The following is a 72,089-nucleotide window of genomic DNA, read 5'->3' as shown; positions in this document are numbered from 1 at the left end:
GTTCTCCCTGACCCACAAGTTCAAAGACTTGAAAAGTTCAAGGTCACTCAAGCCCCATTGGCTAGCAAACACCAAGATGGAAGGTATGTGTGTGCACATGTCTTGGAGATGAAGTCACACATTAACAGGCTGGGAATGTTAGGAGTCGATGTCTCGAGGAAGTTGGCTGTTGACTTGGTTTTTCAATCACTTCCTGAGTCATATAGTGAGTTCATTAAAGATTACTATATGACAGACCACAACGTGACCCTTATCGATCTTACCTATTTGCTAATTGTTGCTGAATCAGAAATGATTTGGCGCACTGGTAATGCAAATTTGTTGGAAGATCTACTTCCCAAACTTCCATGGACATTGAGATTGGAAACATTGGAAGTCCAGAAAAGATTTCTCTTCCCAAGGGAAAGGGAAAGGCTAAGTCTGAGATTGTCCCGTGTGCCATTCCGAAAGAGTCTATTTGTTACTACTGCCAAGAGAAAGGAAATTGGTTGCGAAGCTGCCTTATTTACCTGAAGGATCACAAGGATGGTAAAGTCAAAGTGTTTGACTCTGCTTTAGGTAATTCCACTATCTAACTCTATTAAGTTCCTATTTGAAGATTCTTAATACATGATGTGATGAAACCGCATTTTGATGTTTTGTAGGATCGAAGAAGAAAAAGGAAGCTTAAAGAAAGAGCAGGCTGAGTCTGATCGCGAAGAGATGGATTTCGATCGCATGATTCGATGATCAGAATTGTGAGCTGCTACTTAGGAGTTATGATAGATTGCTTAGAAATATGTATTGACATAGTTTTCATTTGTAATTACATTGTAAGGACAAGTTTTTCCGCAATTTAATAAATAAAGAAAATTTCGATTTTATCTTGTTTTATATTTCCTTGCAATGACATTTGTGAAAATTGATTGTTGTATATTTCTATTGTTAGCAATATTGGAAAATGGATTTGATTCTTTCGTTTGTAGTAGTGTCAAAATTTGCCAAATAAGGAAAGATTTTCATCACCCAAGTTTTGATTGGATAGAAACTTGGAATCATGCGACTTGTATTGTGTGATGAATGAGAACCTTCGTCTTTGAAATTAAGACTAATTCCTTGTTCACATGCATATGTGAGTCAAGTGAAGGACTAGGGGATCGGGTACACTTGGTTGTGCACTGGTCAGGTCCACCACAAAGAACGATAAGACTATTTGTCATGATTTACTAATGGTTTAGTAAATATGGTTATGCTTACAAGATTAAGTGTAATTCTGAATCATTGAAAAAGTTTCAATGTATGGCAAAATGAATAAAAAGAATCAATTAGGCAGAAAGGTAAAAAGTTTCTCCAATTTGAAAGGAAAGGAGAGTACTTGAGTATTGTGTTTTATGATCATCTTAGTGATTATGGAACCATATTACAATTGATCCTCTAAGGACATCTTAGTGCATTTGTATGGCTAAGAAGAGGAATCGGAAATTGGTGAAATGGTTAAATCAATTAAGGTGAGTCATACTTCGTTTCAAAATCAAGTCTTAGAGTCACACTCCAAGATTGTTCCTTGAGTGACATATTTTAAGTAGGTTTATAACACATTTAGAATTGGTCGTTGTGATGTCTTTAAGACAAATACCAACTAAGACCAATTGTATGAAGTATTTTTCCTTGATAAGAATCCGCACTAAATCTTGAATATTTATTTGTCAAGGAGTGTTTCTTGACAAGAGAATCTTATATGTCAAGAAGTCAGTGGGATTCCTAAAGATCTTGAAAAGTTTCAGGAACTAATCAAGAATAAACCTATTATGTATCACTAGCTCACGACTTGAGGTTTGTAACCTATCGTGTTGACATATTGTTGTTTCTGTGCTCATTCCAGTTAAAAGTTGACTATGCATGTGAGTTCTATGAGTTCTCAATTGTTTGCATAAGGCGAACCTTGATCAGTAACAATTCATTGATCTGTATATGTGAGCTGCTTAACAACTTGGAAGACATGGTAGACCCTTGTGCTGCCAAGTGGCAAGAAATTAAGATTGAACAAGTTTAGTCCATATGAGGTTGAGTTTCTCAGAGACCTTATCTTATGGTAATGGTTGGAAATGACAGATTCAGATGGATAGGAACACATACACCATAAAATCTAAGTGTCATAAGGTTTCTCTCCAATTTATGAAAATGATTGTGAGGAAACGCTTTCACTAAGTAGATTTTAAGGAGATGACAGTTGTGTTAATTGCGTTCTCAAATTCGATTATGATTACAGCATCCCTCTTCATAGTTCGAATTGTGAGAAATGACAAATAGTTTGAACATTCAAAACTTATTGCTGTAAGTTCTGAAATAGTTTAGACATGCATATGAGCTTTCTTATAAAAGGTGTATGAGCTTAGATAAAGGATTATCGAAGCATCTTGTATCAGAAATCTGAACTATGGAAAGAAATTCAATAAATATTGATTTTTGGAAATCCAGCTGATTTCTGGATACATGTCAAAGCTAGTGGGAGCATAAGTGTTATGCTAGTAAGATAATAATTATTATGCTAGTGGGAGCATAATTATTATGGTAAGTATTGCGAGTTAGCAATACTATTTATAGGAAACAAAGTTCTAATTTGCAAAGTTGCAAAGATTGAAAAGTTGTTTCGCTATAGTAAAGGAGAGGATACTTATACTTTATTTCGAATATAAAAGTTTAGATTGAAGTATTAATCAAACTTAGTCATGGATATATATGAATACCATGTTGAAATATTTCAACATTGGAAATTCTATATATGGAAATATTATAGCAAAAGACTGGTCAAGTATCATGTCTTTATGTAAGACATTATGAATCGTGTCCCATATGCTTCAGACATAGGATCGATTGCATATGCTATAATATTCACTTGTTCTAATTTTACTAATGCCTAGGGCATTAAGAAGGAAAAAGGACTAGAATCGGATATGACTAAAGTGGTTCAACAACTGTCAAGGACAATTTAAGGTTCGCTAAGGATTTGTTACTGATGGACAGTTGGAAGTATAGTAATGGATGGAACATATTGACATAATTTTGAATAGATAGAAATCTATTAAGAATGGATTGTCATATGGAAAATATGGAAATGTTTCCATAATGGGAGTTGGATATTAAGAATCTATGTGTAGGTTAGAAACCTTTATGCAAGAAGGATGTTCGAAGGAATGTACTTTGAATTTGAGATTTCGCTTCCTTGGAATTGTTTTGTTATCAATCTCAAGTGGAAATTTTTGTGATATCGTTGGCAAAGTCTCTGTGACTTTGGTACCTCGACATTACAAAAGATACATTGCATGATAGTTTAGAATCTAACACATTCTTATAGTGGCAAGAATTAGGTATTCTTACAAAAAGTAATAAGGATTTGGAATTGTGAAATGAGCATCATTGAAATGGTTTCAATTGATCTATTTCACAAAGTAAGGACCATATATAAACATAGTGTGCATGCTTGGAGCATGAGATAACTATTGTTTTAATTCGAGTATTAAGTTGATCAATCGAAACATTATACAATGAATAATGTGTAATCAATATGGTGATTAAATAAAAGGTGTTTTATTTATATTCAAAAGTTTTGAGACCGTATTGGATTCGATTATTCTTGTGTTTCACTTCACATGTTTTGACTTCCCGAATAATAAGATTATTCAAACTATCCACAGTCGATCATACTTTGGAAGTAGGTATTGAGGTAAGACTATCATGAATCCGACTGTAGATTGTCTAAGGTGTTTAGACATGGCGTGAGTTTGCTGCAGTATTCATGAGTACTCCTGTAATAAGATTTGAGTATTGGATTAAACCCACGCTCACTTAATCACTTCATGGATTTTATCACGAGTGAGACGATAATATCTTATATTCTTCAAACGGAGACATATAGTTGCAGTTTACAAGTCGGTTGCACATTGATGATATGTAAACGCACAAGTAACTTGGTGTTATAAAACGTATCATTGTGTGTGATTTGATGTGTAAATAGAGCAGACATATGAGTCGAAGTTTATCCGTTCCTTTTATCCTAAGGGGATAAAAGCGATATTTGTGGGCCCCTCGATGATTTAGTGATGACACCCTAAGCGCTTGGCCAAGCCTGGACTGATTTGATTTGTTCAATTAGTCAGTCGTCATAAATCAGAAATCGGCAAACAACATATGAACAGAGAGAATGATTATAATCCATGTCTTAGTTCATATGATATCTTGTAGAACGGAGGAGTATATGATCCCTTATCTAATGGACGCCTTACTAATAAGATTAGAGTTCGACAGCGGTTTTTTGAGAGCTATGATTGCTAATCGGATTTTAAGTTATACTTGAAATAATAGTTATTAGACTTATCCAAGTGGGAGACTGTTGGATTAGGTGTCTAAGCCCATAACTATTATTTGTATGTACTTGACCCAATATAATCACGGTTCATTTGGGTTGCAACTCTCTGGAATAATTTGATAGGATGGATATTTGAGAAAGAGGTTATTATGATTTATTAATATATTAGAAGTATAATATATTAATTGAGAAATCATATTATTTAATTAGTATTGATCAAGAATTAATTTGGAGTTAATTTAGTGATCAAAAGAGACTAATTAAATTTAACGGGGACTGGTTATGTAAATCAGTGATACATATGGTTTGGGCTATTGATCCATGATGGACAAAGTTTATGTGAGGGTCCATGAAGAGTTAGTCCATGTGTGTTATGGATCATAAGCATAAGTGTATGGATTAGGGTTTACAAATGACCCTTGGAATTCTACACTATATATATGTAGCCCCTAAGCCAAAAATCATGCACTAGTGATTCTAGGAAGCTCTAGACGATTTTTGTGTCTCTAAACCTCTCTCTCAAGTTCCTCCTTTTGTTCTTGGTTTGTTGTAAGACATTTGAGGCATCACACTTGAGGTGCTAGGCTCTTGAAAGGCCAAAACTCTACAAGCTACAACAAGAGGTAATCTTCTAACTAGTATTTTATGATTCAAATATCAATATTGTATGCTAGTTGTAGGCTTCATACTTTGGATAATTTTTGTTGCATGTATAACTAGAGAAAACTTAGATCCAAAGCTATTAGGTTTGTATGTACACCATAGGAGTGTTATAGTACCTAAAATCCAACAGACATTTCCTCCCATAAAGAAGATCAAACAGCGGCACACCGATACTGGTGCGATAGTTGTTGTTGTAAGAAAACGCCGCCATAGGAAGGTTGTAACACCCAAAAATTCAAACCAATTTAAACTTTTAAAAACATTTCAAACCATTAAAAATCATTACAAATTTGTTTTCAAAATGTATAATATCAGAGTTTTCCCAGAAACATAGACAAAACATGAGGAGCTGTATGATCACGCCTTCGCCTTGCCGCGATCCCCTGATGTACCTGAAACAATAAACTGAAACTGTAAGCCCGAGAGCTTAGTGAGTTCCCCCCACAATACCGATACACATACAGTCCATATAAACATATCATAACAAACTGAACAACATGTAATGGGTCCCCAACTTTACAGACTGGATTACCCCTGAGCCCACAGTACGAGTCTCCCTTTAGCCCGTAACTGGAATGCTCCCGAGCCCACAGTACGAGTCTCCCTTTAGCCCGTAACTGGAATGCTCCCGAGCCCACAGTACGAGTCTCCCTTTAGCCCGTAACTGGAATGCTCCTAAGGTCTGTTGGCTACCGCACAGAGCAGTACAACCTCAACCCATCCCACATAACATATAACATACCACATAACCACTGAGCATGTAATAATTATATAACATCACAAGTAGTCCTACAGGTCTACCTAACTGACATAACTACTAGCATGCAACACTAACTTATACTCAACATCTAACACTGCTAGAATAACATATCCAATGGGTCGGCCTTGGTGCCTTAGACCCCTTAGTATAATGAGGATAACTTACCTTGCAACTGTCGTCTGAAACTAGAAAGCTCAACTCCCGGATCACCAACACGAACTACACCACCTATAGTTCCCATAAAACCCTTTTTCATAAATCTCCAAATTACCAGAATACCCTCAGAAGTCAACTGGTCAACTCTTGGTCAAAGTCAAAGTCCACAGTCAAAGTCAACTGTCCATGTTGACTCGACTCGTCGAGTGCAGTTCACCGACTCGTCGAGTCCTTCCTGAACTCGAGAAGTCGTGAAATCCTTGATTGGCTCGTCGAGTTCCCCTTTAACTCGACGAGTTCATACGTGTCCAAGAATTGGGAGAAACCCTAGCCGACTCGCCGAGTCTTCGAACGACTCGCCGAGTTCAAGGCAATCTTCAACGGACTCGCCGAGTTTCTTCATCAACTCGACGAGTTCACGACCATCTTCATATGACTCGCCGAGTTGACTATGCAACTCGCCGAGTCCTTGCAGACCTTCATCCATGCAGACACTTTTTAAGCCATGCCAAGGTTCCAGATTACAGATCCAAGCTTCTAAGGCATGTTTAACACGTAAAGTTGCAAACTTTACACACATGCAAGGCCCTAAAGGCTCTAAATGACCAATCTAAGCTTCTAATGGAGCTTTACACCATAGGAGAGTCTCATCCTTGCAAAAGCTGGAAACTTTATGGACTTAGGACTCAAAAGAGGTTCAGATCTGAAGTTTCAACTTCAGATCTAGTTCTCATACCAACATCCCTTCATGAATAACTAAAGAAAGCCCTAGTTTTCACATATGAACGATTCTAGAAGAAAAAGAGGTTAAGGTAACAGTTGGTTACCTCCAAAACGTGCCCAAACTGAAGTAGACTCTGGATCCACACAGAAATCTTGATGCTAGCCTCTTGATCTACAAGTTTCCTTCACAAAAGTCACTCCCCAAAGCTCCAAAACACTCTCCAAGCTCTCACTCACAGCAATTAAGGTTTCTGGGTCTCAAGAGGGTGATAGAGGACAGTGGGAGGCGCTAATGGTCCAATATATAGGGTGCAAAAATCCTGAAAATTAGGGTTTCCACTGCCAGCTCCTACTCGTCGAGTCCCATGCCGACTCGACGAGTCATTCATTAATTGACGTGTCCTGGCCCGCTGCTACTCGACGAGTCATAGCGCCAATTCGTCGAGTAGACCTTCAACGTGAAGTCTAAAGGAAAAATATTAATAATACCTGACGGTTGGGATGTTACAAAGGTAAGAATCCCATCTCCCGCCAAAATCTATAACACAAGCTCTCAACATATCCTCAAGTGGCTGAATGGTCTGCTTGCCCTGGCCGTCATTCTGCGGATGATAAGCAGTGCTAAAGTGCAACCACGTACCTAGTTCCTCGTGAAACCTCTGCCAAAATTGAGAAGTGAACCGAACATCTCGATCAGATACAATGTAAAATGGAACACCATGCCAAGCGACGCTCTCACGCACATAAACATCGACCATTTTCTCGGTCGAGGAGCTCTCCCGAAGAGCTAGAAAGTGGGCATTCTTGGTCAGACGGTCCACTATAACCCAAATCACATCAAACCGTTTAGCCGTCCGAGGTAACTTGGTGATGAAATCCATGCTGATCTGTTCCCATTTCCACATGGGAACCTCCAAAGGCTGAAGCTTTCCATGCAGCCTCTGATGCTCGGCCTTGACCATCCGACAGGTCAAGCACCTCTCAACATACCATGCTATCTCCCTCTTCATACCAATAACTAAGTCTCAAATCCTAATACATCTTGGTGGCTCCAGGGTGTATCGAAAATATGGACTTATGTGCCTCCTCCAACATAGTCTGCCTAATCCCACCAAAATCTGGTACCCAAACCCGACCACTCCGGGTCAATAATCCACAACCATCGGTAGAAAACCTGTCAATCTCACCCTTAATCCTCTCTTGTTTCCAATTTTCCTTCTTGAATCCCTCGACATGAACATCTCTGATCATGTCCAAAGCGGTGAATCGATCAAAATCCCCATACATAAGATCCCAACAGAAGAACTAGCTGACTTGCGGCTCAAAGAATCAATGACCACGTTCGCCTTCCCCGGGTGGTACAAAATCTCACAGTCATAATCATTGACCACATCAAGCCACCTACGACGTCTCATGTTCAGATCCGGATGATCCATGAGATACCTCAAACTCTTGTGGTCAGTGTAAATGGTACACCAGACCCCATAAAGATAACACCAGACCCCATAAAGATAATGCCGCCAAATCTTGAGGGAAAACACCATCGCCCCCAACTCCAAATCATGCGTCGGATACCGAACCTCATGCGGCTTCAGCTTCCTAGAAGCATATGCAATAACCCTGTCTTGTTTCATAAGAACTATCCCTAGACCGGTGATAGATGCATCACAATATACAACAAAATCCTCACCACCCTCCGGAAGAGTCAATACTAGGGCCTCACATAACTTATGTCTCAGTGTCTCGAATGCACCCTACTGCTCAGGCCTCAATCGAAAATACACGCCCTTCCTCGTCAGACGAGTGAGGGGTACAACCACCTTGGAGAAATCCTGAATAAATCTCCGATAATACCTTGCTAAACCCAACAAACTCATGATCTCTGAGGGAGACTTCGGGACCTCCGACTGCATAACAACCTCAATCTTGGTCGGGTCGACCAAAATCTCATTCCCACCTTAAACTCCCAGAAGCTCTCAAAGTTTCTCCTCATGCTGCTCCCTGGTTTTGGAATAAACCAGGATATCATCAATAAAAATAATGACGGATCGATCGAGCATCTGCTCGCATACCCGATTCATCAAATCCATAAATGTTGTAGGCCCATTGGTAAGCCCAAACAGCATCACCACGAACTCGTAATGACCACAACGACTCTGAAACGCTGTCTTCTCTGCATCCTCCTCTCTAACCCTCATCTAATGATACCCTGACCTCAAATCAATCTTGGGGAACCAAGATGCACCCTGCAACTGATCAAAAAGATCATCAAACCGTGGAAGTGGGTAACAGTTATTCACCGTTAACTTGTTCAACTCCCGATAATTAATACACATGTGGTGAGACCCATCCTTCTTCTTCAAAAACAAGATCGGTGCTCCCCAAGGAGAACTGCTCGGTCTGATAAATTGCTTGCCCAGTAGCTCCTGAAGCTGAGAGGACAACTCTTGCATCTCCGGTGGTGCTAATCTATATGATGCCTTATCAATCGGGGCCGCACTGGGAAACAAATCAATCCTGAACTCAACTTGCCTCTCAGGGGGGCACACCAGGTATTTCCTCCGGAAACACATCTGGAAACTCCCTGACCACGGGCACATTCGGAACTTAAACCTCATTCCCGACCCGAGTGTCAATCACATATGCAAGGTGTAACACCCTTGTTAAGGTATTTTCCTTTTATAACCTTAAGTATGAAATTTATTTGCAATATTGGTCCCTTTATCATTTAAATGAAATCGTGTGGGTTGTCTAGTACGCTGGGCGTACTCAATGTATGCTAGGCGTATGTGGTTGATGCCTAAACCCTAATTTTTAGGGTTTGGACCCTATTTAAGCATCATTAACTCCTCAAGACCTCTTCCCTCATCAGCCTCCATCTCTCATTTTGTCCCTAGCAAACCCTAATCCTTGTGTGAGCCTTTTTGAGCTTGAAAGTGTGCTTTTGGTGATCTTGAAGGAAAAAGAAAGAAGTAAAATCAACATGGAAGCTCAAGGCATCATGGATCCAAAAGTATATTGCCCTCAAGCTTCATTTGGAGGTATAAAGCTTGGATCTCGATGTGTCATTTGCTTATATCTTGTTAGTCTAAAGGTTGTATTTTTTTTTGGTCCCATTCATAAAAACCATTATTTCCACTGTTACATACAACTTTGACATTGAGAGTAAATAGCAAAAGACTTTATATTTTCAAACATAGTTTTCAAAATGTAATGTGTATGTTGTTGTAGTCAAGTTGGGTTCTCCAATGATGATCCTGAAAAGTATTAATAAACAACGGGTAAACGGAAATGCTTAGTGAGCCTACACAACACTAACCTATTATATTAATCATATACTTCCAAATTGCACATAGGTTCACATAATCACATAACATATGAATTCTAACATTTATTATTGGTAACAACTATAATATTGGTCATGTATTTCCAATAAAGGGTCATGAAATACTAAATGAATACTGATCACACCCATATCATGATCGTCTTCTCTCTAGCTGATTCTGTGAAGGATATCATCAGTTAGTCCTTTTTCCTAATATGTAAATTGTGGTCCCGTTTTCCTAATAAATGGTCATGAACTAATAAATGAAGATTGATCACACTTGCGTCATGATCGTCCCCCTAACTGATTCCATGAGCGATCTCCTCAGTTACTCCTTTCCTAATATATACATACTGAACATACTGCACATATACAAGCATAGTCAACATAATAAATGAGTTAGTTGAATTCACCTGAACAACTAATTGCGATTCAATTGGCGAGTAGGCACGCAAAGCACGTATTAACCTATAATATTATAATTGATCAACAACTATGAAATCTACTAACTAATAATTAGATGCTTCATTAATCCCATTAATATTGAAATAACTATCAAGTAACGATTAGCCAGTCAAGAGAGTTGGGAGGCAGGACCATTCTGACATATAGTTTTTCTGAAATCCAACAACTAGGCCAACATGTCTATCATAGACACCGCTCCCGTAAGTAGACCAATAAATATAATAAATTGAATTAATAATTAATCTTATACATAGGTTCATATTAAAGATAATGGGTATACTCTATATCAAGTTATTCTTAAGAGAAAGTGTAACTTACCCGATTGACGAACAACTCTTAAAACTACGAGCATAACGCTTAATCCTTCTTTTTTCATATCCTGATAGGTATAAATAGTGGTGGTTAGAAGATGGTTGGTAGTTGGTTGAAATTAATGGCACACATCGCGGGGCCTTCATACACGCGTTGCGTTCTTGCTCAAATTGTCGAAACTTTTAAAAATCGTGACTTCTTCATACGATCTCTGATTTTAACTTTCTTTATATCCACGCGTTCATGTTCATGTCTAATACAACTTTCATGTAGATTACTTTGGTTGAAAAGTAATATATTTCCACTTCCATTTTTATAAACAAACGTTTATATCTAACTATTTCAAAAAATAAAAACGGGGCATTATAGTTTGAACATACCCCTATCAGCATACCCCTTTCCTACATACATACCATTTTTTGTTTAACACATACTTGTCTGACTCAGACTTATTCTTTCTGTAAGCTTGATTATACTCTACTACATTAGCTTTTCCAGAGGTAGGATTTTAGCTACTCTTTTGAGCTACCTTATTGTCCTCTTCAATTCAGAGGCAAACAATTAGGTCCTCAATAGTCATCTTCTTTCGCTTGCGTTTCAAATAATTCTTGAAATCAACCCAACCAAGGGTAACTTCTCAATCATGGAAGAAACTTAAAAGGGCTCATTAAACCCCATACCCTTTGCCTGCATATCATGTATGTGGACTTGTAGTTCTTCGGCTTGATTCATTACAGTTTTATTATCAACTGTTTTATAGTCTCGAAACCAGGCAACTACAAATTTCTTACAAATTTCTTGCCCCCAAAATCTCCAGTTTTGTACTTTTTGTCCAGTGAGTCCCATAGTTCCTTTCCTTTTTTCTTACACAATATACGTTATATAGTTAATCAACAAGATAATTTAGAACATAATTTCTACACAAGAAATCAGAATGTTTCCAAGCCTCAATAACACTCAAATCTTAAACATCCCCTTCTCCTTCGGGCATCCTTGGAGCCTGTTCGGTCAAGAATCTTGTAAGATTCAACATAGTTAGGCAGAAAAACATTTTTTGTTGCCACCTTTTAAGTGCAGCTTAAAAAAAGTTACAGCTTCTCCACATGATTGACTGCATGGTCATCGTTGGAGCTCATTTGGAATTAGGAGTACCAATAGGCTTTGGTTGAGATCTTTCAACAATCATGCTACAATGAGAAACCAACATATTTAGTAGAACCCAAAAATTAAACAATTTACTAAAATCCGAATACGATTATTAAGAACTAAACTGTTAAGGAATGTCTTTTTTCCAAAAAACGATTATGAAATCTGTCTTAGAAAATGATTTCTGAAAACAGACTCAGAAACAATAAACGTTTTATTATTAATTGATGCCAAACAGAAAAGCAGAACATGTCTTAGAAAACGATTTAAGAAAACAGAATCTGAAACTATGAAGGAAAAAAATTGTATTCGTTTTTGTAAGAACCGTAAGCAGAAAACATAAAGGAATTTTTTTCTTTCAATTCTTCGTTTTGTACAAACGAATTTGCTTTAAAAATAAAACACTAATAATATTTATTTTATAATGCAAGATGTTACATATAGTTCAAATAAACAACATACAATACATTTGATATACATCGATCATCGTTACTTGGAAGCAATTCGTAGTTGATCAGTGTTTATCGGTAAAATGTCATAATAAATAATTGTTTTTTCTTAATTATTTGCTCTAAAATAGACAAAAATTTAGTTGTTTCTCAAAAAGTGTGGAACATTATCAAAGGGTCAAATGCTAATAAACAAGGAGTCACTTACCAATGGTTAACATTTGAATAAAACATATAGTTTATTAGTGTTTTTTGTATAAAGACTTACTTGTATGATGGTTTTGGACCTATCAAACTTAGATGATGTTTTTTTAATGATTTTTAAAATATAGTTATTATCGTTAGTCATTTTCCCTAATTTTTTGTTTTTAGTTATATTTAAACAAAATGTGTAGTTTATTAATGTTTTTTTTTGTATAAAAAACTTTATTTTAATAATATTTTTTGAACATATCATTTTTTTAAACAATTTTAAAACATAATTACAAAATTTTATTTTTTCTCTAATATAAATCGTCTATGGGGTATTTGGCAAAACACTTATTAGTTTATTAACGGTTCAACACCGTTATAAGTAGACCTGACAATGGAGATTGCTTTGACCATGATCCGATCCAAACTTGTAAAAATTATATGGGTTTGTAGCGTAGTTTTTAATTCGTTTACTCGTTAACGACTCATACCTACTAACCCTTTTATTAAAAGGGTCGGATATGGATCATCACTGATCCGCTCCGTTTATATCTCGCCCTGTATAAATTTTAAAATTATACATTTATGTTTTATCCTACTTAACGTTTAATTTTAATTCCAATCGAAAGTCCAAAAGACAAATGCCAAAACATTTTTACCTAGGACTCAAGAAGTTGATTTCTAGACTTCTATCAAGAATCATGATGTCATTCTATTTATATTTCATCAAGAAATCGTAAATTCCATTTATAAATCAATAAAATCATTTAATTCCAATCAAAAGTCCTCAAGTGCATAATATCCTTTTTCTAAATCAACTTTTGTTTTATCTAAAAAAAATATTGTTTTAATATTAAGCGATAATAGAACTTTTTTATTTAAAAAATGTTTTTTTAAGAATTAAGAAAAATGTATTTGATTATTTAAAAAACCTATGGGTTACAGGGCGAGTTTGAATATTTGTTGATTCGGTGGATAAGGGTATGAGTTTGATTATTCAAATCCCTACGGGCATGGCCGTTCCAAACATATTTTGGGTCTGGGGCAAAAGAGAAAAAAAGACCCTTAAAATACACAAAAATTTCATCAACTTTTTTTATATTAACTCGATAATTGAATGAAAATAACTTGTACTAGCATTTATATATAATAAAGTCTATAAAATTGTTGGGCCCCCTTAAAACATGGGCTATGGACGGTCGCCTATATCGTCCACCCTTTGGGACGGGTCTGCCAATGGGTTACAAAACATGTTTGGATCGGATTTTGAAATTTGTTAAAAGAGTTTGGATCAAGATCGATTCGCTCCAAACCCGCTTAATTGCCAAGTCTAGCTATAATTTAAAAAGCGTCTTGATAAAAATAACTTATAACAGGTAACACGGTAATAAGTCATTTTGTTCATAGGTTTTCTCCTCTGATTTATTAGTTTATAAATCAATAACAATCGGTTTGAGCCTCTACATGGGCTCCCATTGGGCTGTTTTGGACCATTCCCCTCCCTGTTTCCAATCAACAATCCCATGCCCCAATTTAATACCCATGGATACAACAGAAAAAGAAAAAGGAGTATAACCAAGGAATCAAAGTTCCAATCAAACCCAATTTCACAGATGACCCCTCTACCCGATAGTACGACTTCAATATACTCTCAATCCAAGTCTCCGGTGGCGATGAATCAAGATTCCAACGTTGATCCTACTACAACTCTGGTTATTCACGAAACCAATCCGTCCCCATCTGTGATCGAAAGGTCTGGTAGGAATTCAACTCTTATCATCAGTGAAGAAGAAAGAACTGTTAAAATTGGGAAATAACTTGGGTTTGATATTGAAATTGGGAATCCGGTACTACAGGAAGTGCTAGGTGAAAGTGGTGAGATTCAAGGTCCCCAATGAATTGCCTCAGTTTAAATGTGAGGGGTATAGGCGAGGAGCATAAGGTAGCATGGGTAAGGCGGCTCAAAATAAAACACCGTATATCTTTTTTTGGGATTCAGGAAACACAAATAACAGATACTAATTCGATAGACGTGGAAGGATGTTTGGATCGCAGTGAATTTGGTCACGTAGCAATGCGATCATTTGGGAGGTCTGGGGGTCTTTTGAGCGTATGGGATGCAAGGAGTTACAATGTGGTGGAAATCATCAAGTCCAGACATTTCATCATCACTATCGGAGAATGGGTTGGGATCCAAGGGCACACGATTTTTGCAAACGTCTATGGCCCGCATCACCCACAGGACAAGCAAAAATGATGGGAAGATTTGCTATAGATAAAAAGCAGTAAAGAGGGGAAGTGGATAATACTGGGAGATTTTAACACAGTAAGAAGACAGGAAGAAAGATACAACTCAAACTTTTGCAAATCATCTGCTTTCTGGTTCAACCGTTTCATTCAAAGAGTCGGGCTCTATACATATGCATGGGTGGACACCAATTCACATATTTCAGCCAATCAGATATCAAGATGAGTAAATTAGACAGGTATCTTGTATGCCCCAGTTTCTTAAACTCTTTCCCAAATTCGACGGTGACTGCCCTTCCTAGAGAAATCTCCGACCACTGCCTTGTGATCCTATAAACAACCAGTTCGGACTTTGGTAAACCTCCCTTTCGTTTCTTTAATTCCTGGATGAAACGGGATGGATATGAGCTAGTAGTCATCAACACATGGGCAAATTTTGTAGGATATGGCGCCCCTGATGTATTCCTTGTAGCCAAACTAAGGTTCCTCAAAACAAAATTGAAGAAATGGAGGGCTACAGATTATCCAAAAGAGGTGGCTGAACTCAACAACAACAAGCTCCGAATGCATGAGCTTGACTCAAAGGCGAAACATCGAGATCTTACAGTAGCGGAGATAGAAGAACGTCGACTAGCCTTTCATCGAATCACAGAGTTAGAAAAAATGGCAGTCATAGATTTAAAACAACGATCAAGAATCAGATGGGCGGTAGATGGAGATGAGAACACACGCTTCTTTCACGAGTATGTCAACAACAAGCAACGCAAAAACCGCATACATGGTCTGGTCATTAATGGGGAATGGAACACAAATGTGGAGGATATAAAAAAGGAGGTATTTCGGTTTCATAAGGAGAAATTTCATGAGAAATGGCCCACTCGCCCAAAATTACTCAACCAAAAATTATGCCCCTAGATCATGTACAAAGAGAATCGTTGGAGACCTCGATCACGCTGGATGAAATTAAACGTACAATATGAATGTGTGGTTGTGATAAAGCACCCGGGCCTGACGGGTTCAACTTCAAATTCATTAAGCACCACTGGGAAATGCTAAAAGGAGATATACTTAACTTTGTCAAATATTTTGAGAGGTATGGCAAACTTGACAGGGGACGCAACTCGTCGTTTGTCACCTTGATCCCCAAAATAAAAGATCCTCTTAAACTTGGAGACTATCGACCGATTAGCCTCATCGGATGCCTATACAAGATAATAGCCAAGATCCTATCTAATTGCCTCAAAAAAGCAATCGGATCCAACATTGGAGATGTGTAGTCTACATATGTTGAAGGAAGGAATATCCAAGATGGCCCGCTAATTGTGAATGAAATCTGCTCGTGGGCAAAAAAGAGGAAGAAGAAACTGTTGCTTTTCAAAGTAGACTTTGATAAAGCATTTGATTCAATTAATTGGGAGTACCTTGATTCATTGCTAATGCAAATGGGATACGGGGACAAATGGATGATGTGGATAAATGGATGCTTGAGATCACCACATGCTTTGGTCTTGGTCAACGGCTCGCCCACGGAAGAATATGAAATGGGTAAAGGTGTCCGACAAGGGGACCCACTATCCCCATTCCTCTTTATAACAACAATGGAAAGGCTTAATATTGTACCGAGGACTGCTTGCGAGAAAGACATTTTCAAAGGAGTTAAAATACCACACGTTGACACAACAATCTCCCACCTTTTCTACGCGGATGACACACTCTTCTTGGGCGAATGGAATGAAGAAAACATCAAGAATCTAAGCAAAATCCTTACATGCTTTCATGTGTCATCCGAGCTTAAGGTTAATTTCAAGAAGTCTCGTGTGTTCGGTATCAACGTAGACCCGAAGGAAGTTGAAAGGTGGGTTGCCCCTCTTGGATGCAAACCAGATATTCTACCCTTTACGTATCTTGACGTACCGGTAGGAGCGAATATGAACTTGAAAAAACATTGGAAACCAATTGTGCACCGCTTCCACTCCAAACTCTCATTATGGAAAACACATAATCTCTCAATGGGTGGTCGACTTACACTAACTAAAGCTATACTTGGCAGCCTCCCAACTTTCTTCTTTTCTTTGTTTGTAGCTCCAGTGGGTGTAATCAATACATTAGAGAAAATCAGAAGACAATTTTTATGGGGTGATTCGGAAGACAAAAAGAAGATATGTTGGACCTCTTGGGATAAAGTGGTAACAACAAAAGAAGGAGGAGGACTCGGACTTGGAACACTTAGAGCGTTCAATATAGCATTGATTGTTAAGTGGTGGTGGAGGCTAAGATCGGATAGAAAAGGTTTATGGATTAAAGTCATTACGGGAATCCATGGTCTTAGCAGCAAGCCGGCACACATTTTGTCAAATAAAACGATCACAGGCGTATGGAACAACATAGCATGCGTAGGAGACGAGCTGAATAGAATGGGGTATAACATTGAAGATATGTTCTCTAAACAGGTGAGATCAGGGGGAGGGGGGAATGATGTTATGGTTAGATTATTGGTGTGGAAACGGATGTCTCAAAGACGCATTCCCTAATCTATATCGGTTTGAGAAAAAGAAAAAATGTAAAGTCAACGAGCGCATTAGACCTAATGGTATACACTGGGAATGGAAATCGATGCTGACTTCAATGGAACTTGTAAGAGAAATGAACGTAATGACTACAATACTTGGCGATTTTCAACCAACACCTGGTCCAGATACATGGTGCTGCGAACTGTCGGATAATAACAAGTACCATGTCAGCTCCCTTTAGACGGATATTAGATGCCTCTATGCAAACCACGAATGACGCGGTAATGAAATGGACACACGACACCCCAATCAAGGTTAACTGTTTTATATGGAGGGCGAAATTGGGGCGCGTCCCAACTGCATGTGCGCTACAAAAACGTGGAGTACCTATCGACTCTTTATTATGCTCTTATTGCTCGAGTGAGGAGTTAGAAGATACCGAACATGTCCTATTCAAGTGCTCATGTGCTGCAACAGTGTGGCACTGGATATTCAAATGGTGTGATATACCGGACCCACAAGCCAAAACAATGGGGGATTTGATCAACTTTGTGGAAAATTGGGGGAATTATCAGAAACGTAGGAGGCATCTTAGAAGCATATGATATGGTGCATTGTGGTTGATATGGAAAACTAGGTGTGACTGGGTCTTCAAACAAATCAGGATATCCCCAACAAAGATCACTTATAACATCAAATCTATTGTCTTTACATGGATTAAACATAGGAGAGACAAGTCTAGTTTAAATTGGGTGCAATGGTGTATCAATCCCTTTTTATGTTTGTAAGTTCCTTGTAATTGTCGCGGGTTTTGTACTTTCCTCTTTTGCCCCTCTATCTACTTGGTAGTTGTTGACATTTTTAATATATTTGTCGGTTTAAAAAAAAATCATGAATAAGTTAATAAGCTATAACTTTCATAAATAATATATATATATATATATATATATATATATATATATATATATATATAGGGAATGTAGGTTCATGCGAAAATGTATATATTATGCGAAAATGCGAGAACCATTCAATTTTTGACACATGTATTTTGTAATTTATATTATTTTCTAATATTTAAAGGGTATACTTGTAAATATATATTTTTTGAATGTGTTCATCAGTTATTGTGGATAATCAAATTTGAAATTTGAATTCAGTTGGTAACTTCTTTCTCTACGTAGTGGACCGATTTAGTTTTTAATGTATAGACATTCGGTTGACTCAAATGAGAATTGATCGATTGCAGTTTTGTTTTTTATTCGATGTTTGCGTTTAAAGCCATATTGGATGCTCGTTCAAATAAAAAAAAGTTTAATTCGCAAAGGAAAAAAAAGAACAGATTGCGAAAGGAATTAGAACGAAACATGAATTGGAATTTGAACTGTGCTGATAATCCGATTGAAATTGAAGATGATGAAGATTATGCAGTTGAAGATTTCATATAGAAACAAAAATTCGATGGAGGTTCATATGTTTATCCATATTCATCAAGCATTCAGAACTTTAATTATTAGTTTTATCGATTCATGTAGTTCCTGTTATTTTGTTCCAGATTTGAAGAATCCAATTGAGATACATTCCGGTAAATCATTGAAGATTAAGAAAGATCCCGAAGATGGAGGTGTTTCAAGTGTTGATGTACTTAGAAACGTGAAAAAAAGCAATGAAGGTAGTTGTTTTGTGAGTTGTCGTTAATTCAGTAGATAATACAATCGTTTTTATTGTATCAGATGTGAATAAGGCAATTGAGATTCATTCTAACAATTCTTTGAAGATTAAGAAACACAGAATTGGTGATGAACTTTGCAAGGGCAAAAAAATTAATGAAGGTATGTATTCATCAATATATTCTTTAATTCCACATTCAATTAATATAAGGATGCTGTTTTATTGCATTAAAACACCCTATTAAAGTTTGATTTTTATTATGAAGTAAATTTAAAGAAACAAGGTATTTCAAATTAAATACAAACCGATTGAATACCTTCTTGCAGTTTTAATCTAATTGTTAATCTAATTGTTAATGTAATTTTTGGATATGTTTTGTAGGTTGTAATTCTTTTTCTAGTGATTCAGATTATGAAGATGCGAGTATAAGAAGTTTTAAGAAGTTTGTAGGAAAATCTGATAAAAAAGAAAAAAAAAGATGGTAAAGCTGGTAATGTGAAAGCTTTGTATGCTTATGTTTCTGTTAATTCTATTTATGGGGCTGTGAAATCTATGAATGATATTCAAAAAGATTGTGTAAGAAGAATTGGTTTTGGATCATTGCTTGATATGAAGACTCAAAGTATTCCAACGAAATTATGTTATTTTGTTGTGGATTCTTTTGATCATGAGGAGATGGTTATTAAGAGTGAAGGTGGAAATATTCCGGTAACAAGAGAAGATGTGAATAGGTTTCTAGGTTTGCCATTGGGTTATGAGCAAATAAGTTGTTTAGGTGTTCGAGGTAATGAGGATTGGTTTGAAATTTGGAAAGACCAATTTAAGAAGCCATTGTCATTAGTAGCTCCTTCTGATTTGTTGATGAAGATAATAGAGCGAAGTGAAGCAGATATGGTTTTCATTGTGAATTTTATAATTCTGGTGTGTACATGTTTCGGATCATGTAACAAACAAGGAGCTTGTAATTTCAAAGTTCTTCCTTACTTGTCTCAGTCATCTAAGTTGGATAAAATAGATTGGTGTGCATATGTTTTGAATTGTTTGAAGGAAGAGAAAATGGTATGGAGCAGAAATGAAATTAAAACATTTTTTAATGGACCATGTGAATTTCTAACGGTATATTCTTTTAAATTTTTTGATTTCTTTATATAATAAATAATATTCATATCATTATATTTCTAACTAAAGATGTTTTTTGTAGTTGCTATATGTTGACATGATTCAATGTAAGCAAATGCCATTTGTCAGAAGATTTCCTGTAATTAATTTCTGGACATCAGATCAACTTAAGTTTAGAGAAATAAAGGAATTGGAAAATGGTGGTTTCGGTTATGGTGTTGTTGCAAATTGTGATGAAGATTTTGAAAGTGGATCGATATATGTAAGATTCATTTTTTATTTGTATATTTTCTTAAATTTCGGATTAATTTTCATAAATTATTTAATTAAAGTTGATTTTTCAAATCATCCATTGATTTTCTTTAATTTATGTATAAATCCCTTTAAATGAAATTAAAATTCAATATACTTTTCAATTTGGTTATTTAGCCCCTGCATGGGCAAAGTTGAATTATTTTTATTATTTTATAATTCCATAGACTAAAAGGATAATGATCTTTTTTTACAACATAGAGGTATAAAAAATTCAAGTTTGTACATATTGCTCCTGCATTAAATCCTTAAAAATGAAGTACCACAATTTTATCTATCTATCGGCTATACATCACAACACACATGTTAAACCTTTTATTTTATTATACAAAACTTTTTTTTTCATATTTTGTTTTTGATAAGAAAACATTTTGTATTTTGATTGAAGGGCATAAATGTCCTTTTGTAACAGAAACATCATTTTTATAACATAATAATCAAACATTGTAACACATTCAAATATATGAAACTAAAATTGTATGATTAAACAAATATCTGCAAAGATTTACCATAAGTTTACATAAGAAAATCATAATATAAAGTTTTCTACTGATGTTTTTTCAAAGGCATAAGCAATTTGGATGGATTGATGGGGCAGTTTCTTTTATCATGATTGACAAATTCATTACATCCTGTGCATTTTCGTTTAACCTTAAGAGATTTTTCAATTGCTTTTTCTGCAGAGCTTCGCATTCTATTTCTCTTTCCGGAACCTTTAGTTCTTATCCCGCTAGGTGGCTGAATGTCAATTTCATTTGGAATGTGGAGTCCAACAACATTTTCAACAATTTCTTTTATTGGATTTGTATTTGGTTTAGTCACCACATTCTTTTCACACTCAATGCTTAATGTCTTCAAACTTTGTAACAGTTCTTGTAATTTCCCAAGATCATGAGCCACCGAATCGACACATTTCTCATAAAAATATGACGCCTCATGCAAAAGATTTGAAGTTTCAGTGTTGCCCACTCCCCATCTATGCAATATCTTTTGATAAGAAACATCCACAATGTTTTTTCTCCATCGATCAAGAATGTATTTTTCCGGTATATTGAAAATGTCATTGTCTAAGAGAACTCTAAAACAATGACAACAAAGAATTCCATAAAACTGGAAATGCTTACATGAACAGTGTATGGTCATATCTCCTTCATTAAAAAACACCTGCAATATTATTCGTTTTTTTATCAAATTTCATTTATAATAAAAATTTAAAAAAATAGAAATATAAAATAAATATAATGTTAAATAATTTTAAACCTTGAAATGGGGCCTTTCTCCAGTTTTGTGGTTCTTGTAAACTATTGTGCATTCTTGACTTTCATTCACAATTAAGGATGTCTTTTGGAAACATAAAGTGAATGCTTTTTTGATCTCCTTTTGTACTTTAATGAATGCCTCCCTAGTATAAATAGTGGATGCATGTTTTTCAATCTTCAATGGATAATTTGCAGAAATCATATGAGGAGTACCATCTCTTGAAGCTATATCCAATCTTTTTTGTTCATGACGTTGCTTTGCAATAGCAGTGTCAAAGTTAAACATAAAATTCACAAGTAAATTGGATGGGCTAGAGAAAACATTGAAGAAAGAATTTGAACTTTCAGATCATGATGTTGTCTTCATAAGACCACACATAGGAATATCTCTAAAGTAAGAAGGAATCCATTTGTCTCTCTTATTATACATGTCATCCAACCATTTATTTTCTCTCAATTTGAATTTGTCCAACATTAAGTTCCACTTACTCTCAAATTCTGCTGGTTCAAGATGTATGTTCCAAACAATTTTATGTAATTGTTTCTTGAAATCTGTATTTTCAACTACATCTGAACAAATCTGCAATTCCAATTATTAAGTTGTTAGTATACAATGTTAAATTTAAAAATTCTATTAACTACATAATTAATAAGTAAATTACTTTGGCAGGTATTTTGCTCATGATGTGCCACATACATAACCTGGGTCTACATCCCTGAAACTCTTTTGAAATGGACGTGCATAAAACCGGATCCATATCAGACAAAATCATGGAAGGAATTTTTCCATGTGCTTTAAGAAAAGCTCTTAACAACCATGTATATGACTCTATTGTTTCATCCGATAAGAGTCCAGCCCCAACATTGATTGTCTTGTCATGGTTGTTAATGACAGTGAAAGGAACAAAAATCATATTGTACATGTAATGTATCTTATATCATATAACTTAATTTTTAATATAAATATAAATATTATATTGAAATGTACCTGTTGGTTCTGTAAGTTGCATCCATTGAAATCACATCAGAAAACTTAGAGTAATTTTCTTTAGCAGTTTCATTTGCCTAAAACATAGCATTTAGTACTTTATCATCTAGCTTATATTCAAAGTGGAAATTTGGATAATTATCTCTTCGAATTTGCAACTGGTCCACAACACATTGAGCATCATTAGGTCCAACTATATTCATATAATCTCTCCAGAAATTTTTGTAATCAATCTTGGATGCAGTTACATTATCGTAGCCTCCTTTTAGACTTGCTTGTAACTTGTGTGCTTTTGTAGCTCCAATGTTTAAAGTAGAAGCTTTCACAATAAGTTCTTGATCACAAATTGTCAGCTTATGGCTTTTACTACAAATGTTTTGTTGATCAAAATCATTTAGTGGATGATTATGTACTGCTTGAAATTTGTATACTGTAAAAGTATCACTTTTATGATCTCTGTGAAAACCTATCATTGCCATGCATCCTGTTACCTTATGATAACTTTTTCTTTCTTTCTTTTTCAAACCTCTTGATGTCAATGTGTCAATACTTTTTTTCCCTGGTTGACCATACTTGTTGCACCTTATATGTTTTTTTCGCAGAGTATAATCTCCATAATAAGTTGAAGTTCCCATTCTAATTCCAAAGCCAGCAACTTTCCCATACTTCCGGTACATTTCAATTGCTTCATTCAATGATGGAAAAGAATCTTTTTCCTTAGGAATCAGTTCTTTTTCAACATTTGGATGATATAAATCGTCTCCGTCAGGATAAATTGGTTCTGTTTATATATGAAATTTGTAGTTATTCTAATAAAAATATATTAATTTAATATTAAGGTTGAATGCTTGCCTGAATAATTTGTGATTAATGTTTCTGATTGATCACCTGAACAAAGATTGTATGATTTTGACTCATCAATGCTGAAATCAACTGATGATTGTATTTCTTTTCCAGCAGTTGGAACATAAAAATCGACTCCATCTCCATAAAAAAAAGTATGCGAAAAAAAATTATGCAATCTTATTGATTTTTTTTTTGTATCGGATCTGTTTTTATGTAATCATCAATATCTTCTTTAATTGAACATTGAATTAAAATAAGTATGCAATTTTTTTGTAATAAAACTCTTTAATAATGTTTGATATTAATTCACGGAAGATCAATTGAAGTTAAATAACCTATTGTTTTTCAAATCAAATAAAAACATATTGAAAACTTGTCTGCATTATGATCGTTGAATACACTTTCTGATTTTTCAATTGTTAAGTTTTGATAATCAGTTGTTGTCGATGTAAGAATATCTTTTTGAAAATTCATCTTTTTTCTTTCACTAAGATTTTTGTTTAGAGTATTTAGATTCATCAAGAATCGGTTATATTGAATTGGCGAATCATGGAGATGTTGGTTAATAGCCTTATTAACGGTTAATATGTTTTGCAGTTTATGATGAAGTAGTTATTAGTACGAATACATAGAAAACGTGCATTACAATATTTTTTAAGTGACAGTTATACCCTTTATAATTTAGTTTAATGATTTAATAATAATAATAAAGGTTAATGATGTGTCATTTTCTGATTGGTTCTTGTATTTTCGCATCTTTTATATATTTTTGCAATAACCTTCCCCTATATATATATATATATATATATATATATATATATATATATATATATATATATATTTTGCCGAACATCCCTCAAACTGTAACCAATAAAGAATCATAATCCGAACCAGGAGCCACATAGGGATTTGTCCTTCTCCTCCTTCTACAGTTCATATACACTATACACAGAATCCCTATGCATCCGTGGACATTGGAGGAAGAAAAAGCCCTTCGCGCCGGAGTAGACAAGTACGGAACCGGGAAATGGATGAAAATACTCACCGATGAAGACCTCGCTCCTTGCCTCATTGCCCGGACCAATATTAATCTCAAGGTTTATATTTTCTCACCTTTTCCGCTTTACAAACTGTTTCTTGCTTCAATCGTACATTCCTGACTTTCGATCCTGCCGGTTTTTGTGCGAATCTTCGTACCTTTTTAATCCCCTGCTTGCCATCAAAATAAGTAATATGTAACTAAAACTTACAGCTAACGTTGAAATACAGAAGTGACACACTGCCAACTGCTAATGCATTGGGCATTTGCAGAAAAAAAAACGCTGGTCACCTGAAACTCAATCCAACCACATAACTAAGGACATTTAAGATCGAATTGTTAAATGCTGAGAACATGTACACATTGCAATTATGTCATTTATCTCTGGTCGCAAAGAGCGGCTGCAATATGTGTCAATGAACACCTGTTTTCTCACAGGGACATTACATCTAACACCTGGTAGGCAGAAGATCAATAGAGGCAGTTTTAGTTGTGAAATTGATGTACCTGGTGTGAGAAAGATGAAAGCAAAACATTTTTCTACATCTCATCTTTGCTACCTCTCAATCTCCTTCTTGGTCTCAAATATACTCCCTTTTCTTCTACTTGGGGAAATTGAGAGAGGTTAAATTGTCTTTGTATGGATGATAAAGTATATGTCAAGATACCCCCAAATGGAGCCTGATTGTATTTGGCTATCCTAATCTACTATGATGAAGTTGCAAAGTTTATAAATCTCAATGTCATTTCCAATTGCAGGACAAATGGCGTAACCTATGTGGTAATGCTTCTAGAAGAGCTGTGTCTCTTCGGTGCTCAACAGATAAGAAAATAGGTTCTGGGTATGTTTTTGTCTTCTCTGAATCCCAAGATAGTTTTAGTTTTTGAAAACTAATACTTCTATAAATAACAATTAGCATACATCAAGTGCTCAAAATAGTACTCATTATATTATGTGCTTAATATTCTACTAGGTATGATGCTAAGAATCTTAAAGCACTTCCATCCACAAACAATTCAGATGGGCTTCATGTTGTTGAAGATCATAGCTACACCGAGGTTAGATCATAGATGAATAGCTTTCATATTAGTTTCTATCTTTTTGATCTGATTTGCTAAACTCAATGCATTCTGTGATTAAATACATTTATACATGTTTAATATATTTCCCTTGTCAAATGTTTTATAACATGAATGTTGAATGTTGAGTTTCTTGCTCCTTTATTCTTAGACCACACTAGATGTTTCTTTTTTCAGAAGATTGATATTCAAGAATTAGTTGATGAAGAAAATCAGAATGTTGAGGTTGACATTAAAGAAGCTATTCAATCAATGAAGGAATCAGGTTATAATACCTATGAAGTAGTTGTTACACTTCAAAATTTAGGAGTTGAACATCCGTCAGTTGAAGCAGTTGATACTGGGGTTGTTAAGCAAATCCGAAAACAAAGAATCAGAAGATATTCGGAGAGAATTATCAAAAAGAAGCTGTCAAAGAAAGTATACCGAAAGGATGGAAAAGGAAGTTATGCTACAAATCCATTAAACTTGGACTAATGTTATAAGTGAATCAAACACTTTATAATTTATGCACAACAAACCCCTCTAACAGACAAAAATAGCAAATGCGTGTGTCACTACAAATGTGGATTTCTTGTTAATATCATCACCTTGTTGGGAATTAAGATGCTGCATGACTTGAGGTGGATCTTTCCAACTTGAAAATAAACTAAAATTTTGCTTAAGATCGTGGGATATCTCAGAATCCTTCAGACTAAAAGATGTTGATAAAAATGTACAAGGGATAATAATTCCATATTAAAGACAAACTAAAACTAGTAATATCACTATCTTAAGGCAGTCTCATTTAATTTTCCAAGAAACTCTTCTCATCTCGTTACCTCTATAAAATCTCACATGTCACTTTTCTAAAAGAGTAAGTTTGTGTGGAAAGATGAATGGGTTACACATAGATATGACAACTTATAGAATTAACAATCTTTATAAGACTCTTAGGGCGAAAGCAATCCATCACCAAAAAATTAATGTGTCATTGATGTGATGGAAATGTCTTTCTCATCCAACAAAGTTACAAAACATAACATATGGAAACCATCTTTCTCATCCATCCCAATCTGATTTACTCAATTTTTTATTTTTTAAACTTTTAAGCTAAACCCAGGTTAATTTAAAACCAAAAAATTAAAATTAAATTAAACACAACATTTTTGTATTAAAACAAAAACTGGTACATATGAAAAAAAAAAAAAGATAAAACGACAATTAAAATTCAACCACCATAATTAAAAATCCTAAAACAATTAACTGTTAGGAATCGGACCGGGTACACGCAGCGGAAACACTATCACACACTCACAAACGAAACGAGAAAATAAAGCAATAAAGAACATAAGGATTTTACGTGGTTCGGATTCGGTGTAAATCCTACGTCCACGGGCTGCAACTAGATTTTCTTATTAACTTAATAAGATTACAATTTATAACTCTACAAGTTATATTTGATGCACACATACAAAGGGTTACATCGCACATATATATATAGGAGAGAGAGCCGTACTTTCTTTTGTTTACACAAATTGCCGTCCAAAATTTTCCTTCAATTCACATATTGTGAATATAATATTGCGGCCGTCCATTACCGACCATGCAAAAAATGCGTCCAATAATAAACAATTGATTTGCCGTACCTCCATTTAATATTAAACAATTGAATTGTTTAATATTTTTCAAGTTACATTTATGGCCCTTGAACTCTTAGGAACTTGTCAATTTGTTCAAGACTCCATAAATCTTAACAATCTCCCACTTGGAGGCTTGAACAAATTAGTCTTTCTCCGCCATCCAACTCTTAATTACTCCAGTAATCTTAAAAAAACAACCAAGTCCTTCAAGCTTCCAGTTCCAAAGAACAAGCTAAAACTTAGTCTGATTTCTCTAGTTGCAGCCGCCCCTCATCATCAATTACTAGAAGGGCCAGTTGAAGCTCCCACTAGCTCCAACTCAGCCGTGGCTAATCCCACCACCAACTCATCCTCTGTCTCAACCGGTTTGGACACTCCACCAGATCCAGAGATACACCGAGGACCACTAACACTCTCCAAACATAGCAAACATCCAACAGAAGAGAAATTTTCAGTCTTAGTCTTCAAAACCCAATGGCTCTTTGTAACTGTACCCGGAACACGCCCCGTGCTCCCACTGTCACAGAATCTCCTGACTGGTTTAGACTTTCCGACTCGTTCAGCTAACATCCCCTTGGCTCCAGAATTCATGTTTGCAAAATGAACTCTCTTAGCCGTAGATTTAGCGAACCAGATTTTGTCTTGCTTAACAGGGACGGTCATACTTCCCTCAGCAGGTACCTCAACCATATACAATGACCCACACTTCATACCACGAGCAATCACCAGATCACCATTGACCACCCTCCATTTACCACTACCAAACCTTACTTCCAGTCCTTGTTTATCCAGCTGACCAACAGAAATCAATTTCTTCTTCAGCTCCGGAATCACCATGACATCCTTCAGGCTCCATGTAGTTCCTAATGAAGTAACCAAATCAATATCTCCCATGCCCGTTACCTGAAGCATCTCATCATTTGCCAAACGTACCTTTCCAAAATCTCCTTCTTTCAAATTCACCATCGTTTCCCCGTTGTCCATGGCGTGAAACGAAGCCCCTGAATCCATGACCCAAGAGTCTACAGAACTTTCCATACTGAGTATCAATGCATCATCCTCAGACACACTCTCAGCACCAGCAATGTTCAATTCTTTCTTTGGACATTGACTCTTAACATGTCCCACTTCTTGACAGTTCCAGCATTTCACATTCTTCAAAGTTCTAGAAGAACTTTTTCCCCGACTCCCACTGCTCCCACTATTCCTGCTATTCCCTCTACCTCTTCCGACATTTAATAAATCAGAAGAGGAAGATCCACCTTGATTCTTGCGTCTGATATCCTCGCCTAGAACCAAATTTCTAACCCCTTCAAAAGTCATACCACTGGTCCCCACGGAACTTGTAACAGCAGTAACTGTTTCGGACCAACTATCAGGTAGAGAAGCTAGTAGCAGCGAAGCTTGAGTCTCATTATCAAATTTAATTCCCACAGATGATAATCTGGACAGAATTGAATTTAGATTGTTAATGTGAACCGTAACTGAGCCTTCCTCATTCATCCTTGTAGTGAACAGCTCCTTCATCAAGAACACCTTGTTAGCCGCCGATGGTTTCTCATACATATTTGACAGAGCCTCCATCATACCACGCGCCGTGGTTTCATTCATGATGTTGAAAGCAACGCTCTTCGTCAACGACAATGTAATAACCGCCTTGGCTTTCTTGTCCTTTGAGTTCCACGCATCTTCAGCAACTTTTTCAATTTTCTCCGGTTTGTCTCCGAGTACCATGTCCAAGTCTTTCTGACATAGCAATGCTTCTAATTGCATTTTCCACCAGCTAAAATCAGAACCATTGAACCTTTCGATTATAATCTTGTCTTCAGCCATTACAGCAAACAAAAAAAAAATTAGGTACACTCGTGTGTGACAGAAAAAACGATCGTACCCTCCAAAACCTCGCTAACCAGGCTCTGATACCAATTGTTAGGAATCGGACCGGGTACACGCAGCGGAAACACTATCACACACTCACAAACGAAACGAGAAAATAAAGCAATAAAGAACACAAGGATTTTACGTGGTTCGGATTCGGTGTAAATCCTACGTGCACGGGCTGCAACTAGATTTTCTTATTAACTTAATAAGATTACAATTTATAACTCTACAAGTTATATTTGATGCACACATACAAAGGGTTACATCGCACATATATATATAGAAGAGAGAGCCGTACTTTCTTTTGTTTACACAAATTGCCGTCCAAAATTTTCCTTCAATTCACATATTGTGAATATAATATTGCGGCCGTCCATTACCGACCATGCAAAAAATGCGTCCAATAATAGACAATTGATTTGCCGTACCTCCATTCAATATTAAACAATTGAATTGTTTAATATTTTTCAAGTTACATTTATGGCCCTTGAACTCTTAGGAACTTGTCAATTTGTTCAAGACTCCATAAATCTTAACATTAACTAAAGTCCAAAGATGAAATTCTAAAACTTTCGACCATATTTTGCTGCAATTTGTCATTTCTTCTCAATCACAATTCACATCAAACATCCGATCAAATGTTAAATGTTCATCCGCCTCAATCTCCCACTCCAAAAATTCAATGTCGCTCAGTTTCTTGGATAATGCACAATTTTCATCTTGATATATATATATATATATATATATATATATATATATATATATATATATATATATATATATATATATATATATATATATATTCTCTTCCGCCTCCGCTTTGCTTATATTGTGGATGTCAGCGATTTCGTTGACTAGATCAACTGTATCCGGAGGTTGTCGATGTTGCTTTCTTCTGGTTTTGGCTGCAAGTCAACAACATGAATCGCTTGAGGGTGTAAATTGTGCATCCGAAAATGTTTTTGTTTTTTATAGAGAGCGGGGAAGTCTTCACTGACTTTTGCGACACACAACCATTTCTTGTGGACTTTCAGAACATCCCAAGCTGACTAATAAGGAAAAACTTTCATTTTATAAAGCGCTTGCCATACTGTTCATCTTTTTTGTTGTTGGTGTTGTAGATGCAGTTACAATCTTTGCATTTTTTTTGAAGAACCTTCAATTTAGAGTTTATTTGGTGCCTTGTCCAATCCAAACCTTCCATTTATCAGGGAGTAAGCGTAAAACTTTCTTCATCCGATAATTGCACATTTTGGAAATTGGTGTTCACAAATCTACAACTTAGAAGAGAAAAGATACTTGAGAGAATGAAGTTTCATTGTGTAAATTAACCCCTGTTTCTTTGTGAGTTTTGAAATCAGAAAATTAAAATGAAGAATTCATGTTCTCTTTGATCGAATGGGTTGGATTCGAATCCACTGATCAAGTCCAGTAATGACAATTTAGTTCCCATGTACAATCTATAATGAAATTGTCATAAGTTATTCATCGATTTCTAAGTCTCACCATGTTCTTCGATCTTTAACCCACACATGCAAATCAATGTGGGCGGTAGTGGTGGGAAACTGGGAATGTTGGTGGAGTTCGAGTTAAGGTGAATGAACGAGGCGGTAATGGAGAGGAGTAATCATGTAGTTATAGGCAATATTGACAAGCTTCCAACAAGACATGGTAACCAGCTACACCTGATAAAAGCAATAAATGACAAAACCTATCCGAATGTCAAACATTAATGGACATAAAATCCTACTTAGAGTAAAACCGTCGGTTTTTGCCAAACTTAAAGGTTTTTAATGGACATAAAATCCAACTTAGGATAAAATCCATTTTGTGTTGATTGGTTGTTCAACTTAACACAACTATTGTTAAATATTTGTTTTTAGAACGACAAACACATACTCTCTAAACTACTCATTTTATCTCCAACAACGAGACTTGAAAATCAACCTTTGGCTGAAAGACAAATTTCCATCAATACCTGATAATCCTAGGCTATAAGCCCTTTAGTGACTACTATTAAATACTAATACATGATAATTCTATTTTGTTCATCTCATTCAACCAAACACCCCATGAAACAAACTTAAATTTCAATTCGATCATATTCTTGTGAACCAAACACGCATTAAGATACCAATAAATAAGTAATATTATCAATACACAGAATCTGACGAACAAACACTTGGATATATAGTCTTAGTTTTTGCATCGATACTAACGAGTAACAAGGCACACAAGGTACAATAGCCCTAGCTAAATGTACAACTCACACAAGTCATAACATGCTCTTGTAGCCTTGTTTTAACAAATGTTAACAGAAACCCTCATCAAAAAGCTAAAACATAACTACATACTCAAATCACCTTAACCAATATGTGGAACTAAGGGATTCCCATTAATTAATTGCTAATAATATCATTATCATTTATCCACGTCGTTATGTTAAAACTCGACACCCATTGCCCCCTGCATGTAACATTTCAAATTTTAAACCATCACATAATTACATTTTTGGTCCCAAAAAGTCCTTTTACAATTTTGGTCCTTACTTGAGATTTTTCTAACGTTTTTAGTCCATGTTCCAAGTAAAATGACTATATCTTTGGGACCAAAATGAAAATAGTCATTTACTTGGATCAGGGACCAAAAATGCAAAAACCAGCTATACACAGGGACCAAAATGTAAGGGTTCATACCAAAATCGGATCTATACTGCCATTTTCATTTCTATTTTCTGATGAGGATCATATCCTATGAGTTTAAAATCATCAGCCACAAAACCATCTATATCCTTCTTCTCCGAATTAATCTTCAATATCTGCAATTATATACATTTAAAAATCAAAATAACATATATAACTATAACATATGCCATGTTTCTTTTTTTCAAATAAGTGTTGTTTGGATAAAGTATTGTATAGATATATGATGATTAAAAATAGAAAAATAACCCGAAAAACCTTATTTTGAGCAATTTTGCAGTTTAACCACTTGTACTTTATTTTTTTTAATCAATCCATAAAAGTTTCAGACACTTTTCCAAATTAACTATTTTTACCAGAGAAATCCAATATAACAAAATGGTTAATTTGAAAAAATGTCTGAAACGTTTATGTTTGATTGGAAAAAAGAAAAATAAAATAAAATATTAATGGTCGAAACGTATAACTGCCAAAAACATAATGTTTTTTTTCTTGTAATTTTCCATTATAAATATTTACAAAAAGGACAACATTTTAGGGAAATAGAAGGAAAAAGTACGTAAGGGCAAATTTGTAAAAAAGAAAATAACTTAATTCTGCTTACAGGAAAAGGTTTAGGGAGTTTTTGAAGCTGATCCTGCAAGGGTCTGACATGAGTGCTATAGACATGAGCATCACCAAGAACATGGACAAAATCACCAGGAACAAGATCTGTCATTTATTCAAATAAACTTTTATAAAAACAATTTATCTAAAATTAATGGAGATTTTTTTTTTAAAATATTCATACCACAAACATGTGCAATCATGCAAGTCAACAACGCATATGAAGCTATGTTAAATGGAACACCAAGTCCCATGTCAGCTGATCTCTGATATATTTGACAAGATAACTCTCCTTCATTTACATAAAACTACAAAAATAATAATAATAATAATGTTATTTACGGATTAATGGAAGGAGAGAAATTAGAAATTAGAAATATAAAAAAATAAAAGGAACCTGTGAAAACATGTGACATGGTGGAAGTGCCATTTGTTTGAGATCTGAAGGGTTCCATGCTGAAAGAATGATACGTCGATCATCTGGATTATTTTTTATTTTCTTAATAACATCTAGCAATTGGTCAAACCCTTGACCACTGTAGTCAGCATGCATGTTAGTATACCTGTAAATGTTTTTTTAAGTATCAATTAATTTGTTTACATATCCAAAACATCATAAGGGCATTTACGTCTTTTGCACAAGACAACTAACCTTGCACCAAAGTGTCTCCACTGAAACCCATAAACGGGACCCAGATCACCTTCTTCTCTGTCCACTAAGCCAATACTGAAAGTATGAATGAAATATTAAAAAAAAAAAAAAAACATATACATAAATTATTTAAAAAAAAAAAAACATTTCATGCCAATTACCTGTCTAGGTAGGTTCTTGATGCATTACCATCCCATATATGAATGCCCTTATCTTGTAAGACCTGATAACAATATAAACCAAAAACTAAGCAAAAACAAACATTTTCATTCATTATTTATTAAAAAGTAAAAACTAAGACAAATACAAATACAAATACAAATACAGCATTCGTTTTCTATTTATGTGGTTAGTGAAATAGGTTCAAGATTATTTATTGAATCAAAAACAAGATTTACATTTACCTTTGCACTTGTTGACCCACTTATGAACCACAAAAGTTCCTCCACAACTCCACGCCAAAAAACTTTCTGTAGAACAAATAAAAGGGTATTTAAGTAATTTTTCCGTCTTCATGAACAGGTTAAATATGATTTAAAGAAATGCACATGCCTTGGTTGTAAGAAGTGGAAAAGACTTTCGCAGATTGAACCTCATCTGTAAACAATAAAAAGAAAGAAATAACTTTAATTACTGAGGTTAAGGGGAAGGGTAAAAAGGTAAATATGAGGTTGAAAGTACCTGACAACCAAATTTTGACAAAGTACCAGTTCCTGTTCGATCACCCTTCAAAGCACCATTGGAAATTATATCTTCCACTAGTTTTAAATAAAGGTACTCTTCATGCTTTTCAAATATCTTTTTGGGCAAAAAAGAGAACATTCTTGAATCAAATTTTGGTGAGTCTGAATGACATTCAGACAATGAACCATTAACTTTGGGGGATTGGATTCCGGAGTTTCTCACTCGAACATATGTAGTGAAGGAATGGCGGATTCCATTCTCGAGTAGTGGGAATGACGAATACCATGGTTGGAAGTCTGAAGTGTTGATGGAAGGAATGAAAGTGTCACAATCAATGTCTGTTTCAATTTCAGTTATATGGATTGCATCACATCCAGGAGCATTCAGTGATTCCCTGGAATCATAAAGATTGCAATCAAGTAAAAATTAGATACAAAGCAGCCGAAAAATAAGAGCTTTTTTACTTTTCCCACATCAGTTTTCCACTAACTTTTATTTAACAAAAACCCATTATCACACATCATCTCCAATCAGTTAACTAATTTATAAATAAGAAAAAGCACCACTTTCCAACAGTAAAAAGTTATAAAAAGATTACCATTAGAGATGCTCTAAACATAAAACATTGGATACATACCTTAAGATTTCACCACCACCAATCACAAACACCCTTTCAATAGATAAACAATAGGGTGATGAAGCTAACAATTCCAAAGCTGAAATCATGCTTCCACACATTAAAACATTTTCAGCAGTTGCAATATCAAAAGTTCTTGAACGAGTTAGAACAACATTGAGTCGACCAGTGAGTGGCCTATGTTCTAAAGGTATGCTTTCCCATGTTTTTCTTCCCATTATAATAGCATTCTTTTTCACTGGATCTGATGTTGTCATGGTGACATCTTTGAAAAATTTGAGGTCTGAAGGTAATCTCCATGGTAATTTTCCATCTTTTCCAATCCCCATTGCACGTGTGGCAGCAACAATAACTTGGTATGTTCTTTTGGGGTCTGGATGTGTACAGACAATGCCATTGCATGCACTTACTAGTGTTTCAGCAGCAGCCATTAATAGATTAAATGGCTGAAACAAGGTTAATGATGATTAGTGAAAAGAAAGTCTGAATGCAAACATTTATAAGCTACTAAAACTGTTTGGTCATTTATGGGTGATTGTATTTGTATGCAGATTGCAGACACCCTAAAAAGAATGCTCTTTAATTTCAGTTAAAGGCAAAATGGTAGAGTGAGTTAGGAAAACTAGCAGAGATTATTAGCTATATTGATGTAATACACTTAACAAAACAGCTAAGTACTAGAAAGAGCTGTTAATTGAAGCGAAATGTCCCAAAGGCCTTGAGTTTATCACTCGCAAAAAGGTTCATGAAGTAGGGATGCATCAAATATGCCCTAAAAACATCTTTCCCCTAAAAAAATTTGAAGAATATGGTGTTTTATGGACATGATTACGTATATTGAACCGATAACTAGAAAATCATCCAGGAGTTTTATAGCATCAAGATATAGTAGGAAGTTTAGGGTTTATAAATTAGAATGAAATAATTAAAACCTAGTGTATGCTAAAAAAATCGATGAAGGAGAAGAGAAAGAGTAATGAGTTATGGGTACCTGTCGGCTGTGTCGATTTGAGAAAGATCTTACGGTTCTTCTTGCATGCAGTCGCCGGCAGAACAAAAAACACTGAGCTGCGAATGCGTTGAGGGCATGATGCATACAGAAAACGAAATTAGCCCATTTTAAGGCCCATTACCTGTAGAAACTTTTGAGGCGTTGAGGGTATGTGTCCCCTATCCTTTTATACAAGAACCATATAGACGAGGAACTAAAGTCAGCAAACAGCCAAACGCACAGAACTAGTTCGATGAATGCTAAGTCCATACTCGACATTCAGCAAATTCAAATAATTAGAGCATTCTTACGTGGTTTTCTCGAGCAGTGGATGCAGGAGGATGGAGAGCAGTCCAGAACTAAAGCAAGCAAGCTTTGCTTTGACGACGGAAGATGCGGATAGTCGTAAGTCTAGTCTAGTCGTCACAGTCTACTTGCCACAACGAATCAACGTACAAGTTGGGATTTAAATATTTAATTAAGGATTACAATTTATGGTTCCAGTGTAATTTATAACTTTTAATTATATATAAAATTGTTTTTTTTTTCTTAACTGAAATTTTGATTTAAGTTAACCGTTTAACATTATATTGAAATTAATAATTTAATTATGACAAAATTGCAAGAATAGTCCATGTAGTATGCAATTTTTTGGGGTTTTAGTCCAAACCACGACTTTGTTGGATTAGTGGTCATTTTGAGCTAGTTTCTTTGCGTTTTTGGTCCCTCAATAAACTGAAAAGACTATTATGCCCTTCTGATATATTTTTTTATGCTTTTTCTATTTAATTTAAATGAAAAATAAAATAATTACCTAATTTGGGCCCCACCTCTCTCTCTCTCTCTCCCTCCCTCCCTCCAGTTTTCGGTGAAATCCAAAAGGAGTCAACACCCTCCTAGTCCTCCAATTAACCCTATTACCTTTCTTTTTAGCTGCACTGTCAAGAAACGACACCACTACTGGTGGTCTTGAACCACCATGTTGCACCACCAAACATCACCCAACCTTATCCTTCTACACTCTTCTCTCGAAGACCTGCTGCTCATAAAACGAAGAAGGGAACAAGAACCGCTAAGGGCAGCCACCCACGACTACCCACCGTCGCTAATGCTGTGGAGTTCCGGCCGTCACCGCCACCACTAAGCTGTTGTTGTCAGGGCACTCCAACCATCACTAGTCACCGAATTCGATCACCACCAATCCCCGTAGAGGGTAAGCCGTAAACAAAGCAACAGAAGCCCCCGGAACTCCACCACCCGCCTACATCATCGCTCAGTGCCACCATGTCTCAGTTACTGTGAAGCTCCGTCGTCGTCACCTGCTGCTTCCTATATCAAGGAATGAAAGGATCACATCACACCAGGGACCCATCCACTGTACTGCAATCAAAACCCATCTGAATAAATAAATCCTCAACACCCTGACCTCAGACACAGAAAATGATCATGCTTGTTCAGAAGCGTCCTCCGACATCTAACAACATAAACCTCAGCTCCCTTCTCAAAACTGAGCACCGGTTCATCTCTCGACCCAACAGTGGAACCTCCAAAGGTTACCCACTGCATGTCCCAAAACGTCTCGCCGACTTCCTTTCATAACAACTATCTCGGCCCAGTGTGACACACAACAAGTCACGGAGTTCGCTTTATCCCAAGCGAATACTAAAATCCCAACTGAAATCGTCTCACCCTCGACCTCTGTCGTCTACTACTCATTAGTTCCATGCATCTTGCGGTCCTTCCCATACAACCGAACTGACCCACTCAGGTCTAAGACATCATAAGACACACAATACCCCAAAAAATGAAACCCTTCTCTGAGTCTGGAATCTCATTCGCCTACTCAATACACCACCAAAGCCAAACTCATACTCGAGAGTCTGGTCCGACACAGAATTGGAACCACTCGTCCCAATGGAGCACCCAAGTCATGACCCATGACCCGCAACTCACACGTACATCATTTCTCCAAGCCCTTTCGATTGCGATAACTACAACTTAACTCAGAATATAACGATTCTCGACACATATGGAGATCCCAGTCTCGCCCCTGGTCCGACCACCAGGTTCCCGAAACTCAAATATTAAGGCTACCCAAGCCTAAAAACTCTTCTGCGTCATGCTCTGACTAGCGAATAATATGGCTCCCCGTAGTATCATAAAATTCCCTCTCACTAACCTGTGAAGGCTACGGTTCCCCGCAGGCCTACGACACTCTCTCACCGATTCATGAATACTACGGCTCCCTACAGTATCACAACACTCTCTCGCTGACTGGTGAACACTACGGATCCCCGCAGTATCACAACACTTTCTCGCAGACTGGTGAACACTACAGATCCCCCCAGTATTACAACACTCTCTCGCTGACTGGTGAACACTACGGCTCCCCGCAGTATCACAACACTTTCTCGCAGACTGGTGAACACTACGGCTCCCCGCAGTATCACAACACTTTCTCGCACTGACTCGCCATGGGCTCATTCCATGGTTTTCCCTTGATAATCAGAAGTGATTACTCCCACTCGGACCCACTCACCCTCTTATTCCCCATAATCTCCCCCTCGAGTCATCACCCCACTGAGTTCACTATCGAATACTCCACGGCTCAACATAGATAGGTACACGCACCCACCCAGGTTAAGCATCACCACTCCTGACGACAACCATCGTGACCGACACCCTTTTTTTGCTGTAATTCACATTCTGGGATACTCCCGTTGAAACCATAGCCACTTGGTACTTCACTTGCCATCTCATCACTCAAGTCTCAAAATAATCCGAAATTCAGGGCATTGTACTCGGATAACTTGGTACACCATCACAAATCTCACGATGTCTTGACTCATACACCGATCTTCCACTAGCACAGCTCGCAACTTCGAAATACTCCAACTCACAACTTGAAACACGGAGGAATCGTCAATGTCAAGAACACGTTGACGACCATCCGAAACCCCATCCTCTATGGCTCAAACCCATGCGAGAATACTCATACCGACTCTGAAGTTGACTGCCAACAACTGTTGCCCTTCCCAAAGTGAACATAACAACACATACATTGAACTGGAAATTCTCCACCGTCGAAACTATCCTTACGAGCCAATCACCTCGAATTCGACCATTACAACCTCGAAGAGTTTCTCATCACCCTAAGGCGCCTGCCCAACGACTACTCATTATGGAGACACTCCTCCTTCCCTGAGCACATACAACACACATTATCTCGCCCTACACCTCGCCTTGATCACCAATAACCATGATCTCATGAATCCGCACCGCAGGTCTCCATATACAGCTCTCTAACCACACTAGAACAATTATCTGATTCTCCCAGTAAATAATCCAGTTCTCCCCCACTCAGGGTTCGAACCATCACCATTTGGTATACCGCAGTCTACTCCACAGACTGGCTAGCCAGATGCACCAATTCCGCCTCATGGGATATACCACACCGCGCTCGATGATCTTCCGGATAATAACCACATAACTCCAATTATCCTGAAATCCACCCATCTCATAAAAACCTGCTCACGTGACTGCCTCCATCCATCTCGAAATCTCAGACCAACACACCGCCAGATATCCCATTTGTCCCTAATTAGTCCCGTCTCAATCTGGAAATAATCCACTATCACACCTCTCGTCTCTAATCCTTCCTCCAACGTCCCATCGTGTGGATTATCATAGAAACAGGAGACTCCACTCTCACAACCGATACACAACATAAGCAACGAGGGACACCGCCCCGGTATACTCCTCGAAATCTCCTGGAACTGCTGCTAAAAAGTATGCCTCACCCAGGAAGGTACTTCCTTGTTCTCTTACATCTCAGTCTCCACTAATAACTCTCTCATGGAATGGGACATACTTCGCAGTAGATATGTTGCTCAAATACTCTGGTGAAAAGATCACAACCATATGCTACCCCACAAGGTTTACCTCCAACTCTGAAACCGGAAGCTCAATATCTCTTCTGCCCCTCACAGGAAACCGAAATAGCACAACTCTTGGTCACAGAAAGTAACATCTCCACTATCGGCCGATTGCTCAACTCAGACCGGAATCCCTCATAAAGCCTCATCCATACTCATTCCTGAGTCTTGCGACTCCAACTGGCGCCTCACCAATAAAATCTCTCGAAACTAACTCAAGTTCCTTCTCAAGGTAGGTCCCACTGAAACTCGTTCAACATGGCCCTCTGGCCCCACACTCTATCACATTGGATCTCAATCTAACCCATTACAACATAATAACTGGTAAACCAGAAGCACTAACCGCCACGAGTCATGGTACTCAAACCATGTGGCCACCTCTCGACCTACTATGAATCATGGTACCCAAACCATGTTACCTCTTCTCAATCCACTACGAATCATGGTACTCGAACATTGTTCTCTCTTCTCAATCCACTACGAATCATGGTACCCAAACCATGTTACCTCCAGTCCCACGGCTCGTTGGACCCTCTGGTCCGGTCTCTATGAGGACCCTCTGGTCTCACTGCTCGTTGGACCCTTTGGTCCGGTCAGTAAAGCTCCGCATAGCATAAATCACAAAGACATAATGCACAACATAAAACATAAGGCAGGATAACATAATACTCAATATAAGCACATAAGACCCTCCGATCACACATAAGTACCACTCTAGGTAATGTATAGTGAGAAGACTCACCTCGCAAGCAGGTGAGCAAATAACCTCGCGCTCGGATCTCGAACTAGCCTCCGCCTAACACAAAGGATGAATATTTCTAATTAATACTCTTTTCACGACTCAGATAACCGAAGGCTATTCTTTCTCTCTCTAACTCTTTGAAGTGGGTAAAAGACCATTTTACACCTCCATGGTCTCTATTACTCATGTTGACCAAAACCCCAAAGTCAATATAATTCAAACTCGAGTCAACATTCCATGTTTGACCCGACTCGCCGAGTGCACCCTTGTGACTCATGGAGTCCCATCATTTTCCACATAAGTATCGCGAAGGTTGACTCAGCTCGTCGAGTTGACACCCAACTCGCCGAGTGATCGCATGATTCAGCTCTACGAGACAAACCCTAATCAACTCGTCGAGTCGGCTCATTGACTCGACGAGTTCATTCATACCCAAAGCTCATTCAGACAATTTAAAACAGATCTATCACTCTAAACACTAGATCTGTCCTCTCAAGGCTCAATAGTCACGTAAAGCTTCAATCTTTACGTTCATGCATGATGTTATTGCTCCAAAATGCTAATACATGCCCTTCATGAATGATTAAGCCCAAAAACCCTCATGAGGATGAATAAAGATGGGACACCTAGACTCTAAGGAGCTCACAAGGTCCAGATCTGAGGTCTAGACTTCTTAATAACTCATGCTACTCAAAAACCCAACAAAAGATGGCAAAAAGCCCTAAAACTCCATAGATATGAGATCTATACAAAATAAGAAGAAAGGTAAAGACTTCTTACCTTTCTCAGGAGCTCTGGACAGGAAATCATTGGATCCAACAGCCTCACCTCCAACTCCCTGCTTGATAACCTCCTCCTCTTCCTCAAATGATGCATAAGAACCAAAATATGAGCTTTTCTCTCACTCTCTAGCTCCAATAGCAATTAGGGTTTGCTCTCAGGGGAAGGTAGCCGCAAATGAGGCTATAAGTGCCTTTAAATAGGTCCCAAACCCGAGAAATTAGGGTTTCTCTGCCCAGCACCTACTCAGCGAGTCCCTCCTCTGACTCGTCGAGTCCACTCATTAAATCCACGCGAGCAACTCGACTCGACTCGGCGAGTTGGACCCTAAACTCGTCGAGTCTCTCCTTCAACCTCAAGATTAACATACACAATAGTATCCCTGAAAAATCTGGATGTTATAAGATCTCATACATACAAATGTATGTGGACCTTCCAGATCATCCACAAGGGATGGTAATCGATTCTATGTGACTTTTACCGATGATTATAGCAAATATGGTTATATCTGCTTAATTAAGCATAAGTCAGAAACCTTTGAAAAGTTCAAAGAGTTCAAACAAGAAGTCGATAATCAATTGGGCAGGAAGATAAAGATGCTTAGATCTGATAGAGGCGGAGAGTATCTTAGTATCGACTTTAACGACTATCTAAAGGAATGTGGAATAGTTTCATAATTGACTCCTCCTAGGACACCACAATTAATTGGTGTGGGTGAGAAGCGTAATCGAACCTTGTTGGACATGGTTCGTTCCATGATGAGTCGTTATTCACTTCTAATTCACTTCTGGGGGTATGCCTTAGAGACAACCACCAACATCCTCAATATTGTCCCTACAAAGAAGGTTGCTAAAACACCTCTCGAAATATGGACCAGGATGTTTCCCTTGTTAGCACATATCAAAGTCTGGGGTTGTGAAGCTTGTGTAAGATGAGAGACTCATGACAAGCTAGCACCTAGAAGTGAGAGATGTATTTTCATTGGTTACCCAAAGTAGTCATTTGGATATTTGTTCTACAGGACTAGTGAGAACATGGTATTTATAGCATGAAGAGGAGTCTTTCGAGAGAGAGAGAGAGAGAGAGAGAGAGAGAGAGAGAGAGCTCATCTTCAAAGAGAAAAGTGGGAGTACCATTGACCTTGAAGAAATTCAAGAGTCAACTAGTGATGGAACCTTAGATGATACTAGCACTCAACAAAAGGAACAAATTCATGTTAAACCGATAGACAATTCATTACCTCTCAGGCATTCCAGTAGAGTTAGATTGCCACCTCAGATTTATGGTTTCCCTATAACTATAAAAGGTGATATGTTTATCAGTGATCAAACACTGATAAATTTGGATCAGCCGACTAGCTACAAGGAAGCAATGGCAGGCCCTGAGGCTGCTAAATGGAAAGAGGCAATAGATAACGATATCAAGTCTATGTATGATAACCAAGTTTGGAATTTGGTTGATGATGTACCAGGTCGAAAGACAGTTGGGTGCAAATGGATCTTCAAGAAGAAGACCGACATGGATGGAAAGGTACACACCTTCAAGGCTTGACTAGTTGTGAAAGGCTTTACTCAAAACCCATGGGTTGACTATGATGAGACCTTCTCACCAGTAGCCAAGATAAAATCTATTTAGATTATGCTAGCCATATATGCATTTCATGACTATGAAATTTGGCAGATGGATGTCAAAACCGCTTTCCTTAACAGGAAGTTGGCTGAAGATGTTTACATGAGTCATCCAGAGGGTTTTGTAGATGTAAAGTTTCCAAATAGAGTGTGTAAGCTCGAAAAATCCATCTATGGATTGAAACAAGGGTCTCGCAACTGGAATATTTGTTTCCATGAGAAAGTTAAAGAGTTTGATTTCTCTAGGGGTGAAGATGAATCCTATGTGCATATCAAGGCTAGTGGTAGTATAGTGACTTTTCTAGTGTTGTATGTCGATGACATACTACTCATGGAAAACGACATTCCAACTTTGCAAGAAGTTAAGTCTTGGCTTGGAAAGTGTTTTGCCATGAAAGACCTTAGAGAAACAACCTATATTCTTAGGATAAGAATCTTGAGAGATAGAAAGAAGAGACTAATTAGACTTAGTTAAAGTATGTATTTGGATAAAGTACTAAAGAGGTTTAGTATGAAGAATTACAAGAAAAGAGAGCTACCTATCCAGAGTAATACCAAATTGAGTAAGACTTAAAGTCCTAGTACAGATGAAGAGATAGCTAACATGATCCGGGTACCTTACGCTTCGACTATAGGGTCGATTATGTACGCTATGACATGTACTCGCCCTGATGTGTCCTTTGCTTTGAGCATGGTCAGTCTCTATCAGGGAAATCCTGATAAGGCTCATTGGACAACAGTTAAGAACATTCTCAAGTATTTACAGAGGACAAAAGACATGATTCTAGTCTTTGGTGTCAGTGATACATTGAGAGTGAGTGGGTACAGTGACGCCAAATTTCAGACAGATAGAGACAACTTCGTTCTCAGTCGGTCTGGGTATTCACTCTAAACGGTGGAGCAATAACTTGTAAGAGTCCCAAACAGGATACGGTGGCTGATTTAACCTGTGAATCAGAGTACATGGCTACAAGTGAAGCATCAAATGAGGCATCTTGGCTGAAGAACTTCATCGATGACCTCGGAGTTGTCCTGACCATTTAAGAGCCAACGAAACTTTTCTACCATAATGAAGGAGCGGTTGCCTTGACTAAGGAACCAAGAGATCATGGTAGATCAAGACATATCGACAGAAAGTACCATTTCATCAGACATAGAGTAGAAGAAGGTCACCTTATAGTGAAGAGGGTATCATCAAAAGATAATCCTACAGATCCTTTGACGAAGGCTATGAGTAGGGTCAAGCACAGTCACCATGCTAGGAGCATTAGTATGAGAGATGATATTAGTTTTAGTAGTTAGATAGTTAGTTTGAAACTTGTAACAAAGTAAATGTAATTGACTTTTGGTGATTAAATAATGAATAATTATTTATGAGTTTGTTTACTGTCTTTTGTCAATTGTTTATTCTTGTGTATCATTTTGCATGTTTTACTTTCCGAATAATATGATTATTCAAATTCCACAGTCGGTCGTACATTTGGAAGTAAGTAACGAATTAAGATTGTCATGAATTGAATTGTAGATTGTCTAGAGAATTATACATAGCAATAGTATTGCTGCAATGTTCATGAGTACTTAGAAATAGAGATTTAAGTATTGGATAAACGCACACTCAGAGAATTACTTCATGGAATCTATCACGAGTAATTATGAGACAATAATATCTTATAATCTTGAAACAGAGATATATGAGTTGTAATTTAAGAGTCGTTGAGTCGGTTGTACATTGGTAATGCGTAAACGCATCAGTAAATTGATGTTATAAAACGTATTGTCATACATGATTTGATGATTAAATGGTGCAAGCATATAAGTCAAAGTTTATCCGTTCTTTTTTCCCTAACAGGAAAAGCGATATCTTTGGGCCCCTCGGTGATTTGGTGTTGACTTATAGTTTCGGGCCTGGCCAGGACTAAATTGATGTGTTCAATTGGAATATCTATATCGTCACAAATCAGAAATCAGGAAACAAAGTCTTAGACTATGAGATTGATTCTATTCCATGTATCATGTCCGAATGATATCTAGAAGAAGGGAAGATTATATGATCACTTATCTTAGGACACGTAACTGATTGGGTCAGAGTTCGACAATGACTTTTGGAAGCCACAATTTGCTGATCGATTCAGAAGTTATACTGACAATCATAGTTACAGACTTATCCAAGTGGGAGACTGTTGGATTAGGTGTCTAAGCCCATAACTATAATTCATATATACTTGAAATGATAGTAGTACATTCCTTTTGGGTTGCCCTCAAACTTAGCAATTGAACAAGATGATTTTTAGAGAGAGAGGTTAATTGATTTATTATTTGATTAATAAATTGAAATTAGTAGTTTATTAATATATTTTAAGAATATTATATTAATTAGAAGTAGTAATATTTAATCAATAATTTATCAGAAATTAATTGGAATTAATTTCGGGATTAAAAGAATTAATTAAAAGTGCAGGGTCTAAAGTGCAACTGTTCAATAGTTAAACAAAAGGCTACAAAACCTCCCTGGTATAGCTATGGACGATTTTGGAGGGGATATTCTAGGGTTTCTAGAATATCCCATGTGGATAATGAGGAAGTAGATAATCACCAAATTTGAATTAATATTATTGAATTCAAATTAGGGTTATCTAGGGTTTCCTTATGCCACTATAAAAAGGACCCTAAGGATCCCATTTTCGTCCCACTCTCTTCTGGTCAAGGTTTGGACAAAATTATTCTCCACTCTCCTCTCTCTTAATTTGTCTTCTTGCTAGATTGGGTGTGATTCTATTAGAGGCACGAAACTTATGGTGATTGCTTCCAGGAGATCAACAAAGAGAATTTCTAGTTGTTTGCTATAACAACTAAAAGGCATGCAATTCTAAACACTTCTTAGGCAATTTCAAAAAATAGCCTAGTGTTCTTATGGTTTCTTTTGATGTTCTTAGTTATAGGTTCAATAGAGAAAACATAGATCTTGTTTTAGGTTGCATGCACACTTAAGAGTTAGATCTTGTTTTAGGTTGCATGCACACTTAAAAGTATTGAGTTTGTTTGTTATTCCTAAAACCCATCAACTACATCATTGGTACGCTAGTACCATTCCTTCCTCGTTAGTACACTAGTACCATTTCTAAAGTCATGGCATCCTATCATTTCCTACATCTTTCATCATAATATGGCATCTTATCTAGTTATATTTCATTATATTGTGGCATCTTATCCTTCATCATACTATCACATCTTATCTTTACCCTTCGTTACCCAATGTATTATATTTATAAAATACATATATGATATATAATATATAAAATATCATATAACATAAATCATCTTTGTATATAACTACATATAACATTCAATTATCTAAATACTTCATATCTATGTGTAAGATGAAAGTAACTATGCACTCACTTGATAAAAGTGAATGTTTTGGAAATTTGGGCAGAACTTCGCCTTGGTACTTTATCATTTCCTCTGACGTGACCTAGATTCGTATCATTAAGTCTTAGTCTTATATTCTTGGTGACTAATGATAGTCTAGATTCCCCACTAATCCCAAGACCACATTAAGATCTATCAAGTAAGGAATAACCAGGTAGGTTCATATTGGAGGTAGGGTCTGTTTGGTATACAAAATAAACTGCTTGGAAATACCACTTTAAACACCTCACTAAATCCAGCCTGGACATCATTCCCGTAAGTAGATCAATTAGTGTTTTGACTTGGAATCACTGATAAATCTTATTTATAAGTTCATAATAACGAATATGAACATAAATATAAGTTACATTAAAATAATATTGAGTGTAGCTTAAGTTATAGAGATTTTCCTGACAAAAATCTAGAAATTGTACTAGCAGAACTCCGGCTTGCTAACTACTAGATGTTGGGCTCTTAGGGACCTCATGGCTTCGCCAAAATACCCTAAACCTAAAGAAAAGTTGGGCTATTATTGAGAGAAACTCTATAGAGAGTTTGAGAATGGTGTGGAGGAAAGAATGAGTTGAGATATGAATTTATAGGGATAATCTGGGGCAGGGACCCCGCGACTAGACAGGAGGCGCATCACGCCTCAGGGTGACGTGTCTCCATTCCTTAGCTGCCACATGTCACATGCAGGTTCAACCACATCCAAGCTTCTAGAAGACTGCCACGTGTCACAATTTTGTGGTGCCACGTGTCCAAATATCATGGTGCCACATCGTCTTTTTTCTCTTGGAGGAGGGTCGGCCGACCATGCCATGTGGTGCACTCCGGTTTGCCACGTCATTAACCTAGGTAGTTTCTCACAGATCTTTAGATGACCATAACTTTTGCATACGAGATCCATTTTCGATGTTCTTTATATCCCCGGAATCCTCTCGACTAGCTCTACAACTTTCATTAAGGTATCAACATCTAATTATTGCTCTAACAGAAATTCATATTTAGACCGGCTTAGACTGTTAAAATCCGTGCAAAATTCGTAGCTCCTTCATATGTACTCCATTCCCGATTGTTTTTATATCTACGAGTTCATATTTACGATATCTTCAATTCTCGTTTAGATTTTTTTGGCTAACAATCAACCTATTTGAATTTTGATTTCTGTGTCTGTATTGCTGCGCTGAGACTTCGAAAAATCGTAACTTCCTTATATGAATTCAGATTTGGACGTTCTCTTCATGCATGTTCTCAGTTTTACGACTACTATGACTTTCGTTTAGATTGCTTAGGCTAAGAAGCAAGCTATCTAAAATTCACTTTTTACGATATGTAGGGTCGTGCTGATTTAATCACAAAACTTTGAAGAAGCATAACTTCTTGATACGAAGTCAGGTTTCAGTTTTCTCTATATATACAATATCCTTGTCACATATACTATAAATTTGGTTAAGATTATTTATCCTAAATAATATTATATCAAAAAGTCGTTTTATTACTTAATATATATTAATCGTTTACTCGAATCCGCGGACGTTACAATTATCCCCCCTTAGACATCCTGGAATCATCAGCAAAAGACGGCTTGTATAATGACTCCACACGTTACCTTTCTATCCTAAGTAATAATCATAATTCTTATGTCGTCTTCAAATGAGTGTCTAACTCTTGGACTTATTGACTGTTGACGATGTTCAATCTTGCACCCTTTCTCCATTCTAAATTTGATCTACATAGGAGATTCTTGCTCCTTATTAAGCAGACTTAACCTAATAATAAGATCTTTACTTTGACTATCGTAATGGAACGATGGGTCATTATCTACTAAGTTCTTCATCTTATGATGCAATGGCTAGACTAAGGTCTCTTTGAATCAGACTCTAGCATTAAATATACATTCCTTCATGTTTTAATGTGATATAATCACATTCTAGCATGTAGCACTTCTAGCTACAGACTACTTGAATTTAAAAGCGATAACAATACTTTTATTGATCGTTTCGATTATCTTTTCCTTAAATCTAAAGTCAGAGGATACGTCGAATTTACTTCGTAGATTAGTCGGACTTGATTCGATATGATCACTTGGGTCGAAATAATATTCATCTTCGTAGTCATTACTGAAACAAAGGTAATGATGTAAATGAACAAAACAGCTCAAATATGTAGAGACTTCGTAACCTTATGACTTTCCCTAATCCAAGTGCGAGTCCTGTGCTTTCAGTAGTTTAGGCCTATACTACCTTTTAGACTTACTCATAACCTTTACCAAATAATGTCTTGCAGTTCACTAAGTTACCATAAAAGAAAGCCACACATAAATTAACACATCGAATAACGTAAGTTAGGAGATTATATTGCTTTTTAGGTGATTACATTGTTATTTCAACTTATCATACATCACGCCTTTTACATAGACTACATGTGATAATACTACTTATATGGTTCCTACATTCAATTACTCCCAACAAGCACCTCCGAATTCTCACCCTCTTGCTTCCTCATCAAGTATCGTATGGCATGCTCTGGCCTTTGCCTTCGGTGGCATATTCGGCCTTGCTGCTTCGTTTTTTTTTCGGGAATATTTCGAAATATGTCATTTTTCTCCACATCCATAACATACCCTATCATTGTACGTATAATACTTAGAATAATGACTGGTCCTTCCATACTTATAGCATGTCACTTCTTCGTCGCATCTTCCGAAGTGCTTCTCCTTACACTTCTCACACCATTTGGCTTCGTTGTCACCCCCTGACTTCTAATAGTTGGGGCCAGACTTCGTGAGTATACCCTTCTTATCGGATCTTGAAGACCACTCAAGCTTCCTCTTCTCTCCCTGCGAAACTTTTTCCAGACCCTTCTCCCTTATCTGGGTCTCTACATTCCTAGCCGCCCAGATGGATGCATTCAGAGTAGTTGCTAGTTTTACCGTTGGTAGTCCACTAGCTTACTTATTCACCTTGGAAAGCTCGGTAGGAACCAGGTAAGGAACCAACTTCATCTTCTATGTAAAGGCTACAACATACTCGTTGACACTCAACCTCCCCTTCTTCAGGTTCTGGAATTCATTATGGATCTCCAAAATATCTTGTTCACAACAGTATTGCTTCTTTAGTTCTTCCAGAAAGTTTTCCCAAGACATCTACCCTACTTCTACCTTCAGAATGGAGTTAGCCAATAACTTCCACCAGCTTAACACTCCAGTCTTCAATTGTCTGACGTTCTGCTAAGATGGTCTTCTGTCGGTTGTAGCAGTCGCAACTTTCAAACACCATCTCCATCTTGGAGATCCAATCTATAACTTCTACTGGTGTCGGGCTACCAGAAAGACTTGGTGGTTTGGTAGCCATAAAGTCCTCGTACTTGCATCTATCCCCTTCAATCTCCACTGCAGGGTTATTCCTCCTAACCACTTAGGTTTCCATATGAATCATTGTCCTACTATAATTTCCTTCCTCAGATTGCTCCTCATTGAGCTAAGGCTGCATGATAGGCACAGTGGTTCAGCTACCGACATTGCTTCAGGTGCACGCTCGATTACAGGGGTCTCAGGCTACTAATTCCTATTATTGTTTCCTAATCCGCTATGAGTTCTCACCATGATGTTCTGTATACCGAAGTGGCATTTAGTGTAACGAGACGAGAATATATAGGGAAGGTTTAGACGTGTGATTCTCCTTATCACTCTGAAAAGTTATATGCTAGTTGTAATACTGTAATTAAACGTTTAGAAACCTGAACACATAAAATTTCCTATTTCTAGGTTTGCAACAGACCTTTCATCTATTCAAATATTAGTAATATAGGTAGGCAACCTAAGGCATGTTGTACTACAAATCATTTAGCACATAAAAGAAAATTAGGCATCTTGTCCTAAAGTAGGCTAGTGCTTGTGTCAATTCAGGTATACTACCTAAAATAAAATAGACACACATCTCACGATCATCGCTTCGCATTCTAAGTTTAAGTCTAGAAATCCTCAAATATTCCTAGTTCACTTAAACTAATGCTCTAATACCAACTGTGACATCCCCATTTTTACGGCCGTTTTAATACTTTTTATTTATGCTTATTTAAGACATAGTTTATTTATAAATGCAGAATTTGGTCTCGTAAAAGTATTTCTAAATAAATGTTTGTCATTGATTTATAAAAACTTAGGATGTCATAACTGATACAAAACATAAGAAACATGCCTTATAGTATTTTAGACTACCAGTCTACATCTCCTTGAATCTCTCACCATTCATGTATCTTTGTACTGCTACCTGTGATACAAAGAAGTTGAATGGGCCAGGTTAGGAAACCTAGCGAGTATATAAGGTTTTCAACCCACAACAATGTAGTTAATATGTTTAATTATCAAGCAATTAACCCGATTACACATCCATGCTTTCTTCTTTATTCTACCTTAAGGGTCATCATCATCGTTGCTGACATTACTATTACAGGGATTTCTCCGTAATACATGTCAGTAGGTTTCTTTCTATCTTCATTCCTAAGGATTTGTCCTAAGGATCATCTTAATCATTGTTGCTGACAGTACTGTTACAGGGATTTTGATGTGTGATTTATATATATTTTAAATGCTCAAGTTTTAAATTATAACACTGAATTTATTGCAACTGGACGAACACACACACACACTAGGCAGTGAACCTAATTGTGTAATAGTATAGTTGTGATAAGAACAGGTGTCGAACATAAGGGGAACGATAGTGAATTAATTTGGAGTGTTTGATTATAAGTTACACACGAAAGCAATAAAGAAAGGTTTTATGGAATTAAATCTCAACAAACGTATAAATAGCAAATCTCGATAAGCTGACTGTGACATCCCCAAATTCACGGTCATTTTAAAAATTTTATTTATGCTTATTTGAAAATCAGAGTATTCATTTTTAAAGAATAATATTGCGGAATTTGTTCCCAGAAAACATGATAAATATATTATCAAAGCATTTCTGAAGAAATGTATTTTGTTTATATTAAAACCTTGGGATGTCATCGTCAATACAGAAACATTAGCATAAATATACCTTACATTCATTTACACTAATGATTTACATCTCCTTTAATCTCTCAGTGTAATGTAGCTTCTTATAGACACATGTGATACAAATAAACTGAGTGGGTCAGGTTGGGAAACCTGGTGAGTACATAGGGTTTTCAACCCACAATAATATAGTTAATTTGTTTCTTCATATATTTCATGTCAAACAATTAACCCGATTACCCATCCCCATTTTCTTCATTTAATCTTCCCTAAAGATTTATCCTAAGGGTCATCTCCTTTATCGTATTTACCTCTCATCTCCTTACATCGCATTTTATTATATATTTGTTCATAAGGACTTTTCCTAAGGATCATCGCATGAATACATAGTTACAAAATCGCCTGAACTTGTAATTCATAGTAAGGGTTAGAGTATCATCACATGAATACGTAGTTACAACATCGTCTGAACTCGTAATTCATAGTAAGGGTTAGAATATCATCGCATGAATACGTAGTTACAACACGCCTGAACTCGTAATTCATAGTAAGGGTTAGAGTATCATCACATGAAGACGTAGTTACAACATCGCCTGAACTTGTAATTCATCACCTACAGGTTATGAGCCTGCTGGTGTTTCCACATGTCCGTGGTCGCCATCTATACTCTGGTTGATGACTTCATCGTCACATCGCCACATCATCGGTCAAGGTTATGGTATATCCTCTCATCTCACATCACATATCTATCATCACCTAATTATCATCACCTTTCTATCATCACTTATCTCTCATCACCCGTCGCTACTATTTATAAGTATAAAAATACATATACAGTTTAAATCACGTAAACATGTATAAATCGTTCATCTAGCATAGATATCAGGAACACAGATAATATGCACACATAACACTTAATTTATATTAAATACTTCATATCTATGTGTAATATGAAAGTAACTATGCACTCACTTGTTAAAGTTATGATTCCAAACTCGGGCAACGCTTCGCTTCTAACGATTCTATTTTCCTTCGACGAAACCTAGTATCATTACCGCTACATTTTAGTCTAATATTTATTGCGACTATTTACAAGAAATATTGTTTTATAAGTGTTAAACAATACTTTTCAACTACTATGTACAGACAGGGGCCAAACATGAAACACCGGAGGGCAGGACCATTTTGGCATTATAGCATTTCTGAAATCCAACAACCCTATGCGACCCTTCAAACCAGATTCCCCGTACCGCGAGTAGTTAAAAGATATTATAATAACCCTTTGTATATTATATTTTATAATATATTTATTGTTTATAAGTTCCTAATAACGATATTGAACTTAAACATAAGCTATACTTGAAGTAGGGTAAGCACAACTTATTTACCGGGACGTTTGACTAGGAACCGGGCTCTGCGGGGGCAGAACTTCCAAGACAAAAGCTTTTCTTCTTGGAGCCTTCTGACACTCCACGGATTTTCCTCTAGCACTTTGAGGTTACTAGGTCTTTGGGAGGGTTTTGGGAGGCTTAGAGAGAAGTTAGAGAGAGAAGTGAAAGGGTTTTGGTGTGAAAAATGAAGGCACTCTCGCGTGGTATTTATAGGATGGAATTGGGTAAAACTCGTCGAGTTTTGTCCTACAACTCGTCGAGTTGGTGTCACATGTCACCATCTGGTGGCAAGGCGTGGGGAGAAAGTAATGGCTCAGATCGTGCTAACGTCACACACTTCGCAACAACACCCTTCCAACTTCTAAATTTCGTAACTTTTGCATACCTGCTCCGTTTTCGACGTTCTTTATATCCACGTGTAGGTATTGACATCATATACAACTCTCCTTTTGACTCCATTGGCTAATTCTCGACCAATTTTAAATTTAATAATATGAGAAGATTACACTGTTAACGACCGTGTAGAATTCATAACTTCTACATACAGACTCCGTTTTCTACTGTCTTTTTTTCGTTGAACTCATATTAATGAGGTCTTCAATCCTCATTTGGGTTGCGTCTGCTAAAAATCGCTCAATCTAAAATTCGATTTCTGGGCTGTATACTGGTATGCGGAATCTTAGAAAAATCATAACTTCCTCATACGAAGTCAGATTTTGACGTTCTTTTTATGAATGCTCTCGGTTTAACGTATACTACAACTTTCATTTATATCTCTAAGGATAAAAACTAATTTATCAAAAATTCACTTTTTACGATTCCCGGTGTCGTGCCGGTTTTGCCGTAAAACTTCGACGGGTCATAACTTTTTCGTTATAACTCGGATTTCGGCGTTCTTTATATGTACGAAACTCTTGTGACATATACTATAACTTAGTTAAGATTATTTATTCTAAATAATATTCTATCAAAAAGTAATTTTTGACGCTTATTGTCTCTAAATTGACTAGCCCGAATTTAAGGGCGTTACACTGACCGAAGACAAATCTCTTTAGGTACGTTGGTTTAGACAAATTACATCTTAAAATCATAGATAATTGCGAACAAAGACTTATTTATTATTGTTCACCGATTTCTAATATGATTAGGTTCATGTTCACTAATACTAATCCTTTGATTTCAACACAACTATTAATTCATTGATCAGGTGAACAAATAATCATGCAAATCAGTATTTAGTTCGTATTAAGCAAGATTTGATCTTATTTAACCCTAATGGTCATAGGAATTAAATCACACAGAGAATCGTCATTCTAGTCATGCACATACATTAAAGTTCATTACTTAATTCCAAACACTAGGTTTTGGTCAAAACTCTAGTGGACAACTTTAATTCAAATCAACACAGTCAGATGGTCATCTAAACTCTATCAATTCATCAATAAGGAATAAGTAACAATCTCTAACACATATGGATTTTTCAATCAAACTTGACAAAATAAATTAAACACGAATAAACAATCCAAATAGCAATTATTCTACAAAATCAAGGTTTTATTCAATCATAAACACAAAGCAAAGGGTTTTGACCACCAAATCAAAAAGTAAATGCACATAGAATCATGTTTGAACGCTAATATTGGTTGGAACAACGAACTACATGATTACTGACATAAATATTCTCTCCAATCCTTCAGATCTTCGCTCCTGTCAGCTTAACGGCCTTTCAGCCACCTTCTAGACCCTCAAAACGGCTTCTTGGGGGGGGGGGTTATTATCGCAGGAATCAATCTAGGGTTTCAGATATCTCTTTAGGGCTAATTTTCAGCTCTATTTATAGGTTTCAGCGTCAACACGGCATGTTAAATGCCCAACACGACGTGTTTGTCATATAAATCCCGTATTTTCCAAGTCAGCGTCAAGAAACGCGAAGCTTCTATTCAACACAGCGTGTTCGTTTGGAATCAACATTTTCTCAAAACACAAAAATCGTTTGAAATTGTGTCTAGTTTTCAAAAAATTTTGAATCTCGTCAATCGGAGTTACGAGTCATTAGATCTGGCCAAAACACTGATAATGGGTCAAGCTGTCCAACAACATCCTTCTTTGTCTTCTTTTTTCCTTATCTCCCGTTTTCCTGCTTCCAGCTTCTCGTATGCTTCCTTTTTGTCTCGAGCATGTTTTTGCTACTACAAAACATATATTAAACATAATAAGTACCTTTTTTGGGTTTTATGTACTATAACACTCCTATGGTGCACATACAACCCTAATAGCTTTTGGATCTAAGTTTTCTCTAGTTGTCCATACAATAAAATTATCCAAAGCTTAAAAGCTACAACTACCATACAATATTGGTAATTGAAACATAAAAGTAAGTTAGAAGAATACCTCTTAATTGTAGCTTGTGGGAATTGGTCTTTCAGGAGCCTAGCACCTCAAGTGTGATGCCTTAAATGTCTTATATCAAACCAAGAACAAGAGGAGGAACTTGAGAGAGAGGTTTGGAGATACAAAAATCGTCTAGAGCTTCTTGGAATCACTAGTGCACGACTTTTGGCTTAGGGGTTACATTTATATAGTGTAGAATCCAAGAGTTAAACCCTAATCCACTTCCTTAGGCCTTAATCCAATAATCCATACGATACGCCCTTTGGACTAACTCTTCATGGAGTCTTACATGAACTTAGTCCATTAATAATCAAATATGGATCATTAGCCCAAACTATATATATCATTGATTTACATAATCAGTCCCCGTTAATTTAATTAGTCTCTTCTGATAACTAAATTAATTCCAAATTAATTCTTGATCAATACTAATTAAATAATATGATTTCTCAATTAATATATTATACTTATAATATATTAATAAAGAACTTTAACCTCTTTCTCAAATATCCATCCTATCAAATTGTTCCAGAGTGTTACAACCCAAATGGACCATGCTTGTATCGGGTCAAGTACATACCAATTATAGTTATGGGCTTAGACACCTAATCCAACAGTCTCCCACTTGGATAAGTCTAATAACTATTATTGCAAGTACGACTTCAAAATCCGATTAGCAATCTTAGCTTTCAAAAAGACCGTCGTCGAACTCTGATCTTATTAGTAAGGCGTCCATTAGATAAGAGATCATATATTTATCCATTCTAGATATCGTATGGACATGAGACATGGATTATAATCATTCTCTCTATCCGTGTGTTGTTTCCCGATTTCCGATTTATGACGACCGACTAATTGAACAAATCAAATCAGTCCAGGCTTGGCCAAGCGCTTAGGGTTGTCATCACTAAATCATCGAGGGGCCCACATATATCGCTATTATCCCACATTGGGTAAAAGGAACGGATAAACTTTGACTCATATTCTTTCTCTATTTACTCATCAAATCACACACGATGATACGTTTTATAACACCGAGTTACTGGTGCGTTTACATATCATCAATGTGCAACCGACTTGTAAACTGCAGCTCATATTTCTCCGTTTGAAGAATATAAGATATTATCGTCTCATGATCACTCGTGATAAAATCCATGAAGTGATTCAAATGAGCGTGGGTTTAGTACAATCTACAGACCTATTCATGACAGTCTAGCTTCAATACCTACTTCCAAAGTATGATCGACTGTGGATAGTTTGAATAATTTTATTATTTGGGAAGTCAAAACATGCAAAGTGAAACACAAGAATAATCGAATCCAATATGGTCTCAACATTTTGAATATAAATAAAACACCTTTTATTTAATCACCATATTGATTACACATTATTCATTGTATAATGTTTCGATTTATCAATTTTATACTTGAATTAAAACAATAGTTATCCCATGCTCCAAGCATGCACACTATGTTTACCTATGGTCCTTTCTTTGTGAAATAGATCAATCGAATACATCTTCAATGAAACTCATTTCACAACTCCAAATCTTTATCACAAGTGTAAGAATGCCGAATTCTTGCCACTATTAGAATGTGTCAGATTCTAAACTATTATGAAATGATTCCTCTCGCAATGTCGAGGTACATAAGTCACAAACACTTTGCCAACGATATTACAAAGTATTCCTTTAAAGATTGTTACAAGAACAATTCCATGGAAGTGAAGTCTCAATTTCAAAGTACATTCCTTTGAACATCTTTCTTGCATAAAAGTTTCTAACCTACACATAGATTCTTAATATCCAACTCCCATTATGGAAACATTTCCATATTTGCCATATGACAACTCATTATTAATGGAATCCTGTCTATTCATAATAATGTCAATACAGTCTATTCATTACTATACTTCCAACTGTCCTTAAGCAACCAATGCTTAGCGAACCTTAGAGTGTCCTTGACAGTTGTTTAACCACTTTACTCATATCCAGTTGTAGTCCTTTTTCCCTCTTAATGCCCTAGGAATTTGGAAAATTAGAACACGAGAATATTATAGCATATGTAATCGATCCTATACCCGAAGCATATAGGATACGATTCATAATGTCTTAAATAAAGACATGATACTCGACTAGTCTTTTGCTATAACATTTCCATATATAGAATTTCCAATGTTGAAACATTACAATATGGCAATCATATTCACTCAAGACTAAGTTTGATTAATAGTTCAATCTAAGCTTTTAGATTCGAAATAAAGTATAAGTATCCTCTCCCTTAATTATAGCAAAACAACTTTTCAAACTCTGCAACTTTGCGAATTGAAACTTTTGTTATCTATAATTAACATTGCTAACTTGCACACTTACCATAATGATTATGCTCCCACTAACATAACAATTATTTCTTTAATAGCATAACACTTATGCTCCCACTAGCTTTGACATTTACCCAAAAATAAGCTGGACTTCTAGAAATCAATACTTGTTAACTTTCTTACCATAGTTCAAAATTCTGATACAAGATGCTTCGATAAGACTTTATCTAGGCTTCTCAAACTCATACACATTTCCTTAGATCGCTCACATGTGTGTCTAAACAATTTCAGAACTTACTGCAATAAGTCTAAAATGTTTAGACCTTTTGCCATTTCTAACAATTCGAACTATGAAGAGGGATGCTATAATCATAATCGAATTTGAGAATACAGATATCACAATTGCTATCTCCTAAAATCTACTTAGTGAAAGCGTTTCTTCACAATCATTTTCATGAAGCGGAGAGAAACCTTATGACACTTAGATTTTATGGTGTATGTGTTCCTATCCATGTGAATCTGTCATTGCCAACCATTACCATAAGGTATCTGACAAACTCAACCTCATATGGACTGAACTTCTTGCCATTTAGTAGCACAAGGGCCTACCATGTCTTCCAAGTTGTTAAGCAGCTCACCTATACAGATCAATGAACTTTCACTGATCAAGGTCTGTTGAGTTGAAAAACTCTTAGATCGATTAGATCTTCAACAGATTAAACAATAAAATCAAAAGAACACAGAAAACACAATATGGAATCAAATAATGCTGAATGATTCAAACGTAGGCACACCTCAGCAGAGCTCGACAAAGAACTTCCACTGTAGAGGCGAGCTAGGGTTTTGTAGTACAAATCAAAACAATAATTATTAAAGCGCTTATGACTAAGGCTGCATGCATGCACCTTAAATACTAAACCCTAAACAAAAACAATCACAGTTGGACAGGCCCAACCGGATGGCAAAACTGGGCTAAGGACCGAGCCCATGACGCAACACTTATTCAACCCAACAATCTCCCCCTTTGCGTCAAATGAGGCGAGAGATTATTTCTGTTGTGTAGCCTTCACTTTCTTCACAACCTTGAACAGCCGAGGAATGATAGCAAGAAGCGTCTGCCGAAATTGAATGTACCATCGTAGCATATCAGTAAACAACTTCTTGTCGGCTGCAGAATTCTGATCACAACGGTGAATGATCTCCAAAATATGCTCCAAGCAAGCTGTTGAGAACAGGTTCTTATCAATGCGAGCAAAGAGACATTTTTGACTTTCACCTCTAACGAACATCACTGTGTGAAATTTTGGGTCGATTTTACCCTTGACCATTGCGTTCACATTGCCAGTTCTTCCAATAGGTTTGATCGTTGGTCGCTTGTGAATGGCAGATGCGATTTCTTGATCCATCTTCGCTACTTCATGAATGTAGCAAACAAGCATTCGCTTGATGTGCTCAATTATCGGCTGATACTCCTGAGGATTTGACAGCAGAATATTGTTGAGGAGTATCCAGTCGTGAGGGTTAAGATTCGGTAGATCAGCCAGGGAGAAATTATGAACCGAGCTATCAGAGCCTCGGGTCACTTTAAACTTAACGTTGACAAATTTTCCTACTGAATAAGGCTTCAGCACCTTAACCGTAGTAATCTTCTGTGAGTTCCAGGTCAAGTACTGAGGCTGAGCAAACTCCAGATAAAATTCCAACAAATCCCGATCTACCTTCAGGTCCGGAGAGGGAATGACAACAGTTGAGTTGAAGCAATGAAAGATAAATGCCTTTCGAGTGATTGGCATATCGAATTAAGCGTCCTTCGAGTTCTCAAGACCGAACGACATAACAGGTTTGAGCCAATGAGTACTCGGTTCATCTATAGCTTCTCTCTGGAGCGATTCAATTGTCCATTATGGAAATATGGACTTCTTTTTCTCCAAGAGCTCCTTTTCTTTTTGCTTCTTCTCGAACTTAACCGTTTCCTTCTCAATCTTTTTCTCAAGCTCCTTATCAGTAGGCTTAGTTTTCTGAAAAGGCTTAGAGGGATTTTCACCCAAGATATCTTCAAAATCATCATCATCATCATCATCCACATCATCTTCTCCAATCTTCTTCTTCTTCTTATCCCTTTTGCTGACCGAAGCTACATTAACCTTCGGTGCAGCTGTTGATTTGGGTTCAGGAGGAGCTTGAGTATTATCCCTGCCAGTTTGAGTAACCTTTTCCTTTTCCTTTTCTCCCCCTTGTTTCGGCTGGACAGAAGTCACCGAAACACCCTCTATCCGACTAAGGATATCCAACGCAGGTCTGAGTTTTTTAGCTAAATGGCGTCTGATGGATATAGTCAGAATAGAGTCATGGGCGTCAAGAAGATGTAACAAAATGGAATGAACGTCACCCACGGAGCTTCTAATTACTTCTCTTTCAGACTTTAAATCATTAAGCTCAGTTGTGGCAGAACGAAGCTTAAGATTTTGAATTTTGAGCTGAGAAGTACGTTTGTCAAGCTCATCCATAATTCGATTTTCAACAGCCAGTTCGGCTTCCAGCTGAGTCAGACGCTCCTTGACATTATCATGAAGATTTTCATTGGCACCTTCAATGGCCTGTCGAGCGACTTCAAGATTAGTGCTTTCGGTTTCAAGAGAACGCTTGAGATTATCAACCGAAGCATTCACTGTCTGAGAGTTCTTTTGAGCGGCAGCTTGCAACGAATCGAGGAATAACTGAGCCTCATAAATTAGTTTTTCGACTTTTGCGGTCGCATCTTTGCATTCTTTCGTTGAGGCCTCAACAGCAAGCGAGGCCTTCTGACATTGGGAAGTGGAGGCATCAGTGGCCTTTGCTGCGGCAGAGAGAGATGCATCATGCTCTTTTACAACAGAAGAAAATAATGCCTTTAGAGCAACTTCGGAGTAAGCACCAGTTGATGTGGAAGAAAGTAGTTGATCGAGTTTGTCAGTAACCGTCTTTAGATGGCGCTTAGTAACAGGAGCATCGTCATCGTCATCACTTTGAACAAGGTAGGGACTGAAGTAAGTGGAATCAAACTCCAAGTCCTCTCCGCCAAGAACAGTGTTGGTTTCGGTAGATGGGGTAGGTGATGGTGGTTCGGTAGTTACTGGAGGTTCGGTAGTGACAGGGGGTTCGGTAGTGACCAGGGGTTCGGGTGCTGAAGAACGAGCCCCCCGTATCAGATACGTTGGTTCGAACTCCAGTAGTGGTGGTAGTAGTAGACTCAGTGAAGATGGGTGCAGGAATGGGAATAGTAGAGGATGGTTGAGATGAAATGATAGGAAAAAACGGAGGGATGGAGACATGAATAGAAACAGGTGGAGGCGAAGGTGCTTTGTAACGAACAGGTTCCTCGGGTGTAGGCGAGCGAGATGGTGTATCACCACGAACCGAACCTACATCCTCTGAGCTTTCGCTGTCAGATTCACTGGAAGGAATTAGTGGTTGATTAGGAGGCACGTACTCTAAATCAGAATCACTTGAGGATTGGAGAATTAGCCGGCGGGCAGGTTTCTTAGCCTTTCTTCGCCTTAGGCTGTGCCGTCGCTGCTTTCTCTGACTTTCGCTTCCTAGGGGTTTGAACTTTTGAGACTTGGCCCCCCTTATCTCCCTTTTTGACTTCTGGCTTTTTGCCTCTTTTGGCAGGTTTGTCTGCGTCTTCGATTGATTTCACCATGTCAGCAGTGAGTTCCCTTGGACCAGAGGAGGGAAGCTTCTTGTATTCCTGAATAATCTTGCTTGAAGGAGGCACAAAGGCGAACATCGACTCAGGAATGGACCCAACAAAAGCAAATTTTGAAGGATGAGTAACGATGATGTTGGTAGTATGAAACGTAGCAATGGAAGAAAGCATCGAGTCCGCCATGATAGGAACATGGAAACGATCTATTGCCCACTGAGTAACAATGGTCCAGAAGCGAGCACAAGAGATTTCGGTGTGGCGAGATGAAGATGATAAACTCTGAATGAGTTGAAGCCATAAAACCATTCCATAATCCAGATTAAGACCGTGGTACACACCGTAAAGCAAAGTCATTAATGACTTGCTTGCACCATCAGAGCCGGCACTCCGTTCAGAAAGCCCTTTGAACAATAGAGTGAAGAGGCCATTCCATTGAGGAGGAAGGCAGGACTTTTTGAACTTAGTGACAGTGGTTAGGGTTTCAGTATACCCCATGTTGTAGAACATAGAGAAGAGCTGACCTGTGGCAACGGAGTCGGGATTAACCATGGAATCTCCATACGCAAGCCCTAGAAGAGAACATAAACGATTCCTGGAGATTAAGGCCTTCTGATTAAGAATATCGAAGAAGATTTTGTCTGCTCCCTTGTCATACGTTGCAGAGGAGTAGATTTGTGAGAGACAAGACATCGGCACGACTTTGACGGTGGTAAGGGCTTTAACGAGTGGGGAATATTTCAGGCATTCCACCACTTGATACATGTAGGTATCGTAAAGAAAAGGGGAGATATCAATCAGCAAGTTCTGATTGGGCTTGATGGCAAGAAGAGTGGAGCGTGCAGTTGTTTCTTGAACTGAGGATGGCTCTGCCATTGATGAAGCTTGTCAAGGAAGAAGATGAACAGTAAGAAATTGATCGCCTGCCTTTGCTCTAGAAGATTGAAGTGTGGTAAAGAACAGTCACACTGAAATCAACCCTTATATACGATCTTGGAGAGAGAAAAATCAGAAGTTATTATTGCTTGAATCTTGGAAACGACTCCTGAATAGGCGTGATTTGACAGCTTGCAACCCCGATAAAGTAGTGATGACGCAGGATGATGACCGATTCAAATTCTGGCGCCTTCCAACCTTATCCATAAATAAAATCAGACGTTTAAACTTCCTGCTGAGTCAGCGGGTGAATCTCCAATAAAATTGCTAGTACCATAAAACTTCAAAGACGTTACACCAAACCATCGCTTTTAATTTCGAAACCGTTGGCATTAACTTGTTAAGAACTGAACAAGACCTCTTTGAGAATATAGAATGTGTGTGAATAAGGGTGTAAATGAGAAAGAAATAAAGCAGAGTCTTTGTGGGAAGTTGTGATGTCTATTAATACATAAAGCAGTGGATCCCGGGCACGAATCTCTTCCTTCAAAGTCAAGAGAGACTTCAAAGTGCTTGTTTGGATTCCTGTTGAATTACGATCAAGTACTTGTTAAGAAGCATTGAAAGGCATCTTTTTAATTAAGGCTTTTAAGGGTGGCTTTTGCTTCAATTCTTGATTTCGATACTTGATGTAAGACCGAAACAGAACGAAGTACTTGTGAGACCAATGTGGCCTGTTTAAACAAGTAGGTAGGAAACATATTCAGTGACTTGGTGATAAATGAGAACAGGAAATCTCAAAAAAATAAAAACTGGATCCGTTTGGGAAGAAAACGTCTTGGTGAAAAACAATTTCATAAGGATCGCGCAAAAAGAAAATTGAGATTTCATGAGGTGACATGTAATAGCTAGAAAGTTGAAGTGTTCACCGTTAATTCATTATAGGAGTTGGATTTTGGGTTTCACTTAATTCGTGGTGGACGAAAGTAAGATCATCAACACAGAAATTGTGTAACCATAAACCTCAGTGGTTATTGCTGAGAGTCTCAAGGGTTACCAGATATGAAACGAACCGTGATGGAGAAAAATAAGATGGTTAAAAGAACCGAAAGTGCCTCTGCCATAAAGGATTGACAAAGCAGAAAAACTCTTAACTCAATGTGAGAAGAGTAAGGCAGCTCATGATTAGAGTAAATTTGACAGCCCGATTGGGGAGACAAGATTTGTATATATCAAGTCATTAAGGCTTTACTCAAAATCGATCGAGGCTTTGGTCAACATACAACAGCATGCTTCTAGGGACACTTAGCTAGTACATAGAGTAAGATTGATACCTGCTCCAGCTCCATCAGTGAGAGAAAGTAGTGTACAGAAAGTAAACAGAGAAAATTTTTGAAGTGATAAAAAAAATATTTTTGTATTTTAGGAAATTTTCTGAAAAAGAATAAAAAACAGAAATAAAAATATTTTTGGATTTTATGAGATTTTCTGAAAAAGAATTAAAAACAGAAATAAAAATATTTTTGGATTTTAGAAGAATATAAAAGAAATACGTAAAGAAATATGTGAAGAAAGTTCTAAGAAAATAGTATACATACTATACAACCGAAACCATATGACAGAAATTAGAGGCGAAGCGAGACCGGTGAAGAGCGTTCGGTGTATTTCGGTTCCAGAAGAACCGAACCCGAAATGGACCGAGCGTTCGCTTTATTTCGCTTCTAACTTTTATTGAAACACAGGAGATTTCGGTACGGATTCAGCTTCCATCATTCCTAGGCCATGCAATATTTTATTAAAGCTTTCTTCAGGCAAGGCCTTAGTGAAGATGTCTGCTAGTTGATCAGTGGTTCTTACAAAATGAATTTCAACATTACCGTCTTCCACATGATCTTTGATGAAATGATACCTCAGTGCTATGTGTTTCGTCTTTGAGTGTTGCACTGGGTTGTGACAAATCCTAATTGCACTTTCGGAATCGCAATATAATGGGATTTTCTTCATATTCAGGCCAAAGTCACGAAGTTAACTTTGTATCCAGATGATCTGATATGTACATGATGTTGCGGCAATGTATTCTGCTTCGACAGTGGAGAGAGAAACACATGTTTGTTTCTTAGATTGCCAGCTTACGAGTTTGCCGTCCAAAAATTGACACCCTGCAGTGGTACTTTTCCAGTCTAGACCACATCCCCCAAGATCAGCATCTGAGAATGCTTGGACAAAGAATCCTGAGTTGGCCGGGTACCACAACCCGAGAGAAGTAGTTCGTTTTAGATACCGAAATATGTTCTTTACTGCCGACAGATGTGGTTCACGAGGATTTGCTTGAAACCTGGCACAATAACAAATAGAGAACATTATATCTGGCCGACTAGCAGTGAGATACATTAGAGATCCTATCATCTGACGATAAAGAGTCACGTCAACAGCCGGTTTGTCCAGAGAAGGTGTTAACTTCGTTCCAAACGCCATAGGAACCTTCACTTTTAAATCTCCCAACATTCCAAACTTGGCAAGCAATGTCTTCGTGTAGGCCTCTTGATTAATGAAAATGCCTTCGGGTCCCTGTCTTATATTTAGACCAAGGAAAAAGTTAATAGGACCCATTGAGCTCATTTCAAATTTAGTTTCCATCAGCTTCCTAAACTCAGCAGTTAAGCTAGGATTTGTGGAGCCGAAGATGATGTCATCAACGTAAATTTGAACGATCATAAGGTGGTTACCCTCTTTCTTGCGAAAGAAGGTTGGGTCAACCGAACCTTGTCTAAATTTAGACATTTTCAAAAATCTGGTAAGAGTTTCATACCAGTCCCGTGGAGCTTGTTTGAGACCATAGACAGCCTTGTCCAAGATGTAGCAGTGATCTGGATATTTTTTGTTCACAAAGCCCGGTGGTTGTTCTACATACACAGTTTCTTCCAGTTCACCATTTAAGAAGGCACACTTTACGTCCATTTGGAAGAATTCAAAGTTTTTGTGTGCAGCGTAGGCAAGAAAAATGCGAACCGATTCTAACCGTGCTACTGGAGCGAAGGTCTCTTCATAGTCTATGCCCTCTTCTTGACAGTATCCTTTCATGACCAACCTCGCCTTGTTGCGTATCACATTCCCTTCCTTATCCATTTTATTCCTGAATACCTATTTTAAACCAACAACAGAGGCATCCCTTGGTGTTGGAATCAGTCTCCACACTGTATTTCGTTCGAATTCATGTAGTTCGTCCTACATTGCCTGTACCCAATCAGAATGATCAAGTGCAGTCTTGACTGTCTTCGGTTCGACTTTTGAGACAAAAGAGTTAAACATACAAAATTCTACTTTTGAGAAAAGTGCTGTTCGTTTCTCTTTTAGCTGAGATCGTGTGAGAACTTTTTCCGTGGAATCACCAATAACTTGCGATTGGGGATGATCTTTTGTCCATTTAATGAGCGGAGGATAATTTGGATCGAATGAAGGATCCAGTTCAGAGTTTACTTCTTCTTCAAACTCCGACTGAGTATCATCATCGTTTATGTTTGCGTTCTCCCCCTCGAGCAATGATACTTCCTCTGTTGCAGGATTAGAATCTTTCACTTCGAACGATGATACTTCCTCAGTTTCAGGATTAGAATCTTTCACTTCGAACGATGATACTTCCTTAGTTGCAGGATTAGAATCTTTCACTTTGAACGATGATTCTTCCTCAGTTTCAGGCTCAGAATTTTCCCCTTGAAGTTGGCTGTCGGTTGCAGAGCACTCCCCCTGGAATGTTGGATCTTGGTTGGGAAGATCAGATGAACCCTCCCCCTGAGCTTGAGAGCAATCTTTTTGAGGTTCACCTGTGTCCGACTTGTTGGATTTCACAGGCTGTTCTTCTTCCATATTCGCTGCAGCTTCATCGATTATTTTCTTCAAGTTGTCTACCTTGTTGTCTGCAGCTTTGGATTCAGAGAGAATGGCCTTTTCGGGCTCATCAAACAGCAGCATGTATTGTTCAAAAAGGTTCGAAATAGGTATTGTAACTTGACCAGAACTTGGAAATATATCCCCCACAAAACCTTCGGTGGTTTTGAGTCTCCTGACGTAGTTGTCGTCGAAGGTAACATAATAGGTCTCCTCGATTTTCTTTGAACATTTGTTGAGAACCCTATATGCTTTTGAGGTTAAGGAATAACCCAGAAAGATTCCTTCATCTGCTTTCACATCAAATTTATTTCGGTGCTCCTTTGAATTAAAGATGAAGCATCTTGAACCGAACACATGGAAAAACTTGACATTTGGCTTTCGGTTGTTTAAGATCTCATATGGAGTGATTGAAAAGCGTTTGTTGAGATAGGATCTGTTCTGCGTAAAGCATGCAGCAGCAATGACATCAGCCCAGAAATACAGAGGTAATGAAGCGAAGCTCAACATAGTTCGGGCTGCTTCACACAGAGATCGGTTTCGCCTTTCGACAATACCATTCTGTTGTGGAGTATACGGAGCCGAGAAGTTATGAGTGGTTCCTTTCTCTGCAAGAAACTCTTCAAATTCTTTATTCTTAAACTCCAATCCATTGTCACTTCTTATGTTACGAACGACCTTTCTTAGCTGGACTTCAATTTGCTTGATAAAGAGTTTAAGTTGAGGAGTGGCCTCCGATTTCTGCTTCAAAAAGAATACCCAGGCAAATCGAGAGAAGTCATCCACTACAAGTACCAGTTTGTTGATGTCTTTAAAATTCAGATGGGAAAGTCTTCGGTGCCATAGCCAGCTTTCATTTGAATGAGCCGTTGACAGCAAGCAGATTGCCAGTTTTCCCGTATGGGATTGAGATTCAGAGGGTACATCTCTCCTTTTCGCTTTGATTTAAGCAGAATATTGTTTGACTTCTTTTCAATAATCTCTGATCCCTCGTCGTCGAATGACACCTTTAGCCCAGTACCAACTACCAGTTGAGAAACACTGATAAGGTTGTGTTTCAAACCCTCAACATACGCCACTTTTCTTATTGAGAACTCGCCATTGGTAATCATACCATAACCTTTGATCGTGCCATAAGAGTTGTTACCATACTTGACACTTCCACCATTTGTAAGGGACCGAAACTCCCTCAGTTCTTCCCTTCTTCCTGTCATGTGACGCGAGCAGCCACTGTCTATGTACCATTCATCGTCAAACTGCTCGTCACGTATAACCTGCAAAATTTAAGCAGATTTAGGAACCCAAAGTTTCTGGGTCCTCGTGAGACTTTTACAGATTAGGGAATTGTAAGCGAAACATCAACTAAAAAGGTTCTTTTTGTTAACGTTGTCTCATCTTTTCTTTTTAAGGTGAAAACTTTGATTTTATCTGATTTAAGCACTTTAGGTGGTGTTGACAAATATGTGTATTTTACATTAGCGTACTTTCGATCAACATCAGGCTTGATTGACGAATTCTTTTCATTTTCTGAACAAAGTTTTTCTTTTCCCTTTTGATCATTCTGTGAGTGATGGTTAGAACTAGGGAAATGAGATTTGGAAACGGAGTTAGCTTTTCAGATGTAGCTCTTTTGTGGATGAGAGCCATAATTACTTTCCCTTCGGTTCTTCTCGCTGATTAGTCTAGAACTGAAACCACTCTTTTGGTTTTTCTCCTCTCGAGAACCGAAACCTTGAGTTCGATAGATATTCTTTGATGGACCGAAACTCTTCTTTCGGTTAGATTGATTTTGAGAACCGAAACTCTGTCTTCGGTTGTTTGCTCCATGCTGAGTGTGAATGCTGGAGTTTTCTTTTCCTTCCACCTTTTGCTTAGAAGGTTTTTCATAGCGAACGTAGTTGGGATTTTGAGATCGCCAGAACTGCTTCCTTTCAGTGAGGTTTTTCTTGTACCTCACATTCCTTTGATGCTTTTGTTCTTTCACCTGTTTAGGATTTCTGTGGATGTTGGACTTTTTCTCAGATTTTTGAACACAGGCTTCGCTCTTGAGTGAGGAGGTTTCGCTTGACACTACGACTTGTTCATCTGAAGGCGTTTTGGTACCACTTGTGCTAGGCTCATCAAAACGAGAATGATCATTAAGTGGTTCTGCCACATACCTTCCTTTTACTCTCCACGATGTTTTCTGCGACAGACCTACTGTTTCATCGGCTTTATCAATAGGTGCTGACCAGAAATACTCATCACATCCTTCAACATTATCTTCTGCTACTATTGCCGTTAGTTCGGCTGTTTGTTGCTGAGTAACTCCATTAACTTTGTACACCTGATTTGGAGTCGTTTGGACCTTTTGATACACTACGACCTTTTCTTTAAGGACTTTGGTCTTGTCTTTGGACAAACGAGCGAACTCAACCGAATTTTCAGAAATAAGATTTTTGTTAGTTTCGGGTTCGCTTTTGACAAATTCTGAACAGTCAACCTCATCTTCCACAGAAATGACGCTCATATCATCATCCTCATCAAATTCAGAAGTATTTTCAACATCATTCTTATTTTCTGAACTCAACTTAGCATTCAATGAGACAAATTTCTGTACATTTTCGGTTTGGATTTTCAATTTGTCATTTTCATCCAACAAATTTTTGAGCATGTCCTTATGGTCGTTGGACTTTATGAAGGACTCTATTTTGTCAAGACCAATTCTGTAAGCAGGAGAAATATCCTCAGAAGAAACAACATTTTCGCAATCATATGCATCAGCATCGATTTCATCCTCCTTTAACTCAAGGAAGGGTAAAATCATACGATGTATCTTCTTCCCTATTTCACAATCGAGATGTAATTGAGTAATATTGGTATATAAACGCTTAGCAATTAAGTAAAAAACATTTCGTTGTTTTAAAAGCTTCAAATGATCTCTTTGCAAATAAATTGTTTCGTCCCTAGATCTAATCAACTCCTTCTCCTTCTGCTCAATCCACATTCGCCTCTCCTCACTCTTCGATGACACCCTGCTGATTTGATCAGTTAGGTTAGAGTTTGTGAAGCGAGTTTGAGTTAAACTTCCACTTAGACTAGAAAATTTGGATTTTAATCCATTGAGTTCCTTTTCATAGTTGGTGATAGGGATTTTTAGAGAGATAAGAATAGATTGTACCTTCTGGATCAACTCGTCGCATTCGTTGATCTGCTGACTGACAGGTTTCGCTGCAAAACATCGGTCTTCTCTCTCCTTATCTTCATCATGTCCCCCTTCAGTGGTATAGCCTTGCATGTGTGACATTCTAAAAGTCACCATCAAACACCTTCCTGCAGTATTCTCTTCCTTCACCAATAGAGCCCTGCCATGAGTCGGCTTCCTCACTTCTTCGTCCTCTGAATCAGTCGACCAAACTTCAACACCTCCAAATTCATCATCAACAACATTTCCCTGCACAATGAGAGCATTCATAGTGTTGTTAGATCCTGCTTTCTTCTTCCTGATTTCCTCCAAACGCCTTGTGAGGTTCGCTTCCTCGTCCTCATCCTCGTTCTTCTCAGTCATCTTTCTCAGCATGCAATCTTTAGCGAAGTGATTTTTACCTCCACAGTAGTGACAGGTGAAGCCAGAGTCACCTCCAAGTTTCGCTTCCTTCTTTGGTTCTTCCGTCTGAGAAACACTTTTCGGTTCCTCCTTTGCTTTCTCCGCGTTGTAACTGCCTTGCCAGTTTCGGTTCTTGTTTGTTGAGAACCTTCTCTTGATGAATTTCTTGGGATTTGACACCATCAAATCATAGTCTTCGCTTGTTAGATCATATTCGGATAGATCTAAATCTTCTTCTTCCTCAGCGGTGTTCTTAGCTTTTGAGATTAGAGCTAAGGATCCCATGCTAGAAACCACATTCGTTTCTTTAGTCAAGGTATTCTCATGCGACTTCAATATCCCCACCAGTTTTGCAAGAGAATAACTTTTGAACTGTTCATGAGCCTTTACTGTTGACACTACAGCCATCCATTCCGATCTAAGACCATTCATGAATGTTACCTTTTGTTCAATGACCTTCCTTTCGATCCCATGCTTGATCATCTTACTTAAGAGATGATTGAAGCGATTGAAGGTTTGAACAAGCTTCTCTTCAGGCTTCTACTTGAAATCACCAAATTCTGAGAGCAACAGTGTTTGGATTGAATGCTCAAGATCTTCATCTGTAGAGTATAATTCCTTCAACCTGACCCATATTTCCTTTGCTGTCGTGCAAGAGCTTACCAACCGAAACGTGTCTGACTGTAATGCAAACCTTATCATCCTTAAAGCTTTGATATTGCATTGAAACTTTTCCTTCTCATCTTGAGGTATATCTTTCACGTCACTTATGAGTTGATTATATTCCTTTTGAGTTTTGACAACTCTTGAGGTACTTGCATGAACAAATGGACCGACTGTGATCGCCTCCCAGATCAAGTATCCATTATCGTCTGAGCCAATCACGTAATCTTCAAAGTGATGCGCCCAGACCTCATAATCTTGAGTGTATAAAATCGGAATCCTTGTCGTCGATCCTATGCTGTTTGAGATGTTGATTGGGTTTGACTGAGAATTGTCCATGGATGTGTCGATGTTTGTTTTAATACTTGCTTAAGATCAGACTTGTAAATAATGTTAGTGTAAGATCGAATATTTAAAGAACCAAGTCAATAGCAGATGACGGCTCTAGTAATATCAATCTAAGCGGAAAACCCTAAGATCTTCTTCAACAGAAGAGATGTGTATGAATTACACAGTCTCGTGCTCTGATACCAATTGTTGAGTTGAAAAACTCTTAGATCGATTAGATCTTCAACAGATTAAACACTAAAATCAAACGAAGACAGAAAACACAATATGGAATCAAATAATGCTGAATGATTCAAACGTAGTCACGCCTCAGCAGAGCTCGACAAAGAACTTCCACTGTAGAGGCGAGCTAGGGTTTTGTAGTACAAATCAAAACAATAATTATTAAAGTGCTTATGACTAAGGCTGCATGCATGCACCTTAAATACTAAACCCTAAACAAAAACAATCACAGTTGGACAGGCCCAACCGGATGGCAAAACTGGGCTAAGGACCGAGCCCATGACGCAACACTTATTCAACCCAACAAGGTCCTTCGCCTTATGCAAACAATTGAGAACTCATAGAACCCACATACATAGTCAACTTTTAACTGGAATGGGCACAGAAACAAGAATATGTCAATACGATAGGTTACAAACCTGAAGTCGTGAGCTAGTGATACACAATAGGTTTATTCTTGATTAGTTCCTGAAACTTTTCAAGATCTTCAAGACTCCCACTGACTTCTTGACATATAAGATTCTCTTGTCAAGAAACACTCATTGACAAACAAATATTCAAGAGTTAGTGTGGATTCTTATCAAGGAAAAACACTTCATACAATTGGTCTTAGTTGGTCTTTGTCTTATCCAAGACATCATAACTACCATTTACAAATGTGTTATAAACCTACTTAAGACATGTCACTCAAGTCACAATCTTAGAGAATGACTCTAAGACTCGATTTTGGAATAAAGTATGATTCATCTTCTCGATTTAACCATTTCAACAATTCTCGATTCCTCTTCTTAGCCATGCAAGTGCACTAAGGTGTCCTTAGAGGATCAATTGTGGTATGGTTTTCATAATCATTAAGATGATCATAAAACTCGATACTAAAGTACCCTCCTTTCCTTTCAGATTGGAGAAACTTTTATCTTTCTGCCTAATTTGACTCTTCTTATTCGGTCTGCCATATATTGAAACTTTTTCAATGATTCAGAATTACACTTAATCTTGTAAGCATAACCATATTTACTAAAATTTTAGTAAATCATGACGAATAGTCTTATCGTTCTTTGTGGTGGACCTGACTAGTGCTCAACCAAGTGTACCCGATCCCCTAGTCCTTCACTTGACTCACATATACATGTGAACAAGGAATTAGTCATAATTTCCCAAAGTCGAAGGTTCTAATTCATCATACAATACAAGTTGCATGATTCCAATTTTTTGTCCAATTGAAACTTGGTGATGAGAATCTTTCCTTATTTGGTAAATTTAGACACTACCACAAACGAAAGAATCAAATCCATATTGCTAAAAATATAAACATACAAACATCAATTTTCACAAATGCCATTGCAAGGAAATATAAAATAAAATCAAATCAAAATTTTCTTTATCTATTAAAATTGCGGAAAAATGTTGTCCTTACAATGCAATTACTAATGAAAACTATGTCACTACATATTTCTAAGCAATCTATCATAACTCCCAAGTAGCAACTCGCAATTCTGATCATCGAATCATGTGATCGAAATCCATCTCTTCGCAATCAGAATCAACATGCTTTTCCTTTAAGCTTCCTTTCTTTTCTTCGATCCTACAAAACATCAAAATGTGATCTCATCACATCATATATTAAGAATCTTCAAATAGGAACTTAATAGAGTTAGATAGTAGACTTAACTGAAGCAGAGTCAACCATTTTGACTTTACCATCCTTGTGATCCTTCAGGTAAATAAGGCATCTTCGCTACCAATGCCCCTTCTCTTTCCAGTAGTAACAAACAAACTCTTTTGGACTGGCACATGGAACAATCTCAGACTTAGCCTTTCTCTTTACCATTTGGTCAATTGGTTTGAC

At 37.2% G+C, this 72,089-nt stretch overlaps 3 protein-coding genes across 3 annotated transcripts; 1 reads left to right on the top strand and 2 right to left on the bottom strand.

The window, feature by feature from the left end:
- Nucleotides 1-20,938: 20,938 nt before the first annotated feature.
- On the bottom strand, nucleotides 20,939-23,959 carry LOC145105566 (protein FAR1-RELATED SEQUENCE 5-like). Its single transcript, XM_079042651.1, has 8 exons — nucleotides 23,848-23,959; nucleotides 23,528-23,623; nucleotides 22,738-23,420; nucleotides 22,640-22,648; nucleotides 22,314-22,583; nucleotides 22,080-22,231; nucleotides 21,653-21,962; nucleotides 20,939-21,556 (listed from the first exon to the last, which is right to left on the bottom strand). Exons 1-8 carry the CDS (start codon nucleotides 23,957-23,959, stop codon nucleotides 20,939-20,941), a joined length of 2,250 nt encoding a protein of 749 aa, XP_078898777.1.
- Nucleotides 23,960-24,337: 378 nt separating this feature from the next.
- Nucleotides 24,338-26,234, top strand: LOC145168713 (telomere repeat-binding factor 1-like). The gene is made up of 4 exons (XM_079087442.1): nucleotides 24,338-24,582; nucleotides 25,284-25,366; nucleotides 25,499-25,583; nucleotides 25,782-26,234. The coding sequence occupies exons 1-4, from the start codon at nucleotides 24,445-24,447 to the stop codon at nucleotides 26,079-26,081; spliced, it is 606 nt and encodes a 201-aa protein (XP_078943568.1). The 5' UTR covers nucleotides 24,338-24,444; the 3' UTR covers nucleotides 26,082-26,234.
- A 5,041-nt stretch (nucleotides 26,235-31,275) lies between these two features.
- On the bottom strand, nucleotides 31,276-35,810 carry LOC145107964 (bifunctional dihydrofolate reductase-thymidylate synthase-like). Its single transcript, XM_079044929.1, has 13 exons — nucleotides 35,691-35,810; nucleotides 35,380-35,563; nucleotides 34,389-34,834; nucleotides 33,749-34,145; nucleotides 33,620-33,664; nucleotides 33,472-33,537; nucleotides 33,229-33,290; nucleotides 33,068-33,142; nucleotides 32,813-32,978; nucleotides 32,600-32,723; nucleotides 32,414-32,520; nucleotides 31,804-31,925; nucleotides 31,276-31,573 (listed from the first exon to the last, which is right to left on the bottom strand). The coding sequence occupies exons 2-12, from the start codon at nucleotides 35,482-35,484 to the stop codon at nucleotides 31,815-31,817; spliced, it is 1,704 nt and encodes a 567-aa protein (XP_078901055.1). The 5' UTR covers nucleotides 35,485-35,563; nucleotides 35,691-35,810; the 3' UTR covers nucleotides 31,276-31,573; nucleotides 31,804-31,814.
- Between the last annotated feature and the right edge of the window lie 36,279 nt (nucleotides 35,811-72,089).

Source organism: Lactuca virosa, chromosome 4, assembly GCF_052849685.1.
Source record: "Lactuca virosa cultivar CGN04683 chromosome 4, Lactuca_virosa_CGN04683_v6, whole genome shotgun sequence".
NCBI lineage: Eukaryota > Viridiplantae > Streptophyta > Magnoliopsida > Asterales > Asteraceae > Lactuca > Lactuca virosa.
Note: the sequence above shows the minus strand (reverse complement) of the source record. Positions and strands in the feature narration are given on the sequence as shown.

What these genes read in the sequence shown, in the direction of transcription:
- LOC145105566 (XM_079042651.1), bottom strand. Translation starts at nt 23,959, where the DNA reads ATGAATTTTCAAAAAGATATTCTTACATCGACAACAACTGATTATCAA. An exon ending in ATCATACAATCTTTGTTCAG is followed by an intron (nt 23,421 to 23,527) that starts GTGATCAATCAG and finishes ATATATAAACAG; the next exon opens with AACCAATTTATCCTGACGGA. An exon ending in AATAAATGGTTGGATGACAT is followed by an intron (nt 21,963 to 22,079) that starts GTATAATAAGAG and finishes TGTTTTCTCTAG; the next exon opens with CCCATCCAATTTACTTGTGA.
- LOC145168713 (XM_079087442.1), top strand. Translation starts at nt 24,445, where the DNA reads ATGCATCCGTGGACATTGGAGGAAGAAAAAGCCCTTCGCGCCGGAGTA. An exon ending in GGACCAATATTAATCTCAAG is followed by an intron (nt 24,583 to 25,283) that starts GTTTATATTTTC and finishes TTCCAATTGCAG; the next exon opens with GACAAATGGCGTAACCTATG. An exon ending in AAGATCATAGCTACACCGAG is followed by an intron (nt 25,584 to 25,781) that starts GTTAGATCATAG and finishes TTCTTTTTTCAG; the next exon opens with AAGATTGATATTCAAGAATT.
- LOC145107964 (XM_079044929.1), bottom strand. Translation starts at nt 35,484, where the DNA reads ATGCATCATGCCCTCAACGCATTCGCAGCTCAGTGTTTTTTGTTCTGC. An exon ending in TTCCACTTCTTACAACCAAG is followed by an intron (nt 33,538 to 33,619) that starts GCATGTGCATTT and finishes TTTGTTCTACAG; the next exon opens with AAAGTTTTTTGGCGTGGAGT. An exon ending in CATGTCACATGTTTTCACAG is followed by an intron (nt 32,724 to 32,812) that starts GTTCCTTTTATT and finishes TTATTTTTGTAG; the next exon opens with TTTTATGTAAATGAAGGAGA.